The following is a 72,089-nucleotide window of genomic DNA, read 5'->3' on the forward strand; positions in this document are numbered from 1 at the left end:
GTGCCACACCCCATGATCCGGTGAATCCACGACTCCCAGGTCCGACCCAGACGTCTATTGACCTCTGGCTCACAGCCAGCAGAGACATGAGCATGACTGCAAAGGTAAGTGAATCTCTCTGTGACCTTAGCATCCTCACCACAAGATAGCAGCATCCAAGATGTCATTGAAAGCCTGGATCTTAATTTTGACCCAGGAAACCTGTAATCCCAGTGGCTCTGACTCCTCATTCACCACCTTGAGGGCTCTCAAAAGGATATCTCGAGTCTCCACAAAGATGACTGCGTTGTCTGTGAAATCAAGGTCAGAGATCCTGACATTCCCAAAATGATGCACCGCAGCTTGAACTCTCCGACATCTTCCCCAGAATCCAATCCATACAAGTGCTGAAAAGTGTGGGGGCCAATACACACCCCTGATGAACTCCAGTAACAACTGGAAATATGTCAGAGATTGTATCCCTACATCTCACAGCACTCTCAGTTCCAGAGTATAGTTCAGACATCAGATTGATCAGTTTTGGTGGCACCCCACGAAGACCAAGAATCCTCCAGAGGACATCCCGATTCACTGGATTGAACGCTTGACAGAGATAAACATAGGCTGCAAGCAGCCCCTGCCGAAACTCTCGTCTGCGGTTGGTGAGGACCTGAAGAGCAAGGATACGGTCAATCGTTGACCTCCTTGGTGTAAAGCCTGACTGCTCTTGGTGCTGGTGCTCAAGCAGATGGTGGCGAACCCTATCAAGAATTATCCGAGCTAAGACCTTGCCCGGCACTGAGAGCAGCGTCACCCCTCGGTAGTTGTTGCAGTCTGAGCAAACACCCTTCCCTTTCCAGAGAGGGACAACAAAGCCCCTCTTCCAGTCAGTTGGGATGATGCCCGTGTTTCAGGCAGAGCACAAAACTGCATGCAATGACATGAGTACAGCATTTCCACGAGCATTGAGAAGTTCAGCATGGATGCCACAGATCCCCCATTTCAACCAGGTCACCGCAGCCTGTGTTTCCACAAACGAAGGTGGATCACAGTTGATTTGAGGGTCAGCAATAGGGATAATAACATATCTCTGACATCTAACTCAACCGCTGGTGGATCAGCCTGGTACAGTCACTCAAGTAACCGGCCCACTGGGCCTTCACGTCGGACTACTCTGACAAGGGCCCACCACTCTTCACTCTAACGGCAGTACACCAAGGAAGGGGCTTGAAGGAACGCAATACACAAATTCCCCTGTAACCAGGACGGGAATCACTTGACCACAGGTGATGCTCTACCCCCTCACAGATTTCTCACACATTGGCCTCCTTGTCCACCCTCAATGCACGTACGGTTTTACACCTCAACTCCCTGAACAATTGAGCTCTGCGACTCTGGTCAATGGTATCCAATGTCCCTTGAGGGACAAAATTCTTCTTCACCCGATGGCGAGTTCCAAGACATACACCGGCAACATCAAGAATGGTGGTCTTGAAGACACTCCACAATTCTTCAGGATTCCCCAAAGCACCCAGACCCCCCAAATCCATACTCAGTCTGTTTGCAAACTCCTCAGCTACCTTCTCATCCTTGAGCTGGCCAACATCCAGCCAAGGTTGGGATGGTACCATTCTCCCGGATTTAAGCTGCAACTTCAGCATTACCACAACAAGCCTGTGGTCGGGATTGAGGAACTGATCACTCTGGTAGACCCTGCAGTTCTGGATCATCCTCCAGCGACCATCAACGAGGACATGGTCAATCTCCTTTGCCACACCACCAGCATTGGAATACCAAGTCCAGCGATGAGCTTGTGGGCGCTGAAACCATGAACCAGCCACCCTAAGTCCATGACTTATTGCAAAGTCAAGGAAATTAGTGCAATTCTGGTTCACAGTTCCAGATCCATGGGGACCAACACACACCTCATAAACATCCCTCTCAGTTCCAGTCGATGCATTGAAATCCCCCAAGACTAGAAGTGTATCGCGTCTGGGGCACTGATCAACCACAGCCTCGAGTGTGGCGTAGAATGCATCCTTCACGGTGAGATCACTCGCCTCAGTCGGGGCAGATACAGAGACGAGGGAAACGATACCCAGGGAGGGACGAATCCTTCGTCTCATAATACGCTCGTTGACCGGTGTTACCTCAATTATCATTGGTGTCAGCTTATTGGACACAGCTACGGCAACTCCTTGGGAATGGTAACCATCAGAGCGACCAGACCAATAGTAGGTGTAACCACCCACCATGATCTCGCCGCAATCTGGTCTGCGAACCTCAGAGAGTCCTGCAATACCGATGTTCAAATGCTTGAGCTCAGATGGTAAAAATGACAGGTGATCATCCTCTCTTGGAGATAGGACATTCCAGGCACCACCCGAAGGGACCGCCTCAGGTGGACTCAAGGAGACCAACGTCTGGTGGACGACATCTCAGCACCACTCCGACACACACCACTGCAATCTGACCCAGGGATGTTACCCCGTGCTTTTCCTCCCATCATCAAGGAATGGGGGTCCCAAAGGGTTTGCCCCAATCCCGTCATCCGGTGAGCTGCCCTGCGAAGGGCAGCAGCACACGAGGTTCTCCCACGGAGTGGGTTTTCAGTTTTCCTTGCATTTGTGGGTTTTGCAGAGTGAAGGGTTTTACTATAGCCAGAGTGCAAATCCTTCCACCAACCTCCTAATCAGAAGTGACCCAACTGCAGGGGGACGTCCACAGACACAGTTGGCCACTAGATATGGATGGCCGTTGCCTCACAAGGAGCTCCTCCACTATTTGACAGGTTTTGTTTTTAATCCTGCTGGGTGTCCATATCATACACCCTCCTCACCAGGAAACCTGGTGGGGGAGACGGTTTAATCACCGACAACCCGACCACGAGACAGGTTAGTACAGGTTTTCATGATACCTGCAGCAAGTCACAGATGTAATCTCACCTGACCTGTTCCACCTCGTTTTGTCATAACCCGTCCACATTTTGAAATAGCGTGAGATCTGTCGTTTTTGGCCCCATCTCTCAATGGTGAAAAGTAACTTAAAAAATTTTAAATACCAGTATCCGGATCTGGATCTCCAGGGAAATGGAATCAATTTTTTCCTCATCACACTCTCAACCCGTTCACCAAGTTCCGTCCGAATCGTTCTCAATTCTTTGAGATATCGTGCTCACAAACAGACAACATCAGCTCGGTGCATCACAGATTCCGGAGGTAACGATGCTCTCACAGGTGGTTTGTGTGCGTCGTTGACACCTATAAACATCAACATGATGCGTCATTAAAATGAGTTTGACTTTGCATAGCAGGAACAGGCTAACCGTGCATTGCACGCTTATGGTGAGCTCGGGTCACCCCCCTCACCGGCCACCAACCGTGTAAGACCAGCAACGGCACAAGTCACCTGGTGGTGAAATCATCGTCCGTGAGCGCACAGGTGACAGGTACATCAATGAGTACACAGCACGGAGAGGGACACAAGTCACCAGGTGGTGAAATCATCGTCCGTGAGCGCACAGGTGACAGGTACATCAATGAGTACACAGCACAGAGAGGTACACAAGTCACCAGGTGGTGAAATCATCGTCCGTGAGCGCACAGGTGGCAGGTACATCAATGAGTACACAGCACGGAGAGGTACACAAGTCACCAGGTGGTGAAATCATCGTCCGTGAGCGCACAGGTGGCAGGTACATCAATGAGTACACAGCACGGAGAGGGACACAAGTCACCAGGTGGTGAAATCATCGTCCGTGAGCGCACAGGTGGCAGGTACATCAATGAGTACACAGCACAGAGAGGTACACAAGTCACCAGGTGGTGAAATCATCGTCCGTGAGCGCACAGGTGGCAGGTACATCAATGAGTACACAGCACGGAGAGGGACACAAGTCACCAGGTGGTGAAATCATCGTCCGTGAGCGCACAGGTGGCAGGTACATCAATGAGTACACAGCACGGAGAGGGACACAAGTCACCAGGTGGTGAAATCATCGTCCGTGAGCGCACAGGTGGCAGGTACATCAATGAGTACACAGCACGGAGAGGGACACAAGTCACCAGGTGGTGAAATCATCGTCCGTGAGCGCACAGGTGGCAGGTACATCAATGAGTACACAGCACAGAGAGGTACACAAGTCACCAGGTGGTGAAATCATCGTCCGTGAGCGCACAGGTGGCAGGTACATCAATGAGTACACAGCACGGAGAGGGACACAAGTCACCAGGTGGTGAAATCATCGTCCGTGAGCGCACAGGTGGCAGGTACATCAATGAGTACACAGCACAGAGAGGTACACAAGTCACCAGGTGGTGAAATCATCGTCCGTGAGCGCACAGGTGGCAGGTACATAAATGAGTACACAGCACGGAGAGGTACACAAGTCACCCGGTGGTGAAATCATCGTCCGTGAGCGCACAGGTGACAGGTACATCAATGAGTACGCAGCACGGAGAGGTACAAGCCTCTGATTTTACAGGTAGATCGTATTTTGTAAAAAGCCTGGACAAAATAAATAATTAAACACACAAACGGTAACTCTGCATCGAGCAATTCACGAAATACTTTTCTACGTTTAATACTTCTTGAACTTGTCGGGTATAAATCGGCTCGACTGTCTGCGCCACCCGAGGCGTCAGAGCGAATCGGCAGCTCGGTCCAGGTCCAAGTCCACAGGTGAATTTGTCCTTTTTTACACTCGTGCGCTAAAGCCGAACAACGTGCTGATAACAAAACAGCAATAAACCCGCGCACCACGTGTACCACGCGCACCACGTGTACAACGAGAACCACGTGTACAACGAGCACCACGTGCACAACGTGCACCACGTGTACAACGAGCACCACGTGTACAACGAGCACCACGTGCGCCACGCGCACCACGTGTACAACGAGCACCACGTGTACAACGAGCACCACGTGCGCCACGCGCACCACGTGTACAACGAGCACCACGTGTACAACGAGCACCACGTGCGCCACGTGCACCACGTGTACAACGAGCACCACGTGCGCCACGCGCACCACGCGCACCGACGAGCCCAGAGGTCTGAAGTCAACCGACGCGAGCCCGTTTGAATTGGCCAATGGCGGGCCACGCGCGCCGTCTCGGCCAATGGGATGAGCCTGCTGTCGGGCTCGCGCGCTCTCTCGGAGCACGTTGTGAACGAGCGCTCGCGCCTTTCATTCTCAACTCCGCGGTTCGCAAGGTGAGACGCGCCGCCGCTTGTTCGTCAATTCAAACAGTTTTTAAAAATATTTTTTACATCTTAATATATTCTTCGTATTAGTTTACAATTGTTACGGATATGGCAAAATGACTTTATTAGGTTCGAATCCCGATGTTAAAAGATCGCATTATTAACTGGATATTGTCCTTGTGAAGATTTGGTGCTCGTGTTATTATTTATTTAAAATGGTTAGAGAGTGACAAAAAAACAAAAATATTAAATCCCAAAAGGCTTGGTGGTCGATTTTAGAATAAAAAAAAATGTATCGCTTGGTGGGAGCGTGCTTTATTTATTATAAAAATTTAAAATCGATAAGCAGCAACACAGGTGGTGTTGCATCACGGAGCTCGCCTTCCATAAATTGATACTTTATCCCTTTGTCGCAACCAACGAACATCTCTGTTGCTCAATTTACACAAACTGTTTTTTTGGTTTTTTTTTTTTTTTGGAGGTGCAGGCCAAGAATTACGTCTATTCGTAACCATCAATAATTTTGGTAAATCGTACTAAAATATGCCAATTGTATACAATATATATATATATATATATATATATATATATATATATATATATATATATATATTATACACGTATATCCATCCATTGGTACCATACTCTGTGCAGAGCGTTGGCGCTGCCTAAGCAGTTTCCTTTGCTATTGCGCACAATCCTGGACGGGTCGCCACTCCGACACAGAACACCAGCATGCTGGCACTCATTTTGCCGCTCTCGGAAGAATGACAGGCAGAGTCAACCCCACCTAATATTAATTCAACGGATGAGTGGGATTTGAACTCAGGATTGTGTGTGTGTGTGTGTGTGTGTGTGTGTGTGTGTGTGTGTGTGTGTGTGTGTGTGTGTGTGTGTGTGTGTGTGTGTGTGTGTGTGTGTGTGTGTGTGTGTGTGTGTGTGTGTGTGTGTGTGTGTGTGTGTGTTGAAAACTTCAAAATTAATCACTTGGCATTTCACATCACAAACACTTTACAGTGTTGTCCAGCAAGGCCAAATATGGTTAGAGGGTACATCCGAAAATCTTTTCCAAGTTTACGGTGTGTTACATAAGAAAGTATCACTTTATTGACATATCACCGATTTAAATTGCCCACCTAAAGTTGGCCGAGATGTGCACTCCCACCCAGAACAGGACGAGGGACACACCAATAAATTTTAACAAAGGGGAAGGGCATGAACACAATTTATATAAATGGGGTGGGGGTGGGCGTGGTGCATTCACAATTTTTAAATAAAAGGAGGGGGGGTTGTAAGCATGGCATCGTAAAACATATTTCACCGACACCATAATTCTCACCTGGAGTGAGCATGTATTTATTAGTGACTAAAACTTTTACGTTTCCTGGCTTATAAGTCCCCTGCCGGATTCACCAGAGGAGACGATAGGTTTGCTCCCCATCTGTCTGTTCATCCGTCTGTCCGTCTGTCTGTCTCCCACCTGTGGTTTTTCCGACTTGTTTTTTTCTCATACCCTTTAACATATTGAACTGAAACTTGCATAAGCTGCAGAAAAAGTTCTAGATTCAAGGCGTTTGTCTATTTTTCACAGAGTTATTCCCTTTTTTGACTTTGAAAATATCACATATTATACTGTTGTGGGCCGGGTATCGGTGGCGAGCACGACCGCTCGATGGAGCAGTAGAGTCGGCTCCACCGAACACCCGGAATCTAGATCGTACCTTCCCGATAACTCCGAAGGTACGGGTCCCTTACAGGACCGTGAATCGTCAATAATTCAACCGCGTGGGACAGGGTTATTTGCCAAACTTCAAAATACCTAGAGGTCCACATGGCGAGCTGCCGAGGAATTCACACCCTCGATGGAGCTCGAACGGGACGAGCCGTTACTGTGCTCGACCCGTGCGTAACCCGAGCGGATGGTTACCGAGGTCCCGTCGGTCCAAATGCGCAACTACGGCAGCAACGGCCTTTTTAATCCCCAAACCGTGGCGAGCCAATGAAAGAAAGGACAAGGACGAGCTGGTACATTCAACAAAATGGATATTTATTTGCAATAGGGGGGAGGGAACACACAAAGAGCAGAATTAAACCGACTAAGCAATGCAAATAATGTACAGCAAAGAGCACTTAATTCCTACTTTATAGATGGGGCCCAAGGACACACACGCACACACAAATACCAAAAGAAGAGATGGACCTCAACAGTCTTTATTCGGCTCTCCAGCCGAGGAGGATAGTTCAGCTGGGAGTCAGGACGGCTGGCTTCCTGGCCACGAGCGCGCGGCTGGACGTCCACCCCTTCCCGGAGCTCCGGTCGCCAAAGGACGGACCAGGGCAGCCGAATCCAGAGGAAGCAAGACGAGGTGACCTCCCGTGTTGAGTTGGCAGATCGCTTGTCATACTATGCCGAACAAGACGCCTCAGTTCCGCGGGGTGCAGCCAGATGCAGACCAGCCTGAAGACTCGCTGGAGCACACGGGACCAATCTCTTCTCTATCGACCCGACAACCACGATGCCATCCCGACTGCCCGGGACAGAGAATGAAGGGCGGACGCCAACCAGCAGGAATGCGAACGAAGCAGCGAGCACGAGCAGACAAGGTCAGGCAATCCGGCAGACCAAAAACCAATTCAACTCTGACTAACTCCTGTCGGATCGCGCCAAACTATTATTCACCCGTTCTCCAGAGTGGAGGAGCCGCCTGCCATGGACCCGTTCTCGCTCACTGGATGGTTTTGGCACGCAAAATCACTCGTCGCCTCCGTGATTGGCCAAAAGGGGCTCCAAGTCCGCTTATTGGACAGGGGGGCGTGGGGGCCACCACGGCGGACCGCACCTCAAACAGTGAGAGTAACATTGTCCTGCGTTGGCTGCGCTCATTGGCCAACCAACAGCAACCTCGCTCGCATCCCCCAGATTGGGCGAGACAGACGCCAGGTCCTCTTGAACTCCACCCACTGCGAGCTTTGTGGCGTCAGGATGGAGCGAATGTGTTGTTGTAGTTGGTGATGTAAAAATGTCAAAGAAAACCCTAACTATCAAAATAACTCTGCAGCGCACGAACATTTAATTCCCATTAGACTAGGGACGGGTTATATCTATAAACACACACTTACCGATATAACTGTTCTATAAGGACCTGAATGCTGAGTGCAGTAATCTTCCAAATTCGTAACACTACCCCCTCCCCTTTTTACAGACTCATCCCGAGTCATCAAATTTGCTTGTGACCAGCACGTGTAAGTTTTCCCCAAGTACAGTTTACTTTCCGATCCCTGAGAGCGACATTTTTTCTTACATGTCCCAAAAATAAATAACCAAGTGCGCTGCGTAACTAACTAACAGACTCACACAGACGACTTAACTAAAATTGCCAGCACTACGACAGACACATAGGTGGGTTAAACTTATTTACAATTTTACCTATTAGTTACACGAACCATGGCCCAGGACCTGTGATCTGAGGGGGAAATAAAGGTACAGTAAAGTCAACAGTTTTGTGTGGGTGAGTGCACAACAGCTGAAGGTCAGTCGTCCTCAGGGCCTGCTCAAAAGGTCCGCTTTGGTTATCTCAGTGAACCTTTTTTTTTTTCTTTCCATACCACCAGCTGCTGGAGGCAACTCACCCTAACACGGCAGGCCATGCGCCGTCCCACAGGCCATTTGAAGTGGCCTTTATGCAAGAAGAGGTGGCCAGGCTGCTCAATGCAGTCTCTGGCTCATGGAAATGGATGGATGCAAAGACACAAAAAGCACGGGCTGCACAATGCAGTCCTGTGGTGATGCTGCTTGCAGGGCAGTCCTTGCAAAACACACTGGCAATGGTCCTGGTGCACATGGTGATGGTGGACACAGGGGCAATGCAAAAAGGGGTAGCAGACATGGGGTTATGGCAAAGGCAGGCAACAAAGGCATGGCAAGGCAGATGCGGACCAGCAGCTGTAGCACAACAGGCTGGCATGTGAAGCTGGTCAGCCTCTGGTCTCGTTCCGTGAGGTTGTGTGGAGGGAGTGCAGCGGTGCCGGCCGCTCCGAAAACGGGCTCGGCCCGAACCTACGGTCTCCTCCCAACCTATCACCTTCGCCTGTCTTTGTCCATACCCACTCCCTAAATTTGCAACAACAAAACAAATTTAGACCCCTTTTTATTTTTTTTCTCATAATTTCGTCTCCCTAACCCCCTTTCTGTCTTTGTCCGGCTAACCTATCCTGTCAACCTAGCCTACTCCCAACCCCTAAAATCCTTTTTGGATTTGGAAGAAAGAAGAGGCTCGCGTTCAAGTCTCGAGGCCCAACAAAGCCTCAGAATGACCTCCCACATAATTCAGCCATCTTACCAAAGTGAGTCCAGCGGCCTACGGAGAGCGAAGGGATGGATGGTGTGAAGGGGTACATTTCCTAACTATCCTAGCATTTATTAACTTTAAACTACCCCGGGGCTTTTCAAAACGCTTGTCACTTAAACTATGGGTTCTAACAACCACGATTCCTGTCGCCTGTGGTGGTGTTCATTATAAGTTTGGGCCCTGCCCACAAATTTTCACTCGTGCCCTTGCACAATTTCATGGCTGGGCAACGTGGCTCACTTGGCAGGGATTTCCCTCCTGCCGGACTCTAGCTACGGTACTCCCGGGCCCTGAGGCTGTCTCCGAGCCTACCTGCTCCCTCTGACGTGGGGGGTTGCACTTCCTGGCATTGCCTCCCTCCGATGCCCACGCGGCATTTTGGCGCTACGGGTCCCTTTCCGAGGGTCGCCCGTGGCCACTACACTATCCCGGTCCCTTGGCCTACTCTGGCCGACGAGTCCTGTGCCCGGGGTGCCCTCTACTCGATACTCACCTTTCAACAGCCACGCTCCCAGCCGGTCCATGGACTCCTGCACCCCTCCAAATGGGTTTTGTGCCTTCATTCACCACCAACAACAGAACGACCTCCTTTTGGTAAATTTGACTAACCCACTAACATTACACTCACCCCGGGTTCACTTGGGTGGAAATCACTCCTCCCCCCACTCATTCATTCTCACCATGCATTCCACATTCACTACACTCACACGCTTGGGCCTGCTGTCCCATACTCATTCATAAAGTACATTTTTCTCTTTCTTTTTTTTTTTTCAATTCACATCACTCAACACTGCCATTCTGCTAACTAAATTCCCCGAACTAACTCATGCTCCCTCGTCGTCCCTTATCCTAACGCACGTTCCTTTTAATCTACGTAGCTAAGCTACGTCCCCACTACACATTCCATGTCGGTCCATGTCTCCCAAAATTCATTTTCCATTCTAAATCGAACCTAACATTCCCACTAACTAGACCATGGGCCCATGGAGGACGGCCCATGCCCCCATGAGGCCAGTCTATCTAAGCTAAACCCATCCCACAAACTAGTGCTTCCTTTACCCAAACACCGGGCTGTGTACTTGAAGCGAGGCTTTTTATTTTTTTTTTGCACCACCAAGGCGGCGGTCGACAGCTTGCCTATTCATCCCTTCCATTGGGCGATATGTGCAGCCATGACGTCACCCTGCGAATTGCACTGAGCGCTCGCTTCCGAGGGATTCCCCATGCGAGCCAACGTGCGCTGTTTGCCCGTAACTTGCACCACGAGGTCCATGCTGATGATGTCACTCGCACACCGAACCTGCGCGGTTTCCCGTGTCGGCCAGCCCGAGCGTACCATCCCGGAAACCCGCTCCGCGTGTTCCGCGAACAGAACACGCAGCATGCAGCACGTGGAGCTTCGCACACGCGCTTGCATGTGGACCCGTCCGTTCCAAATTCAAACACTCGCCTGCATTTTTGCTGTCCACGTGGCCGGCTTGTATCCAACGTGGAACGTTCTCATGCCGGATCGCAATCACACAGACACGTGCATGCAGGCCGTGCACGAAACGCGCCATGGACCTCGTACGCGCCGTCGTGCGAACCCGCCGCGGTAGCCAAATTAACCTTTTGTGGCCTATTTAGCTCGCCACTCGTGTCTACCGTCTGGGTCGATCCATGTACCAATACCTCGCATGCACTCATGCATGCCATGTTACTCGTACTGCTCACACATTTCAACACACTCACACACTCCACCACACACTCTGTGTATCTGGCCATGAGCGAGTTTAAATATGGTACCTTGTGTATCAGAGAGAGCACACGGGACCTGTGCACACGGGACATGTGTCCTGTGTCCTGTGTGTCCTGTGTCCCTCACCTTGCTGATAAGACGCATGGGATTTGTAAAACAAATCAGCGAGTGGGTATGCCTCCCCACAACCCGGACATTTGTCAGGACCAATCTACTAATCTCTTGTCATGTTTAGAAACTTGTGCATGTATCTCTTAACTATATGCTCAGGATAACCATTCTCACCGAGTATATTCATGATTTTGTCAATTTCAGCTGGAAGATTACAAGGTGAACAAATCCTCTATGCTCTGTTAACCAGGATATTGATCAAGGCAATTTTGTATCTCGTGGAGCTGTAGGAGTCCCACCGAGTATAATGCCCTGTGAAAGTCTGCTTCCAGTCGAGGGATGTTGTGAAACCAAGGTTGGATCTATCAACCAAAACGTCCAAAAACGGTAACGAGTTTGACGATTCCAGCTCCGTGGTAAACTTCACGGAGTCTATATGTCCAGCCCATATTAGGATGCCCTGGGAAAGAGCAATCATCACGAAGGTTTGAAGTACAAATCAAACATTGTGTCCAACACGTTTCTGGCTGTGCAACTCCGAGTAATCTTTACCTCTCGCCGTTTGCTGACGTCAGTCAACAAGGATGTGCTACCCACCTCGCAAACCAACAATGTTATTTATGAGTTTAAGTGCCGATGTGAAGCTCGGTACGTGGGCCACACCACACTAAGATTGGCTGATCGGGTCAAACAACACGTCCCCCTTGGCGATTCGAAGAAAGATTGTGAGGGTGAGAACACAACCAGTGCGAGCATGTAGAAATATCCAGCGACCACCGGCCACTGTACCTGCTTCATCTGCCATTGTACAACACCTGGTTGCCAACCCCATCTGTACAGACCAGTACAATGCAGAGATGTTCAGGATATTGAGCCGAGGTCGGAGCTCGTTTCATTTACGCATGTTGGAAGCAACCTTCATCTTTACCACCGATCCAATATTATGTCGTCAAAAGGAATTTGTACGATCTCTGTGTCTCTTTCAGCATGGAAAGATCAAGGGAAGTATGGTAACAAATAGTGAATCCCTTAGGGGAAACCCTCCCCCTGTTCTCAAGGATGTGGTTGCAAACATCAATCATCGACGAACTCTGCTCCAGCCAATGGGAGCTCGAGGTGAAGATGATGAGCCAACCAATGGGTGTTTGGATTAACCGTGACGTCATTACGGTTGAACCAATCAGCGTCTACCTTGTTGAGACCTGCGTATAAAGCACGTGCCTTCACTTCCTCCTTCACTTGCGATTTTTATTTATTTTTTTATTTTATTTTTTTTTTTTATACCCTGAAGAGAGCAGCACGAAAAGCTTTGGTCACTATTATGTCGTGTTTGTTTGTATCCATATTAAAGTTCTGTCATAACAAACATCTATATATATATATATATATATATATATATATATATATATATATATATATATATATATATATATATATATATATATATATATATATATATATATATATATATATATATATATATATATATATATATATATATATATATATATATATATATATATATATATATATATATATATATATGTATATGTATATATATATATATATATATATGTATATGTATATGTATATATATGTATATGTATATATATATATATATATATACATATATATATATATTGTTACGGATCTGGAAGTCTTTTGCACACAAACAGCTAGAGTCCCCATAGTTCAGTTATTTTGATAAGCATGTGTTTATAGTTAGAATGCATCCCCTATGTCTCATGGGAATTTTGTGTGTGCGCTGCGAGTTATTTTTTAGTGAGGTTTTTATTACATCTACAACAACAACAGCGACACTGACCCGCACTCAACCCGGTCGCCATTGCCCCCCTGTTTTTGGTTGAGGGTGTGGGCGGAGCCTCCGTCGCTTCGGATCGAGACTCTGCTTCAAGGAGGGGAATAGAGCGTTTCCTCCAGCCAATGAGCGAAGGGCAAGCATCGCACGCACACCCCAGCCTAACAGGGGGGCTGACCACCTCAGGGGCGGCCCCGCCCAGCCAGAGGGAGTGTTCGGCCGACCAATGAAGGGTGGCCACGAGTCGCCCGACAACCCCTCGTCCAATCTGGAGGCGAGTCCCTCAGAGCAGTGCCCTCGACCTGGGGGGAGGGGAGTACAAGACGAAGTGGCGAGCCATAGAGAAAAAGCAAGCAAGGTTCGCCTCGTCGAGAGTAAGCAAGGTTCGCCTCGTCGGAGGCAAGCAAGGTTCGCCTCGTCAAAAGCAAGCAAGGTTCGCCTCGTCGAAAGCAAGCAAGGTTCGCCCCGTTGTAAAGGAGAAAGAGAGGAAGCCTCACCTTGCTGCTGGTGTTCTCATCTGGTCCATGCCCGTGCTGGATGGCGTCCATGGCGCCGTTCTTGGTCCCTGGGGCCTGGTGCTGTGTTGTTGGCGGTTGGTTTGAGTCCCCCACCGGACAAGCTCGAGCACACCGCACGAGGCAGGCAGGTGCAAATATAGGCAGCGGCCACCATTTCTTTGTGTGTGTGTGTGTGTGTGTGTGTGTGTGTGTGTGTGTGTGTGTGTGTGTGTGTGTGTGTGTGTGTGTGTGTGTGTGTGTGTGTGTCTGTGTGTGTGTGTGTGTCTGTGTGTGTGTCTGTGTGTGTGTCTGTGTGTGTGTCTGTGTGTGTGTCTGTGTGTGTGTCTGTGTGTGTGTCTGTGTGTGTGTGTCTGTGTGTGTGTCTGTGTGTGTGTCTGTGTGTGTGTCTGTGTGTGTGTCTGTGTGTGTGTCTGTGTGTGTGTGTCTGTGTGTGTTTCTGTGTGTGTCTGTGTGTGCGTGTCTGTGTGTGTTTCTGTGTGTGTCTGTGTGTGCGTGTCTGTGTGTGTATGTGTGTGTCTGTGTGTGTCTGTGTGTGTATGTGTGTGTATGTGTGTGTATGTGTGTGTATGTGTGTCTGTGTGTGTGTCTGTGGTGCCAGTCTGTATAAGTAGAAATTGTAAAGTGTTTTCATTGTACATGGTTTGCATTTCTTTTATTTGTGATAACTCTGCTCTTTGTGTGCTTCCCCTTCCCGATTATTGTTATAAATAAACCCCTATTAAATGTACCAGCTCGTTTTCTGTGCTTTCTCCCATTGGCCTAGCAAGGTGCATGTTGAGAATTAGTGAGGCCGTTCGTGCCGTAAATTGTTCATTTGGTCCGGCGTGGCTTTGGTAGCTTCCGCTCGGTTACGCCGGATCCGAGTCGGTGATAGCGACTCGATTCGGACAAAGCGGCCAAGGGTGTGGTTTCCCCGGTCGTTAGACAGCGTGAGTACTTAGGTAAATTGGAATTAGACAAGTGGACCCTACCTCACGCCATCAAAATATTGGCGACCAAGGGACCCGTGATCTTTGGAGTTGTCTGAGAGTCATGACCTAAATTCTGGGTGTTCGGTGGGAGAAGACTCAACTGCTCCACCTAGTGGTCGTTTATCGCCACCGAACCCCAGCCCACAACAATATGTGGTTTTTGGTCCTATTTCTCAATGGTGAAGAATCACTTGTAAAAATTAAAAAGTTCTCGTATCCGGATTCAGATCTTCCACAAAATCGAATTAATTTGTCCTTGTCACATACCCAATCTGTCCACCAAGTTCGATCCGAATCTATCCACAACTTTTTGAGACATTGTGCAACATATAGTTTTTAAGCCTATCTCTCAAAGGTGAAGAATCACTTTAAAAAAAATTCTCAGATCCGGATTTAGATTCGGATCTTCCCCAAAATCAAATCTATTCTTCCTTGTCATAAACCCAACCTGTCCACCAAATTTCATCTTAATCCATCCAAAACATTTTGAGATATACTGCACACAAACAGACAGGAGTGAAAAACATAACCTCTGTCCATTGCAGATGGCAGAGGTAATAATTTTCCCAGAGTTGGCATATTTTTGTATGACTTGTCTTTCCCCATCCCATTGGGAGTGACGCTTTGCTGCACTTATTTACTTAAAGAGAATTGGAGTCCACACTCCACTCTACTACTTCCTGCGTACGTAGCACTTGGCTGCAAGTTGCATCATTAGCTGAGGGTGTAGCTTTGCTGCTGATAGCAAACACCCTCTGTAGCATGGAATGTAGAACTTGTTCAGGGTGCCAGGGATAGCTCACCCAATCTTCGCAAATAACACTGGGATGTTTAACGTTAACTTACTAATGCCAGCAGACAGGATGTCCAGTTGAACTTGCATCCGAGGGACATTGATGCCTTGCGCTCCCTGCAAGACACCAGGTTGACACTTTGTAGCTGGGCCCAGATTCAAACCCAGGCTAGACAGCTCAGAAGCGAGTGGGTAGACCTCTTGAGATCACGGAAAATTTATAATTTTAGATCACCGAAAAAGGCTGAATAAATATCCATAAAAGTCTGTAGCCATAATTAGGATATCCATGGGCATGCCATGAGTGTGAAAATAATTTAAACTCACATACACCCCACGGATGTGGTGGTGGTGGTGGTGGTGTTGGCCTAATGGTTCGGGTGGTGGACTTGGGATCCTAGGGTCCTGAGTTCAAATCCCGCTCAACTGTTGAATTAATACCCGGTGGGGTTAACTTGACCTGTTATCCTTCCGAGGTCGGCAAAATGAGTGTCAGCATGCTGGTATACTCTGTCATAGTGGTGACCCATCCAGGATTGTGCCCATTAGCCAAGGAGACTGCTTTGGCAGCACCAACGCTCTGCACAGAGTATGGTCCAATGGATGGATGGATGGGGTGGGTTGGATTAGGGTGGGACGGTTGTGGGGTGGTATCAGGTGTGATGTGGCTGTTAAAATGGGAAACTTGTCCAAAATAACTGAATTAGACAATGAAAAAAAGAGAAGAATCAGCATTGATCATTTATTAGCTTGCCTAATGTCTGAAGCATATGTTTGGGTCATATTATGGACTTTCGAATCATATCATGGATCGATTGGACATTATGACTGCAACGTCATACTATTATCATCATTGTGGTTCACAGAATGACTGACACCGACAAAATTAGCAAGTAGGCGTCTGAATTTTCATCATCAATCCTGTGGACTACCCACATTGAATGGATGTCGATTTTGAAAAACAAAACGCCTGCTATTGGTCGACTTGGTTATGTTTCGTAAACCATGGTTATGACCGCATACTAGCAATTCATATCGATGATTAAATCTGAGGGGCGATTATCATTATTGGGTGGCTACGTTCTTACTGATATGGAATTGCCCCAAACAAGTTCCTGTCTGCTTTCAGTGGCTGTTCCCCCTTTCTCCTTCCCTTCCCCCTTTCTCCTTCCCTTCCCCCTTTCTCCTTCCCTTCCCCCTTTCTCCTTCCCTTCCCCCTTTCTCCTTCCCCCTTATTGACACTAGAAAATGTTTTCACGTTCTGTTTTGCCTTTCGGTTGTGGGATTTTACACTCGGTGGATTTTCTTCCAGATGGTTCTTCTTGAACTCCTGGTACTTCTCTGTCCTGATCTCATGAGCTCTGAAAAGAAAGAGCCCATGTCATTTCAGGAGAGGCTAAAATTACTGCTGATGAGCTGACTGGCTCATTGGATTTATCCAGATATTCTCCATCTAATCAACCAGGGATTGGACATCAGCCTTATCTTTTGTAATCCGAGCTTGATTAAGATGTGGATGAGTCAGGCGGGATGTGCTGTGGCATATCATCTCTCTCAATTGTTTGGTGTAAATACTTCTGCACTTTGCCGTCACACAGTACCTGCTAACAGCACCTGGCTTCAAGCTGAATCGTTTCATTCCTCTTGGGGTTTGGATGTCTTTGTTCATTGTTTCCTCAATTGTCTGATCAGGTTGAATTCACCCGAAGGGGTTACGGTTTCCAAGCTGGACTGAAAAGCCCCCTTACATGAGGTAGATGTGTATTTCTGGGGGCTCGGTGGAAAAGTCGGGTCATTCTGGCATGATAGTATGGTTGGTAGCAGGCATAATTCAGCCTCTTGCAGGTGAAGCACAATGGGATCATTGCATGGATGCGTGCCAGGTGAAAGATCCAGTTGTTTTCTCGTGAAGATCTGAGAAGGCCAAGAAGGATCTCCACCATCTACTCCAGATAGGGCATCCAGAGCATTGACAGATCATCGTTCTTGTCCCTCAGATATACACCGACCAGCTCCATGATGTATTCACATGAATCTTTCTCAAGGATGTCCCTTAGAGAAACTTTCGACACATTGTCATGTAGGTGTCACTCGTGCTTCTTCGAAGTTCATTCAAGTCAAACACGTCATTCACATGTGTCTCTCCTATTCATACAAAGAAGTCCTTCCATATCAGCCTCATGCATGGCTCACATGCTAGCTGATAAATTCGGACTGCATGATCATACTTGAGACCTTCCAGTACACCAGCAATTGAGGCTTTTGTAGTTACACCAAATCAGTACATAGGTCCGACAATCCTGCATTTTGGTACCCCTTACCAAGTATAGAAAGCATTGTACAGGTGGTGTGAAATACACCCTGCCCATGTAACTTCAGTAGCTTTGTTTGTGAAGACAGTCTTGTCAAAAACACACACACACACACACACACACACACACACACACACACACACACACACACACACACACACACACACACACACACACACACACACACACACACACACACACACACACACACAACCTTTGATAGCCGCAATGACTGCATGATGCTGAAGGACAGCTGGAGCAGTTCACATACATACGGTGGATATATTTGCTGCAGGAGCATTGATTGTGCGTAAAGAGCCTACCTCATCCTACACAACTGTTCCATCATTACGCGTCAGGACGTTGAATCCAGTTCAGCTGCTAACTGTTTGGCATGCTGGATAAGTCGCATGGACCAGAAGCCAGAGAGGGTTTTCACTCTGGAAACTCGAATCATGGATGCATTTTCAACCTCACTTTTCGAACTCTTGAAGGTCCCTCTCTCTCCGTCCGACGCTGTAGTTAAGCAACTCCAACGCTTTGGCGCTGACATTTTTCGACTTCTTTTTGGCAATGGAAATGCAAGGCACATGCGAATTCTTCTTTAGAAAGAGTATAATAAAACAATTACGAATACAAGGTACACCTTCATTTTAATTTCATACAAAGTGCAACTGGGAAGCTTTTCATTAATAATGTCAGAAAAGAAGAAAAAAAATTGAAATAATCATCTGTGCACCACAATTGTTTTCGTCTGCAACAACGATTTCCTCACCATCAGAGCCACTACTGCTCATCGTTGGCTGCTATGTTATCCTCCTGCTCCTCTCCCGAAGGAAAAATCTTCCGTTCCCCGTTGAACTCTCGAGCTGCCGCAATATTTCATATTTATTCGGCTAAGGCAATCACTTTCCATTCAAATCCCACAGAATAATGTATTCTCCGATGCTGGATCAAAATGATAAACCAATGTTTCATCCTGAGTACAATTTGAGAGTAAATTGTGTGGATTTCCTTGGAAATGATCCAGGTGTTGTTGTGAAGCATCCACAAGTTGCAGTTTGCTGTTTAGGGGGAGAGATAGAGAGAGAACTTTTGGTAAATTGTCTACAACTTCATTCATCCGTTAAGGTGTTTCTTAATGATGGCTTGAACACTTCCCATACCAACTACCACTTATTCCGCACTATGTCGGAGAGCGACTCGTCGATCATTCACGGTCATCGATTCCACCCCGTCAATGTTTTGTTCGTTCACTGCTTCAGTTGGCCGTGCAGACCTTGGATCATCTTCCATGCTCTCCCAGCTGTGTTTAAATTTAGTCACTCTGTTGATGGTGGCAAAACACGGTCGGATCGACTGCACCTTCGTCGAAAACTTCCACATTTTCCTATTTTATCTTTTTGGGTGTTCGTCTTCATCAAATATATACAGGGTGAGAGTCAGAAGTCGTGCCCGATTTCTGTCAGTTGATTGTTTGTTTGCCATTTGTATTACAGTGTACAAGAAGGTAGAAATAAATGAATGACGTGTTTATCTAACCATTTATTCAAGAAAAAATTATTACGGAACTGTACCAAGCTGTTTTTCTTGCAATTTTCAAAGTGCCCTCCCTCGTGATTGATGCACAATTGCAGCCGAGCAATCACAGAGCGGCACACACGTCTGCAGGGTTCAATATCAATTTCCTCAAACTTTGCAGTGATTTGAGCCTTCAATTCCTGAATGGTACGAGGCTTTTCACGATAAACAAGGTCTTTCATGAGCCCCCAAATAAAGAAATCTGGAGGTGTAAGGTCTGGGCAGCGTGCCTGCCACTCGAGTGGACCGCTGCGGCCGATACACTTTCTGGGAAAGTTTTCATCAAGCCACTGACGAACATAACGTACATAATGAGGTGGAGCTCCATCATGCTGGAAATAACAGTCCTGATCTTGTACCCTGGGCCAAAAGATGGTTTGCAGCATATCCAGGTAAATTTCTGCAGTGACAGATCCCTCAAAGAAAAAGGGTCCAATTATCCCTAATGGAGATATGGCTGCCCACACTGTCACTTCAGGTAAATTTACCTCCTTCTCAACTGTCACTCTTTGGTTATTCGCAGCCCAGTAGACACAATTGTGTCTGTTAATTGTGCCATTAAGCTCAATTTGGTGCAAATTCAGTAACTTTCCAAACTCGCAGCGATAGCGTACAAAACAAAATCAAAAATAAATAAATTACGAGAATTAATAATAATCTGCAAGACAATTATTAACAACATGACTTCCCAGAAAGAATCTGACAGCCGAAAAAACAGAAATCAGGCGCTACTTTTGACTCGCCCTGTATATTTTTTTAATCCTGATGAAGCATTACTGCATAAACCTCCTATTTCTCCGTTTTTCCAACAGTGCACCCTTCGTCAACCTAAAGCAAAGTGAAAAATAAAAAGATGCAACAGTGGGCTTTTCTGAGCTATATTCACCTCTCGGTACTGTATTCCCACTACCTGCTCCTGGTAGTGCTAATTAAACAGGTAACCCCGCTGAGAGTTCCTATCTGAGCACTTCCCTTGCCATGTGTGGAGCGATCCCAAATGCTATATTGATTTGTCCATTGTCTACTGAAGCTGTGACAACTCATGCAAAGGTACACTGATGTCTTCCCATGTTTGTATCTGATACTAGTTCAAACCTCCAACAATAGACCGCTGTTTAAAAATAAAAAAACACAATGTTGGTATTGGCCAGAGGCCTAGTATCTGATAGCTCACCGTACATACCCTGGGATCTTCGAAGAAAGACATGGCTTTATATGTAAGATTAAGGAAGGGCTGTTAAAGAGAGAGACGACATTCTTCATACAATGATTCTGAAGACAGTATTTAAAGTAGTTTCTTTCTCTTAACTCCACCTGTTGTTGTGCTTTTGTTCGGTGTCCTTTTGCAGCTCATATGAAAATTGTGAACCGGTACCATGGCGATCTACCACACCAAAATGAACCCCAAGTTACCGGTGGTGGCACTGGTGTTTGAGGTCGTGATCCTTATCCTGTTTGCCATATTTGTTCGATATGACCATGATGCCGATGCAAAGGAACAAACAAATAACACAGAAGCACAGAAAAATGAGTTCTACTCCAGATACCCAAGTGAGTAGCCCTTAATTGCTCACCCAACAATCATGTTTTCACACAGACAACTGTTAGAAAATAGCTTAGAACCTTCACTTCATTGTGAATCACCCTTTATATGAGTGACTGGATGGAATGGCCTGCTTATCTTTCATGTGGCGGATAAAGTGATGGCATTCTAACATCTCACATCCATTCGATGCTACACTTCCTACTGTCTCAGCCCTTCTTATTGGCCCTCCCAACCCCCAACTGGTGCGTGCGTGATGTAATTATGGACGTAAACATCCAATTACAGACAGAACACAACAGGTAGTAAACTATTGGTTCGATCTTATCAAGTCGAACATAATGTGGATTATTTAAAATAAGTATAATTGATATCAATGCTTGAGGAGCAGAGTTTGTGAAGATTAAACCATCATGCTAATAGGTGATTGTAAGCTTCCCACCTTTTTATTCCTCTCTCTCCACAAAAGCGAGGGTCTCGGAGGAGCAAGATTAAATTGACAGTGGGGTTGTGGGTCAAACATTGAGCACAACCAACGAGGTAATGAACAAACAGGAAATTAGAGATAGAGATAGAGAAAGATCTGAAATCAGGAAGAGGGTTGGGTTAGGAAAGGTTCATACCTTTGGTCAGAATTCAACCTCAGTAGTACCTGCCTGGGTCATCCAAAATGAGTGCCAACCTGTTGAGAAAAGTGATGCTGCGGTTCGGCCAACAGGTAGTATGTGCTTGATAGGCCAGAATTTTTCTCGGTTACGTTTTCACCCCGTCTGTCTGTTTATCTGTCGGTCTGTCTGTTTGTCTGAGAGCAGGACATTTCAAAAAGTTACCGACGGATTCGGACACAATTTAATGGAAAGGTTGGATGTGAGACGAGGACAAAATTTTTCGATTTTGGTGAAGATCCGGATTCGGATCCGGATGCAATAATGTTTTATGAATTAATTTTTTTTTTAAAGTGATTATTCACCATTGAAAAACAGGGCTAAAAACGATATGTAGCACAACATCTCAAAACCTTGTGGACCGATTTGGACAAAGCTTGGTGGACGTGTTTGGTGTGTGACGAGGACAAATTTATTAGATTTTGGTGAAGATCTGGATCTGGCCTATCAGTGGGATACAAAATGTAAACTGGTCAGCCTGGTGGAGGTGTGTGCTCTACTGAGTGCCGTTCCAGTTATTTAACTGTTTTATTTTTAATGATTCCTAAATCCTTCTGTGCAGTGCACACACAAAAGGGGGTTTAAGTTAGGTGATTGGTAATAACATTTCCACATCTATTTTGAGCTTCTTTTTATTACTCTTTTGTGTGTATCATGTGACTGTGGGGTAGCAGCATTTGCTGGGTCCACAGCTCTTATGCTGATGCAGTGCCACCTGAAGGTTTTAGCAGGAATTTGGATTTTGGCCAGGGTGCCGGTGGTAGCTCGTCTCCGCTTCGCAAAGGACACTGTAGAATCTTTAACATCCACCAACTAATGCCGAGAAACGGAACACCCAGTTTAACGTCCATCCGTGGGATGGCACACGCATCGATGAATCACCTTGCCCGTGAAACACCACGATGGCAGTTTATAGCTTGGCCATGATTCCAACCCAAGCTGGACAGCTCAGAAGCGAGTGTGCATAACTTGTGCTGCCAGCACCATTTTGAGCTTATACCATGTTGTGTTTTCTTTTTTTTTCAGGCTTTCAAGATGTACACGTCATGATTTTCATTGGTTTTGGCTTCCTCATGACTTTCCTAAAGCGCTACAGTTTCAGCAGCGTGGGTTTCAACTTCTTAATCGCAGCATTTGGTCTGCAATGGGCAGTGCTACTGCAAGGATGGTTACACCACTTCGATTCCAACACTCTGACAATCCACATTGGCATGGAGGGGTGAGATCAGTCAACATCCTTCTTGTTAGTGTACGGTAAAAAATGATCATTGCTGGAGTTTTCAAACTACCTTGGTTTCATTTTGGATTTCCTCCATGGTAACAATATAGTTCATTCGTTCATTCATTCACACCAGCCTATTTTCAGTCCTTAGCAGGACAAAGACCTCCCTTAACTTGGATTGGAGGTATTTGTTTGTTAAGTGTTTGTTGTTCGGAGAGTTAGAGCACAAATTTGGAATTTGGCCAGGATACCACTGGTAACTCGCCTACTCTTCACAAAGAACACCATGGTATGAGAACAGGCTACACGGGTCAATATCTCTGCGTTATCTCTGCACTATCCTGGAAGACAACCTGATAGGATTTGATGCAAATTGTCTTCGTGACTATTTGCCAACAACAAAAAAAAATGTCTGCAAAAGACAACTGCTTGTCCGGAATAAACCGATGTTGTACAAGCAGCGCTAGTTCCACAATTTACTATCTCTGTTAAAGGTCATAAAAATGGCCATTCAAAGAGTCATGTGCAGTGTATAGAGAAGAATCCGTTTTGAAATGCACCTGTGAAGTTGCATTTTTACAATTTTTAAAGCAAATCGAGCCTTGTGTTACGAAAATGAATAATGTTGCTCATACATGACACGTATGTTTCTCTTCACAGGATGATAAATGCCGATTTCTGCACAGCAGCAGTCCTCATCAGCTTTGGTGCCATGTTGGGTAAAACAAGTCCTTTACAACTGTTGGTAATGACAGTACTAGAAGAAGTTTTCTTTGCTGTGAATGAACACATCGCCATAAGTGTTTTAAAGGTCAGTGCCACTGATATGACTTTCATACATCATTTGGAGTAATTTATATGAAAATGTTGTTTTTTAGCTCACCTGTTTGAAGAACAGAGAGCTATAGCAATACCCCCGGCGTGAGCGTGAGCGTGAAAATGTTAAAGTTTTTGGTGCAAGTTATTTAGAAGCTTGCCATTCATTTAATATGTGTACTCGGATGCTGATATTTGGCATGGAGATTCCTTTGGGGTATACTATTGGTGTAGTGAAGTTGAAATTAAAAAATTTCAAATGTTTTAAATTTTTGACCTGTTTTGAACTTAACTTTTTGGGAGCACATCAATGTTAAAGTTTTTGGTGCAAGTTATTTAGAAGCTTGCCGTTCATTTAATATGTGTACTGGGATGCTGATATTTGGCATGGAGGTTCCTTTGGGGTATACGATTGGTGTAGTGAAGTTGAAATTAAAAAAATTCAAATGTTTTAAATTTTTGACCTGTTTTGAACTTAACTTTTTGGTAGCACATCAATGTTAAAGTTTTTGGTGCAAGTTATTTAGAAGCTTGCCATTCATTTAATATGTGTACTGGGATGCTGATATTTGGCATGGAGGTTCCTTTGGGGTATACGATTGGTGTAGTGAAGTTGAAATTAAAAAATTTCAAATGTTTCAAATTTTTGACCTGTTTTGAACTTAACTTTTTGGTAGCACATCAATGTTAAAGTTTTTGGTGCAAGTTATTTAGAAGCTTGACGTTCATTTAATATGTGTACTCGGATGCTGATATTTGGCATGGAGATTCCTTTGGGGTATACTATTGGTGTAGTGAAGTTGAAATTAAAAAAATTCAAATGTTTTAAATTTTTGACCTGTTTTGAACTTAACTTTTTGGTAGCACATCAATGTTAAAGTTTTTGGTGCAAGTTATTTAGAAGCTTGCCGTTCATCTAATATGTGTACTGGGATGCTGATATTTGGCATGGAGGTTCCTTTGGGGTATACGATTGGTGTAGTGAAGTTGAAATTACAAAATAATTTCAAATGTTTTAAATTTTTGACCTGTTTTGAACTTAACTTTTTTGTAGCACATCAACGTTAAAGTTTTTGGTGCAAGTTATTTTTTAGAAGCTTGCCATTAATTTAATATGTGTACTTGGATGCTGATATTTGTCATGGAGGTTCCTTTGGGGTATACTATTGGTGTAGTGAAGTTGAAATTAACAAACTATTTAAATTTTTTTATTTCAACCTAAGATGGTGTCAAAGCCACCCAATGCTCGCCTGTTTAAACTAGACGCTTGCCATTCATGTAATATGTGTACTAGTTTACTGATTACAATATACAAATACATATATTGCTTTAAAATTATTTGGATCAGACTTCACTGCAATGCTTCATAAAAAAATATTATTAGACTCGTCTTTTAAAAACGATAAATGTATAAACAGGCGAGCATTGGGTGGCTTTGACACCAACTCTCTGGTTAAATTTTACTATTGCATCTCCAGCACTTCCATGCAAAGGATGCAGTGACCGATTACAATCCCTGAATGTAATCAATCAAATCTCCTTTATTCCTCCATGCCCCCAGCCTAATATTTCCAGGAGATCACAGACATGCTGTAGTGACGTCCATCAAGTACACGACAGCCCTCCTTTGTTTCAGTCACATCATCTCAGTGTCATAACCAGGGGATATGATTTGCGGCATAAAATGCAAATGAGTTCAAACTGAACATGCAAACAAACATTATGAACGATGTTCACACGGTCGGGGTGGACAACCCAACACTGTCTTTAAATTGAAGGGATTATTCTACCCCATTGTTGCATGGCAAATTGCAACAAAAATCATCATACTTCTTCAGTACCCTTTTCTCTCTTCCAGGATGTGTGCACTGAAAGATTGGAGGTGTTATATTCAGCAAATATTGAGCCTCTTTTATGAGATGTGGTGGGCGAGAAGGAGTAACCGCTGGCAGCTCGATGCTGTTAGCACAGTTCATATTTCCACTCATCTCCATCATTCCCGATGGAACAGTCAGCCATATACCATGAAACAGGACTCGTGTTCCTGCTGTACGGCGCTCTATCTGAAGCCTGGACAATCACACAATTACCATTCTTGCTCACCACTGTGTGAGGGGTCGGGTTGAAGGTCGTACTCAGCTTGTTGGTTTTCTCCTGTTGGACCAGTACTTGATCCCCGGGTCGACGTCAAAATAATGTGCATCATTATGGGCATCTGCCCACACTTTGGCTTTTCCTTTCAGTTCAGCATCGTGATCATGCACATTGAGATCCAGCGGTTGGTCTGAAGAAGTTTACCTCCCATTTTCCTGTTAAATAGCAGCTCAACGCGACTTATTCAATTCATTGTGGGGTGGTTGATTTCATGATACGAGGTGAGGTATTCCTGAAGTTCCTTCTTCCGCTCGAGCCATTCTGTTTGTGTGATCTGGACCCACTTCTGGAGGGAGGAGTTCTGTCATTCTACCTCCCCCATTCACTTCTGCCCATTTTGCGGTCACCTTACAGTAGTTGATCTCATTGTACTCACAATACTATTTGAATTCTTCAAATTTGTCAGTTTTGATGGTAATGGCAATCCATGATAACTGATGGTTTCCTCCATGCTATTGATAACTCTTGCACTAGTTGTGGACATTAAATATCTCCACTTCCTTGTACTTGCTGTAATAATTGATCACTAATAGCGAGTGTACAGAGGGAAGAGGTCCCATCCAATCTACCACTAGATCTTGCCTGGGATGATCTGGCAATTGCATTGGCCGAATACATTCAGGTGCATGTCGATGGTGACGAACTGACATCCATGGCATATCTTGCAGAATCGCTCCGCAACTTTGTTACACCCCAGCCACCATATTTTGGTCCGAAGTCTCTGTTTTGTACCACCAATGTCCAGGTGTTCTACATGTGCTAAGGCCAGTGAAGCACGGTCTCCTACAAAGAAGGCAGATCAAAAATTGATCACCAAGCAAAGAGCCATGAAATATGCTGTCTCAGCATAGCTAAAAGAGATACAATGAGAAGCCAATAGTCAGAGAAAACTAAAATCAACGATATATTAATCACAATTAGAAAAACTGAAATGGACCTGGGCTGACTGCAACGCAAGAAGAAAGGACAATCCCAAAAAATGGATCATGTTGAGAGAGAGAGGCCTTCTTACTGCCATGGATTGAGATAGGCTCGTCAAGGAACTGTGTGTACCATTAGTAAACCAGAAGGAGGTGTATCAGGGATGAGGGGAGGATTGGCACAAGGAGTTTTGGTGTAATCCCACCCTTTGTTTAGAAAAAAAAAAAAAAAAACATCGATTATTCATTCACAAATCATCATACATTTATTTGAAAGCATTTTTACATATTTTTCTCGAGGTTTATGGCCATTGACATCCAGTAACATCTTCACACCCGTGGTGCTGGCCATGTATTATGAGCGTTTTGAGACATGCGGCTCAACCACCTCCATTTCCTCCCCTTTTCAAAATCCTGGATTATTATCAGTAATTTCTAATTTTCATTTTACTTTTATTCCTCTCTAATTAATGCTCTCAGCTCAAAATAAATTGTAGAATGCTTCGTCGTTTAAGTGTGGAATGAATCTAATCGACAATGCTTGTGGTTTTCATTTGCACGATTTTGCAGGTGAATGATGCTGGTGGCTCAATGGTCATACACCTGTTTGGAGCCTATTTTGGTCTTGCTGTCTCCAGAGTCATGTTCCGTGAGGGCTTGCATGGAGAGACGCATGAAAAGGAGGGCTCTGTTTACCACTCCGACCTCTTTGCCATGATTGGTGGGCGATGTTTCATATCACAACTCATCGTGTTTGCGCTTGAATGTGTACTTGCAAAGGTGTAAGCCGTCATGCAAATATAAAAGGTTTACCAACCTTTAAAGTCCAGCTCAAGGCCAATTACTGACAATTTAATTTTCAACATTCAATCAGCACTCCCATAATATGCAACAATGATGTTCACTGTGCACCGAATCAATAAGTAATGTTTAGAGGGGTAGTTAAGTCGGCTATCCTGACCACACTATTCCACAAGTATAGGGTAAATTGCGTGCTTGTTGCGGCCAAATTCCAAATTCAGGGCCCTGATCTACAGGGGGCACTGCAGCAGTGTCACAGCTGTACACCAAAATTATACAACAGAAGATAGATAAAGAGAGAGAAAAGAGAAATCTGAAGATTTCCTACAGCTGATTGAATGTCTGAGTTGACGAGCATCCGGATCTTCAGCTGATAGCCATCAATCATTGAGGCCTCAACCCTTCAGTCACAAAACTTCTTCAAAGAGTGGGTCCACAACTTTAGGTCATTCAATCAGGGAGAGGGATGGAGAGAAAGAGATACACTGTTAGGTATTGTCAAGTTGGAGAGCAAGTAACGGGTTTGTGTTGTAAATCGGCATAAAAAGCAGAATTAGCTGAAATTAGGTATGACCGGAGTCACGTGATTAATCAATTTTCATCGTGCATCTGAATTCCTCCTTAAATATCTCAGAGTCTGATCTGATTCCAATGAAATTTTCACGGAATGTTACAGAAGAGGAGAAAGGCAACACATTGAAAATTGGCAGTGGAGGAAAATCAATGAACAGAAGAAGAGCAAGGGAAGGAAACGCAGAGACAGGCCAAAATTAGACCCACGACAGTGCCTCGCCGAGACAAGGGAACACAAACCCTGCACAAAAGCAAATGCGAAAGTATAAAATGAGACGCACAAATAAACTAGAACGGAACTCGAGAGAGTGCATCCCTCCACCAAGCTGAACAGTTTACGTTTTGTGTCCCACTGATAGGCCGGATCTGCATCCGGACCATTCATCTTTGCCACACACCAAAATCTAATCGGCTTGTTCTTGTCCCCAACCCAACTTATCCACCAAGTTTTATGATAATCCCTCCACAAATTTTTGAAATATCAAGCTACGTATCGTTTTTGGCCCCGTCTCTCAATGGTGAAGAATCACTTGAAAATAAATAATAATAAAAGATCGGATCTGAATGTGGATCCAGATCTTCACCAAAATTGAATCGATTCGTCCTTATCACATACCCAACCTGTCCACCACATGTAGTTTGAATCCGTCGACAACGTTTTGAGATATCCTGCTGACAAACAGACAAACAAACAGACAGGGGTGAAAACATAACCTCTGCCCACCTTCGGTGGGGAAGGTAATGACATTAACACATTAACACCAGCAATTAACAAAAGCTTAAATAATACATTCCCAGAACAGGAATCCACAGCTTTGAAAGACAGCCTCTCAGAGCAGAGGAGGTGGTGTCTGGTCACAAAAGAACCCACTGAACCAAACAAAAAGATGACAAAGCAAAATTACATTGCGGTTGACAGTAAATGCAAATTGTACTGGGATTAAAATATGAATTCAGTCCACTGGTTGCATGATTACTGAACAGCAGTGTGGCAGTGACTCCGATGCAGTGCCCATGCACCTTAAGGCAGGATTTGAAATTTGGCCTGGGTGCCGGTGACAATCGCATATTCTTTGGGAAAGACACTGGGATCTTTGACATCCACAATCGAGTGCTAACATCTTGAACATCCAGCTTAATATCCATCTAAGGGTGACCAGTGTATGGCACGTGACAAATATTTGTCACGTGAACAGTATCTTATGTAACACCAGTACATGAACAAGAGCAGTGCCTGACACCATACAACTGTGTGGTGCATGAGCAGTAGACCGGCTTGATGTGAATATCCACCAAAAGTGAACCCTGAGCTTGCAGCTAGTAAGCAAAGACATCATGGGGACGGGTGATGAAGGTTTGACGATCAAACTGAAATTTTAATTTGCTGTTAATTTGCTCAGGGTTTCAACATTAAACTTTGCTTACCACAGAAGTGGGGGATGGGGGGTGGGGGAACACAATGAAATGCCATCAATATTGTCGTGGATCCGGGGTTCGAGGCCTGCCACGAGGGGGAGCACTTGGGTCACTCCCGAACACCCGGTCCTCTGGCCACCAGGCACAGATAACTCCTCACACTGGCAGGTTGCGAGGACACCGTGAACGCTGATTGCCACGGCCAATCCGGGCAGGGTTACACAACTTCATGTGATACCTTACCTGTGGACAGCTGGCTAATTAGGGTCACGTGCCCTCAGCGCACACTCGGATTACTGCCGAGCATTACAGTGAATGTGCTCTGGCAAACAAAGCAAATTATTGGGGTAGAACTTCCCGTCCAACTTTACTTGTGCACTGTCAGACCAATAAAGGAAAAGACAGCCGAGACAGATTGGAAATAACAAACAATTATTTATTACAAACACACAAGTAAGCAATCATTTAAAAGTAAGTATTTATAAGCAAGAAAGCAAAAAGGCACATAAGAGCAGATTTAACCATAACACGTATTCTTCTTCAATCTTACTTACACAAAAGACTTGGCCATCATTCTCTCAGGGGTGAAGACTAAAACAAGGACTTGAAAATAAAATAAAAGTAATGCATGAAGATAAGGAAAGTAGTCTTTTCGTTTCTCCCTCACCTCACACAAATATACAGGAGAATGTGGAGGAAAATGAATGGGGAAGATGGGCAGTGGTGATGTGCAGTGATGAGATGCACAACCGTGTCCTTGAGTTGCCCAGACCCAGTAGGCGATTCCTCTCTGGGTCCCAGATATGTGAGTTAGATGTACAACTCGCCATCCTCTGCCTCAGTTTCTTCTTCCTCAGGCCTCTGTCGATGAGGTGCTGCCGCTGTTCACCCTCTTCGTCCTTCGTGGCTGACAGTATCTTGAGGGCAGGATGACGCTCGTGGAAGGAGTGTTCTTTTTCCACAGAAGCTCAACACCAACTGCTCGTGAAACCTTCCTTCCTTTACCCTCACATGTTTTTGTTCCTTCCCTCATGAGCCTTCTCAGTCTTTGAGTCTTCTGCTCATGTGAGCTTGTCTCGTTCGCTCCTGACTTTCTGCTTCTCTCAACCTTTCTGTTCTCTGAGCTGTCTGCTTGGGAGCTCTTTGTATCCCTGTTCGTGCAAGCTTTCCCCATTTACTTCTCCTTTTTTGCTTCTCTCATGATCATAAACCTCCTACAAGGCACGAACATGCGTTGACAGGCGAATTACGTTGCATTCTGTTCAATCCCATTGCTACTTTCAATATTCCCTCCTTTACCCCATCGGCCTGTTTCAACGGTCCACCAATAATCTCCCCTTCATCAAACATCCTTTCAACAGTCCCTCCTTCAGCCCATCCGTCTTGCCTTCAAACCCGCGGCCGTTCGGTCATCCCTAGGTCCGGCGGAATTCCTCTCCTTGTTCCCTCCATTCACGCATTGCTTAATTGGCACGTTCAACCCATCTGTGGTCGTTAACCCATCAGGTGCTCTCACATGCATGTTCGTGTCGCATCTCACGTGCATGTTCCTGATGCCTGGTGCTCATCATGGCCTGCGAGGTGCGAGTGTGCAGAACAGTACGAGTGGGCGTTTTGCACACGGAGGGGTGAGGGCTGCGTTGAAAGTTCCCTCAGAACGGTATGGTATTTTCCACATGTGACGTTGTGGACCCGCCCCTATCGGCTGCGGACCAATTTGGGGAGACAGAAGGCTTGTGGGAGGAGGGAAGAGAGCTGATGTGAAAAAGAAGCAGAGGGATTGAACAGGACGATGGTGTGGAGGAAAGACTCAAAATAACAGAGGGGAACGGGGAAGACATTTCACTGGAAAAATACAGCCTCAACAATGCGAGGGACCAAGGACGATCGATAAATACCAAGACTCATGAAATAGCTGATCCTCAGGTCACCTACGTGTCCATGTATGCTCTCCCCCTGGGGTACGTTTTCAAAAACCCATAACAATAGGATTCATGATCCCCATGTGGGTAATGCCAATTTAGTCACCTCCTGGGAATCTGAAAAATGAAAAATGATTTTGCTGATATCATTGAGATGACATGTACAATCACCATTTTATCACTATTAGGTTGGTTTAGGGTTTCACCAATTATACCTACTGACACCTGGTTCTGCCCACAGGCACCATCTTCCTGTGGATGTTCTGGCCAAGTTTTAATTCTGCCATCGCTGCTCATGGAGATGATCAAATGCGTGCTGCGATGAATACATATTTGTCACTCGCTGCCAGCCTTGTTGCCACCTTTGCAATATCGAGTTTGACATGTCGAGAGGGAAAGTTGGACATGGTAAGTGCTTCTGTTTTTTTTTTTGTGCTTTTTAGTTTAGTTTTATGAGGAAATGTATTCGTTTGCTGAAGCAAGCTAATCGAGAGAAAGTTCAGGCAGGTTTATTTGGTTTATTTATTTATTTTATTTTATTAAGTAATTTGTGGATCTCTTAATCTTCCATAATCTTCCAAATCTTCCAAATAAAATGTTTCTTCTCTTCCCCATTTTATTTCCCCAACACTTAACGATTTGGCTGAACATTTGTAATATCTGTGTGAGATTTCCAGCGACAGCCTTTCAAGGTTCATTTAAGAACCCATTTGTACTCGGATTTTCCATCACAATCAGGTTTTGGGGCCTGTGATTAATACAAGTTGCTTTTGGCAGATCAAGCAAACTCGATGACCAGGTGGATGCTGTGTGCTTATCATAGTTTACCCTTCTCGCACCAGCAGGGATTGAAGCTTAAACTGTAAACAATTAGATGATAAAATTAAAAGAAACAAATTAAACACAAGTCTGTGACAGAAGATACCATTTGCATCTTTGTCCCCTTAATCCCTCCCCCCGTTTAGAATCCCATGCAGGCATGGGAAACTTACTTCTGTAGGAAATTGGAGTTTTAACATCGATCAAACATTCCTGGAGGAGCTGTACATAAATGATAAGCAGGACAAAGACAGTAGACATTGGTGCACTTTCATTTGATTTACATGAATAATAGACAATGGACAAAGATAAGGCATACGGCATTTGAATGAGGTACCCCACACCACTTGCATGGTGTGAGAGCATAGTGACAGGACCAGGGACCACAGCCTGAGATTAAAGATGAAGAGTTGGGGGTGGAATGGTTGTAAAGGCCCTGGCACACCTTGACGTTTTAGCCAGCGTATGGCAAGGTATCAAAATGTATGTAAAACGCTGGCGTACGCTGAACTATTGATGGTTTTTTTCCGGTTTTGTATGTATTCATAACGAGTTGGACGTATGCATAACATATTAGTAATGTACACAGAACGTTTCGATGACTTATAGATAACTTATACCAACGAATGCTTAGCGTGTTGTCGGCATTCACAACCTATGCCCAACGATAGTCTAACTTATGCATAGCGCGTGGCAGCGTATCGCCGACGATCACGTGGCGTAGCCTATTAAAAGGCTGCGGCTCGACGATTCAAATCATAACCGCACTAGACATCGAAGTGTCAAGCCGCTGTAACACCTTGACGTTTTAGCCAGCGTATGCCGACGTATGAAAAATTTGCCGAATACGCTGACACACGTCAAATATGTTATGGGTAATTTTTGTATACGTCAAGAGCACGCTGGCATACGTCGTAGTACGCTGGCATACAAATTTTTAGCATGTTGAAAATTTTTCGATGTATGCCAGCGTATGACGTACACGTTCCGCATACACTGGCATAAGTTGTAGGCATGTTATACGATCATTGACATACGTCGACACATGTTACTATTAAGTTACTCATAAGTCGAAACGCGTCGAGGTAAAGTCCCAATCACACCTTGACGTTTTAGCCAGCTTATGCCGATTTTTGGAAATTTGTCTAAAACGCTGGCACACGTTGAATACGTTATGGGTAAGTTTTGATAACATTGAGAGCACGCTGAAAAACACTGCCATACGTCGTAGTACGCTGGCTTTAAACGTTGTACTTTTCGGTTGTCCTCAAATTTTCCATGCTTGAAATTTTTCGACGTATGCCAGCGTATGACTCACACATTCCGCATAACGCTGGCCATAAGTTGCTGGCACGTCACGCGATCGTTGACACACGTCGACACACGTTACTTGTAAGTAACTCATAAGTCGAAACACGTCGAGGTAATGTTTAGCGTACCCGAAACTTATTTCTAACCTATGAGTAACATGCTTTGAACCTATGTGTAACGTATCTCCAATGCATATTGACATATGTAGATGTATTTGACGTCTTCCGGACGACCACAGAACTTACGGAACGTGTTACTAACTTACAGCTACCGTATAATGGCGTATTGGCAGTGTTTAGGGGAATTGGTATATACAAATGGGCTTCACACAGGAGGAACCGTCAGTGTTCAAGACTCCATGATTTTTTTTTTCTTCGGTATGACGGTGATGTTGACACTTCGATTTCTGGTGCAGTTATGATTTAAATCGTTGAGCGGCAGCCTATTAATTATATTATATTATAACCGCATTAGAAATCGAAGTGTCAACATCACCGTCATACTGAAGAAAAAAATAATAATAATAAAAACAACCATGGAGTCTGGAACACTGACGCTAAACATTACCTCGACGCGTTTCGACTTATGAGTAACTTACAAGTAACGTGTGTCAACGATCGCGTAATGTGCCTACAACTTATGGCCAGCGTATGCGGAACGTGTGAGTCGTACGCTGGCATATTTCGAAAAATTTCAAGCATGTTAAAATTTGTTGATAGATTGACATACTATGACTTATGCCAGCATGCTACGATGTATGCCAGCATGCTACGACGTATACCAAACTTACCCATAACGTATTTGACGTGTGCCAGCGTTTTAGACAATTTTTTCATTCGTTGGCATACGCTGGCTAAATCGTCAAGGTGTGACAGGACCTTAAGGTTCGGGTCTTTTACTCAGATAGTAGTTCATGCATGTATGATTTCCCTCGAAAGGTAGTGACAATACAATCAGTAGATAGATTTGAATTGGATTTAAATCGGTACCAATAAGTATTTGGAATAGAGGGGTACATGAACACGGGATAAGATAAGACTCGTTGGAAGCTTCAGAATGGATGAGTGATTGTAATCGTGTATTGATTATGATGTCTGTGAGACGTTCTCATCAAAAAGCAAGAGTTCTACTAATTTCTCACCCTACAACTCCACCCCCCCCACCCTACCCAAAACCCACCTTGGTGATGTTGATATCTGTCTACCTGCCACACTTTTCTCCTCCTCAGCCCCAACTCTGCCCCCCCTCCCTCCACAGTGAAATTGAGTAAATTTAATTACAGATTGAACTAATATGGTGGATCAAATAGCCTCCTCCTGCACCCAAGGTCCTTGCATCATGAGCCAGGTGTGAAACAATAACCAGATATCTGCGATCACCCGCGATTTACCCTTGGCCTGTGATCCAATGATGACCCTTTGACCATGACCTTCACCATTTAAGGATGGAGTGTAAAAAATTTTTTAAAAGTGTCCCCATCTACAATTGATCCATAAAACTAAATATCATGAAAATTGGAGGAATATTATTCAAGTGTGATCAAAAGGTGTTCTTTGATAATTCAGTCACAATCCGAAAAAGTAGGTCAAGGCCACAAATTGAATATCAGGTGGACGACTTCAATATAGTTATGAGATTATGCAAGAACATCTTCGAATGTCAACTGGTCTTTGAGATTCCGCATTGGCAAAATTGAGCGATGACAAAAAATGAATAATTTTTTCAGATCACCATTTGACCTTGACCTTTAATCCGGAAGGGCAAATGAACCATAAATATGACTTGCTGAAGGCTATCTGGACAAGGCAATTTCGTACTGATTGAACAAACCTTAGTCGACTTATGGTTAAGTGTTAAAATGTCTATAATTGGATCATGACCTTAAACATTAGGTCAATGTTAAACAAATGTGAACCCTGCATACGTTTTATTCCCATTATTGAGGCAAAAATTCATTCCGGAAGTCCCAGCCAGCTCCGAGATACAGCGCGGACGGACATTTCCAAGATACAGCTCGGACAGGCATCTATACCCGTATATACACGTAATTTTGTTTTTTTTTCTAAATGGTGGTTTTGTACTCCTATGGGTCCAAGAAACTCTGTGGTACTAGAAGAAATTGGGGGTGCTAATTGTAGAAATAAACTTCACAACAGCAACAAGCGTTTCCCCTATCCTGTAAGGGGAGGCTTAATAAGATAATTTGCTTGAATTTCTAAATTATTTCTAATGTTGATTTGAATGCCTTATCCTATTATATATTTGTGTGTGTGTGTATGTACATCTGAAAATCATAGAAAAACAGGGCTGGGCCGATCTCCACCAAACTGCATACGTGTTGGGAGCGCCCTGGGTCAGGTCATGAGAAGAAAGAAAAATAAAATGTCAAGTGAAACCTGGAAAATGCCTGCAAATGGAATGGAATTTGACATAGGTCTAGGTGTGTGAATCCTGACGTATGTTGGTCCATGCACGCATTTGTATCTGGTTCCCACAAGCGTTTCCCAACCAGGTACATCTATTCCCACAAATCTCTAGTGATTCTCTGACCCATCCCACCCTTTTCCTCCCACTCTCAAACAAGAAAAAGAGCAATCGGAGATTGCAGACCCTCACAAGGACTGCTTTTGTGTGGTGTTTGTGTACTGGTGTGTTACATAATTAATAAGAGACATAATTACAACTGCTACTTTATAACTGCTGGCGGTGATGACCGGGTACCAAGACGTCCCGCTTTGATGCAACCCCGCTTTGATTGGACAACTGACCCTAATCCATGACGTGTTTTTATTATTATTATTATTATTATTATTATTATTATTATTATTATTATTATGCAATTTAATTCAGAATTGGATGAAAATAAATTCAATTTGAATCAAATGCAAGACCAAATAGGTACAGTCCTGCATTGGAGTAATCAGAAGGAAACCAAATAAGCAGAAAGCAAAGATGAAGTCATCAGGAGGAACCTGGATAGGATTCACATTTCAGCTGCTACTCCTCCACCCTCAAACCCATCCAGGCACAGCCAAGTGAGCCTTATTCAAAAAAAAAATAATAATAATAATAATAATCTTTAAAACAAAAAGAACCCAGATCAAAAAATTAAATACATCTGGCTGCCAGACCGTGCATCCGATCAAGTTTAAATTTAAAACGCATATTCCCCATCACTACTCGATCATAAGTTTCACATAGATTGATTAAGCGGTTCCAGAGAAAACATTACTTAATATTTTTCTTCAATCCAATATGGCTGCCAAACCATGTGACCTATCAATTATGCCTGAACAAACTTGTTCACACCATAGCTTGGGGAACATTTATGTGAAATTTCCTCTCGATTTGTCTCGCCGTTTTGGAGATTTTTATAGGTTTTAGGGTAAATCCAATATGGCTGCCAAACCATGTGACCTATGACATCAAATGTGTGAACGTTTTTTTTTTCCTCATGGAGTGGTGATTATCGGTGTAAAGTTTCATCTCGATCTGTTCAGCCACTTCAGAGAAGAGGATTTTTAAATGTTAAAAAGAACCCAAAAAACAATATGGTGCAGAATCACATGACCAATGATGTCATCAAATTTTTTTCTGTGGACCATTTTATCCCTAGATGATCCTCAAAAATTTTCATATGTCGCATTCTACATATGCAATTATGGCATGAAAACGAAAGCATTTCTGAAGTCATGAAAAATCACACTCATTTCCCATGAGAAGTGCATGCCATGTGTCAAATTTCAACTTTTTCATTGGTGCAGATTCAGAGATACAGAAGTCCAAAGTTTTTTTTTTTCCCCATTTTTCCAACATGGCTGCCACACCACGTGACCTATGATGTCATAATTATCATTCAATCATTCTACATGAGTAGACGCACATTTGGTAAAAAAAAATTTGTCTCAATCCAACAAGCGGTGTGGAGAAAAACACAAAAGTTCTGTGCCGCCAAACAAATAAAGATGGACAGACAGACAGACAAACAAACAGATCCAAATGCAATACCCTCTCCTTCGACGAGGATAAATATTGAGATTGTAGAATGAAACTTTACTATCCCATTATCTCACCAAATGCGTGGGTGGATTTGATCAGGATCAATTATTTTTGTGTCCAGAAATTATGAAAGCACGTAATAAAATAATGATTATAATTACAACAAGTAAAAAAGACGTACAACGTCATAGCCCCCTTGTTTTAGTAATTTTACTGGATGGAGTTAAAGGGCAAGCTCATATTTATGTACAACTAAAATGGCCGCCAGTCTACTAGTCAGCCATTTTTGATCAGATCACAAACTGGAGTGAGGTGCACTTGTATGTCATATCATGTACTGTGCTTTTGTGCCAAGTTTAAACAAAATCAGACCACATGTCTGAGAAATAGCGACACAATTAAGTAACAAAATGGCCACCAGTCGGCCATCTTCGATCTGATGTCAAAAAAACAAAAAATGATGTACTTATGTAAGCCATCAGTCATTATCTGTGTGCCAAGTTTGAACAAGATTGGTAAATGCATAATCTGAGACACGGTGGAGGACATGTTTGACCAAATCCCATGCAGTCTTGAGGAAAAGGACATGGGAAGGTTTGTTTCAACTCTTATTTTATGTTTCCGAGCACGATCAATATTAGCTTTGTTTGTGAACTTTGAATGACAGGCACGATGGCAAACATATGAAGCTGATGGTTCAAATGGAAAAGTACAGAGCTGAACCTTCTGGCAACTCTTCTCGGAGATGATTTTTTGAACGATCTTTGAGAAAAAGATGCACTTAAACAAACAGATATTTTGGATGAAGTTCGCTCTGTTGTTGCATTGCTCGGCACCACCATTTTGTCTGAATCTCACTATTACCCTACTCTCAGAGCACACGGTAAATTTGATTGGTTGAGACGATGTACAATTTTGCCCAAGTACTACGAAACTGAAGGTTCTTGGACGTGCAAACAAGGCGATTTATGTTCTGCAGTGTTCAATATATAATTTAATTTCAATCGAAAAAAAATTGAAATGCTGTAGAAAAAACAAAACAACCCATTGAATCGGAAGTTTACCACCGCTGATGCACCATCTTCCACACCACCTTATTTAACACATTACATTATTTTTTCGTGCCTGTTGTTTGTGTCCTTTATAACCGCTAAAAATAGTAAATTTCCTGTTTGGAATGATTTTCAATTTTACTTGACTGCGAGAGAGCATACAGATTGAAGCAATTACATTATTCCTCTGTGCACATGCACACTCGGGATGACACACCATCCATCCATCCATTGGGACCATACTCTGTGCAGAGCATTGATGTTGCCTAAGCTGTCTCCTTGGCTATTGGGCACAATTCTGGACGGGTCGTCACTCCGACACAAGATACCAGCAAGCTGGCACTCATTTTGATGACCTCAGAAAGATGACAGGCAGAGTCAACCCCACTTGGTATTAATTCAACAGCCGAGTGGGATTTGAACTCAGGATTCTAGGATCCCAAGCCCACCACCCTAACCATTAAGGCAACACCAGGCATACATGCCATACAATTTTCAAAATTCAGAGCCAAAGTATTGCTAAACTGCAGGTTTGTGTTCCCATTCATGTTCTGTCGTGTTCAAAAGATAAAATTCAATTAAAATCAAGTAATTCCAAGCAGTATAGGTTTGTCGAGAACCCGAGCGGCCATCCGCAGAGGTGCAACTGGTTCTTGAGTCAGGGCTTTGGAGTTACTTTGGCGTTGCATCATGGTTAGCATGCAACACTATCAGTACCCTCATTGCTGTTTGAGCCCATTTTAAAAATGAACTCAGCCACAGGATGTGCCACAGCTGTTCATTCTCTCACAGGTCACATCATGTTCTCCTCCTAATTTTTAACATTTGGTTGGCTATTTTATGGTTGTGGCACAAGGCCAATGACAGCAGTCTCGCTCGTCTGGTGCCGAAGTGTCCACATGCCTTGGTGTTTTCAAAGACTCTCTCCATCATAACTCTTTCTCCCAGTCGGTTTCTCTTTCATGTGATAGTAGTTTGGACCATTAGTCTAAACACAGCTTTGTATAGAGTGATTTGTCCAGCCACTTGGACATTAGCCCCTACATATTGCTCCTTACAGTAACCTTGACATCCGTCAGCCCCACACATGCATGCAGCTGCACGAGTGCCTCACCACAGTAATCACAATACTTATTTAATTTATGTTGCCTTTTATCACAGTATATACCTTAAAACATTTCCAATTATGTGGTATGTATTATTGATCCATAATACTTCCAATGGCATGAACAGAACTCATGACAGTAGGACAACGCTATTAGTTCCAAAGTAATTTGTTGATTCCGGTTTCCGGTTCCTGGATGTGGTTTTTGATCTTGGTCCTCCGAGTGATCTTCCAAATGCTAAGTAATCGTTCTGGATTCATCTATGCTCTTGTCAATTTTATGTTCTCTCTTTGTGTTGATTGTTCTCTGTATTGAGTGCTTACTCCCATGTGTTTTTTTGTGCTCATTTTATTTATTTCAATCCTGCGTCTCAGGCTTGGACAGCTTTGGGCATCCCTGTTTTTAGATCCTCGTGGAGGATCTCAGTCTTACTCACGTTGTTGTTATTCATCCTCTTCTTGTGGAATTTTTTGTTTCACAGCCTACAGTTTTCATCGAAACTTCCTGAAACTTGGTATATATATATATATATATATATATATATATATATATATATATATATATATATATATATATATATATATATATATATATATATATATATATATATATATATATATAATGTAAAAATACCCTGCGCAGACAGTAACTATCTCTGATTTTGAAAATTCCTCCTAGAAAAAAGTTATGACGTCAAAATATCTCCGCCAATGGAAATCGCCTAAAAAATTATCTCCAAAACTAAGCAAGCTTTTTGAATTCTGTTTGCGGGAATCGAACGGCGCATTAGCAGAGATGAATTACCGCACATATGATACATCACTATGACGTCTTATCAATTTTTATTACGTCATTCCTATTTTTTGAGGTTTTTTGTTTCACAACCCATAGTTTTCATCGGATCTTCGTGAAACTTGCCATGCATATGCAGAAAGCCCACGCGCAGGCAGTAACCATCTCTGATTTTGGAAATTCTTCCTAAAAAAAAAAAGTTGACGTCATAATATCGCCGCTAATGGAAATCGCCGATACCATTATCTCCGAATCTAGGCAAGCTGTTTGAATTTTGTTTGTGGGAATCAAGCCAGGCATTACCACAGATAATTTATCACAAACCTGATGCATTACAATGACGTCATATTCGTTTTTATGACGTCATCATTAAGAGGACGAGGATCTATTCGCTCATTTGAGCTTGTTTTCCAACTGTTCACCATACCAACTCACCATACCTCCATTCCCTCTGTCCTATAATTCACCATCCTCCCTTTACTTCCTTCCTTAGAGCTCCAGTTCAAATTTTTTTTTTTTTTTAAGTCATTCTACAAATGAAAAAATTTAAAGATGATAATTTTTTCGAGATTGGAAGTTGCAGCAAACTTTGTGACTTTTGTGGGTTTTGAAAGATTAAGAACATTTTGTATATTTTATTTGTAAAATTCATACATTATCAAATGTCATCACCATTCAATAATTGATGCTATTGTTCATGAGGAACAGCTAATAAAAGACGTGTGTCTCTGCTTACTCTTCCTTTATTTCCCCAAAACCTCGCAGGTTCATATTCAGAATGCTTCACTAGCTGGAGGGGTGGCTGTGGGGACCTGTGCTGACATGATGATAAACCCGTACGGAGCTGTCATCATTGGCTTTTGCAGTGGTGCAATTTCTACCTTGGGCTTCAAGTATCTTACGGTTAGTCTTGTATTGGCTTATAACTTTAAACCGCTTTGGATTTTATTTTGTTCAGCATTGTAGCTTTCGAACAGCATATATCGCTTTATGCTTTATACAGCATATATCGCCGTCGATGTACGTCTTTTACACCACCTAAGTTAACGCATTACATTAATTATTCATGACTGTTGTTTGTGTCCTTTATGACATCCTTAAAAAGAGTAAGTTTCCTGTTTGGAATGATTTTCAATTTTGTTTGACTGCAATACAGGCAGACAGAATAAAACTATTATCTCACTCCTCTCTGCACATGTGTGCTTGGGACGAGATTCTGCAACGTTTGCCATATGCAGAGCCAAAGTACTGATAAACTGCAGGTTCGTGTTCCAATTCATATTTCGATTTGTGTTTAAAATATAACATTCAATGGAAATTAAGTGGTTCCTCAATCGTAAACTGACGTCTGTAGATAGACAGACAAGGCAAATGTGTACCAATTGCTTAGCCCCGCTTTTCGCTGCGTGCATGGAGGTAATAAGCCATGAAGTGACACCAGCACAGTGAATGCATCAAAATGGGAACCTTACGACGTGATGCTGTTTTTTTTCATTATTATTTCATCATCTCAATAGATATGAGTTGACGTAAGAGTCTATTTCATTGGTTTTAGCACTTGAGTAAAGAGACCATTTTCATCTCTGGACCCATGTTGCAGAATATAAAAGCATTAAAATTATTATTACAACCAATAAGCTACTTCTACTAATTTGTTCTATTTACATTGTAGAGCAAGTCGGCTGCGTAATGTCAAACACTTGTCAAAAAGGTAACTGATTGCAGAAAACAACTAAATAAAAGAGCTATTGGAGATAACCGAGTGCAAAATAGCTTAATGATCATGCACTACAACCTGAAGAGCCTGTGCAAGAGGAATGATTTGGCTCACCTCAAGATCTTACTGGGATCATCATCATCGATCTCTTGTCAGAGTGTTGGTGGTGCTGACACAGTCTCTTGGCAAGTATTATGCTGGGGGGTTTTTCCCTTGCCTTCCCAGTTGCTTTTCAGGGCATGAACTTGGAATTTTGCCAGAATGGTCTACTTTGGGATAGGACATCGTGGGATTTCTAAACGCCCACCAATGACTAGTGCTGGCAGATAGGTCGTCTGGCTTAACATCCTTATGATGGACAGTGCGCACATTGATGCCTCCAAGATGACACGTTATAGCTGCGTCGAGATTCGAACAAGTCAAAGAAGAATGCGCACACCTCGAAAGCATTTCCTGTCAGCCTCGTACAAGGATAAAGAGGTGTGATTTTGAAAGTCTACCAACCTCTTCTTCTAATAGGAGTGAAGTGCTTCTTATACATGAAGTTCATGAAAGTGTGCAGCCATTTATTAACCTTTCCTTTTGCAGTCAACCCTCAAATATCAGGAGGTTCTACCAATCGTGGGAAACCTATTGCGTTGGGATTTTGTTTTTGTAGTATTTAATTTCGGCCAATCATCGTTTTTGAGCTGAGACGAGTCAGTGTTTGCATCCTCGTGTGCGATTACCTCCCATTATGAGCCTTTTCTTGTTTCTCATGCACCATTAATAGTAATAATCAGATCAGCATACAGAACGAAGCCGAGTTTAATCATGAATCGTCTACGAACAGGAAATGACATCAGGGAATCCTGTAATCCTAGATCTGCAAGATCTTGTACACACACAACAGTTAATAATGGCACCCAAAAGTACAACGATGGACAAAATTAATCGTGCCGAAAGGCAGAGAAATGTTATGACATTGTAAGAAATTGAGTTGTTAGATACATTGGCAAGAAGTGAAAGTGCAGCATCTGTGGGCCGCCATGACGGGGTCAATCAATCAACTGTGTGTAAACGTGAGTCAAATATCCATGCAAAGGTCCTACCAGCAAAGCGCAAAAGTCTCATTCCAGTTTCATGATCCTCATATTGAAAGGATGGAAATTGTGCTTCATGTTTGGATCGAGGACCAAACAGAAAAAAATGCCTTTGAGTGGACCGCTTTATGGGAGAAATCATTGTGGATTTACCAATGTTTTCACAAGGCACCCGGGTCCAAAGGCTCCAATTCAACCATGGCTCATCAAATGAATCGAGGCAAAGGAAGGGATTTATACCGGAGAAGGTTTGTAATGCCAAAGAGACGGGATTATTTTGGAAGAGGATGCCATGTCGTACCTTCCTGTCCAAGCAGGGAAAATCTAGTCCAGGTCAAGGTGGCGAAGGATCGTTTTACCCTTGTTCTATGTGGCAATGAAGCAGGCAAGTTGATCTTGCTCCCGATGATCCAACAGCCAACACAAGTTCTGCATCCTCATCTTTCTAACCTCCACTCTCCCACTATAGCAAGCAGCATCATTATCATCTCTGAACTAAGTCTTGTGTTTTCTATGTACGGCAGAGTACAGTCTGAACAGTCCGTAATATATTTATCTTCACCCACCTCACTGTTTTGGAATAAATAATAAATTTAAAAGGTAAAAGTCTGATGTTTTTCTTTGATTTACACTGTTTATTGTATTTACGTGTTTATTTCAATATTAACATGATATATATATATATATATATATATATATATATATATATATATATATATATATATATATATATATATATATATGTTTATTTTAATAGTAATGTGCTTATTTCGAGCTGCTGTCCACCTTCCTCAATATTTTCTCAAAGTCCAGGAACCGAACCCCCCTCTTCCCATTGGTCCTTGGTTTCCACCATCGCAGTTTTATCTATCACAGCATTTTCCAGGAACCTAACCCTCGCGATATTGGATGGTTTGCTGCAATCAACACCTGGAACTATTAAGTTTGCCCTATGCTGTACCCTCGAAGGTTTTTTTTTCTTTCTTCAAGAAGAATTACGACCGTATATACAATTTTGTGTGCTCCATCCATGTCCGTCACGTGTTATTCTAAAGCGTTCCTGCTGTCATACCATTGGAATCACTACATTAAAGCTCTTGGTTCTTGTTCTTCCATCATGGAAAGACAGGCTTTTAAAAGGCATTTCCATGATTAAACCAACACAAATTTTTTGTTCCAAGTTAATAGATTATCGCTTTCCAACCAAGTAAGTCAATTATTAGGTTTTTAATCTATCCATCCATTGGGACCATACTCTGTGCAGAGTGTTGGTGCTGCCTAAGCTGTCTCCTTGGCTATTGGGCACAATCCTGGACAGGTCGCCATTCCGACACAGGTATCTAATGGTACCATTTTACCAGCGACATGCGGCAGGTATAGAAGAGCTCGTCGTTGTTGTTGTTGTTGTTGTTGTTGTTGTTTGAAGTGTGCACCTATTTGTCAGACAGCTGCCAGACCACACCCACACCCACATCTGTCATTTGACTTCACCCATCAGAGCACCCAGCCAAAATGATATGGCCGCCATCTTGTTTTTTTGGTGGGCCTAACACATTCGGTGTATAGGGCTCTGCTGATTATACACTGTCCGACTTTGTTGTGTCAGATTTACATTGGCTTTGTTTGGGTCGAGTGTTAATCACGATGAGGGACCCGGAAAAATCTAACACCCAGACCCCGACATTTGTGGTTCCAACATTCACAGGTTTCGCGTATTCACGTTTGATAATTTGTGACGTGCTCCTACATTCGGAAGAAATCGCTCCACGTATTTGCGGTTTTCACAGAGATTTTTTTTTTCCACAAACCACAAGCATAACACGGTCCTAAAACATATCTTCCATGAGCCAAGCACAAAGCAGCTGGATATACATACAGTACAATACTGTACATATTCAAAGAACATTTTCCACAAGCCACGAACATGACCTACTTCCTGTATGTGTATTGTAGCTTCACAGGTTAAACATGGTTTCACGGGATGTCTCACCAGTGTTAACACGTCATTCCCCGTGACACCATCCCCCATGACTTACTTACAGAATGAAAACACTAACCGCATCTACCATAGATGGCACGTGACCCAGATTTCACGGGTTTGACTCGCTTTGTTTGTGAAAACCCACAGACCTGCTTTAGTATCGTCAAAATCCGTATTGGATGGAAAGTTCGATCCATTTTAATAATGCAATGTTTCGCTTCCATTCCACTCACAAGGATTGACACTGTTGGACCTGGGATGCGTTCAGTTACCAAGTTTCTTGAAGAGTTCTCGTCAAGTGGCTTAAGCACTCAAGCAAGCATTCCACCATTCGACGCTGTTGAAAAGGAATGGCTGGCTTGGCAAGCGATAGCAAGCTTATTGATGATGAAACACACCCAGAGTCTGTTCAGTTACCAAGCAGCCAGCGTTTCATTGGGGGTGATTGCTTGATTGCTTAAGCCACTTGACAAGCACTCTACAAGTTGATTGGTAATGGAACACACACACACACACACACACACACACACACACACACACACTTCTGTTTTTATAATCAGTGCAACAAGCCAAACGTCACATGAACACACAATGATAAACCTTGAATTGGGTAATTGTAGCAAGGTATTCTTGGACCAGCAGGAATCATTCCGAGTGATCACTCATCAGTTTGCTCAATGTCACAATTCCACTAATGGTCTTCCTTTGAAGTCATGACTATAACTATGGCTGGATGTAAATATACTCTCTGTTTGGAAAAAAGTGAGAAAGCCCTGAAGGATTTTTAATCTTCACTCATGTGTGCCTTTTCAGCCACTTTTGGCATCAAAGTTGAAAGTGCACGACACATGTGGTGTTCACAACTTGCATGGAATACCAGGAATTCTGGGAGGACTTTCTGGAGCCATTGCTGCGGCCTTTGCTAGTGAAGAGGTCTATGGACTAAGGTGTGGTTACGTGAAAGGCCTGGGGGATTCCTATGATAATGATTAAATTAAATATTATTAGTGTGTTATTAAAACACACTATAGTGTTATTAAAACGTTGGTTTACATGTGTACAGCTCGTTAAATGGTGTCGGCTATTCCTTTCATTATGATAATTGTGTTAAGAATACAAATATTGCATTGCTGGGCCATAAGGTGGTAGTTCATTTGGTGGTCCTATTAATTTATTCAAGATTTTTCTCCATCACCTGCATGAACTGTGATCCTGGAGGTGGGTTGGAAATTTGAAAATGTGTTTGCCACTCCCAACATACAGATCAAACTATATAGCTCTTTCTTGAGCTCACCCACCTGATTTGTAGGTTGGTTCAAATGGGGACTGAGGATGGAACCTGAGGAGAGATGGTTTAAAGGATGTGTGATGATAGAGAGACAGAGACAGAGACAGGAAGTTTCTGATGCACGATGTTGGTGATTTGAGACAGAGCCTTCAACTTGTGGAACAGCTTTCCAGAGGCTGTGCTATCCCACCATTCCCTTCAAGGCTTCAACCACACAGTGCATCACTGTTTCATGCCACCACCGCCCCCCACCCCCAAACATTTTTTTATTGCCCTCATTAACCTTTCCCAACTCAACCCTCTTACTTACAGGTTGTATGTTTACTCCCATCCTCTCCAACCATTCCTGTTCATTCACCCCTTACTTAATGTGTCCAATACTTACCTGCAGTCCTGCTGTCAGTTTATACCCTCCGTCAGCTCGCTCTCCATTGGAGCCTCAATTTTGTTGAGAAAAAAAAGTTTACTTTTTTTATTTGCTTTATGTTTATAAACGATTACCTTTTTACAACAGTTTAAAGTTTATTAACGTTGCTTCAACTGGTTAATTCTTCCTTCTTTTTTTTTCATTTCCAGCTTGTACTTGACCTTTCCAACATTAGTGCCAAATGATGAAAACACTCCTCTGTTCAAACGTCTTCACAAATGGAGCAAGGCTATTGAACCTGGACAAGGACGCTCTCCCGCGGAGCAGGGTGGGTACCAGGCTCTGCAGGTCCTCATCTCCTTGATTATGGCGATAGGTGGTGGCTTGATTACAGGTAAGCACTCGCACGTGAGCCCTTGCCAGTAACATTGAACTAAACGCAGCACTGTGCTTTAAACCACAAGGACCAGTCACATGCACTCGTCATTTTACTTTCGATAATTAGCTACAACAAAAACACGGGGAATACCTGCACATCCAAGCATTTCAGGATATTCACAAATCAAAATGCCACCTTTACCACCTGATGCATCATCAATGCCTTGGTTATAATCTGGTGCCGCATCGCTGATTGCATCCTATTGCCTCTGATGCTTGCAAAATCATCTTGAATATGATTATTTGAATCTACAAAAGGCAAAACTTCTTTACGATCCCTTGTACGTACAAAATGAACACGAGGATTGACAAATCATTTTTCAAGTGTTTCTCTGTCACGGCGTTGAACCGTTAGCCTTCGACGCTCACTTCTTGTTTTATTGATATTTTGATTGTTAAAACAGACAAGTTTACCAATTGCACAGATGTTCAAAACAATTCGTATTAAGTTTGTATTTGTAACCATTCTGTAAGGTTTATGAACACTCATTTTCATCCAGGTTTCTTCCTCAAACATACTTGGTGGGGGCAGCCTTCTGATGTCAATTGCTTCGAGGACAGCATGTACTGGGAGGTAACGTGGCATTCACACTTCATATGTCCTGCCAGTTAAACTTGTTAGAGTTAGGCCTCACACACAGCAACAAGTAACATGATGCAACCCGAGGCAAGACTCTATTCGGTGTGTGCAAAAGGAACAAACAAGATGTTGGCCTTCTCGAGAGCAGTCACGGGGGATTTGGCTTGCCGACCCGGCAAACACGGCCATTCAGTAAACGTCGTGTCAACTCTTACTGAAATGATCACTAGCACAGTCAGCTTTCAGCTGATCCAAGCTGCAGTGGTCACCCCGCTTGAAGTTTTCCTTTTCGCACAAAACTCCACTTGTGGGAAAAAAAGTGAGATGGGGTAATAGGAGGTGAAGGGGGCTCTCTCTGCTGTTAGCCAATCCAAACGACTTCAACCAAGGTCAACTCCAAGATCAGCTCGGATTGACCCAGGCACATGTGGAGGCATGAGGTGGGATTTGTCAGGAGGGTGGGAGAGGGGGTATGGGAGCATGTCATCATTGCTGACTGCCAAGAAATGAATAGCTATTTCGATGAATGAATGAGTGAATGGGTACACGTCCTGCTGTTAATCACTCAACCACATCCTCAGTTTTGGAATTTGTTCATGTTCTATACATACACTTTTATTTAATTAAAATGCATGTTGTATATGTGCATACCAGATGCTCAAGACTGATTCAACTGACTTAATGCAACCGCAAAAGGCTTCCCTTGTGTTATCTCGGGACAGGTTGTATCATTGCACATGAGGCCTTAAAAAGCACAAATGATTTTTGGAAATAATTCACAAATTTATTTTGAAAAGAACCCTAACCTAAACTAAATATTCCTATTTTTATCCAGTGTCAGGTTCACAGCGGAACTTGTACATACATTACATACAAGACAAGGACAGGAGGGAACAGTGTGCTTTTACATGAGTTACAAGGCATTGGTATAGGTAATGAACAGATCTAACATGGGAGTTGAATCTCGGATTTCATAACCGTCATGAGCTTGGTACTCAGATGGGAACGACAAAAAAGCAATCACATAATGATGAGGGCATATCGAGTTATCAGGGGTCAGGGAGGGGGGCAGGAAGGGGGTGGTAGAGTGAAGGGGCAAATCGAAGTTAAGCACAAAACTTTACACTACAGAAGTTCGAATATCGCACACAAAAAGCAGCATTACACAAATTCAGTGACTTTCTATGGCATCACAGTTTTTCTTTTCCTTAAATCAATAGTCAATGAGTTCATGTATCTATCTATAATTCCAGCAATCTCTGTGCGTGCGTGTGTCTGTCTGTCTGTCTGTCTGTCTGTCTGTCTGTCTGTCTGTCTGTCTGTCTGTCTGTCTGTCTGTCTGTCTGTCTGTCTGTCTGCGATCGCCGTTTCTCGACGACCACCAGTCCGATCTCATTGAAACTTGCCAGGAATATTGCCGGGGACCCGCGGATGTGCTTTTCAAGGTTTGATATCGATCGGACGAGCGGTTCCCAAGTTATGGCCATTGATCTGTCGACCAATGACAAGACACTGTGCTATGACATCATGAAGATGTCACAATGAATGTTTATTTATTTATGTTTTTTTTTGCACGATCGACGGTCCGATTGATTGAAACTTGCCAGGAATATTGCTGGGGACCCGCGGATGTGCCTTTTCGAGGTTTGATATTAATCGGACAAGCGGTTTCCAAGTTATGGCCATTTATCTGTCGACCAATATCTGCGAGAGAGGGGGACGGGAGAGTGGGGGCGAGAGAGGAATGGTGAGATTAGGGGGAGAGAGGGGGAGAGAGAGGGGAGTGGGAGTGGGGATGAGAGAGAGAGGGGGGAGAGGGGTGTGAGAGAGGGTGTGGGAGTGGGGGTGAGAGAGGAGGGGGAGAGCGTGGGGGGGAGAAAGAGGGGGTGAGAGAAAGGAGGGGTGAGACTCGGGAGGAGAGAGGGGGAAAGAGAGGGGTGAGAGAGGAGAGGGAGAGAGGGGGGAAAGAGGAGGGTGAGAGAGAGGGGGTGTTACAATTCAAGAGAGGGAGAGAGAGGAGGGGGTGAGAGTGGGGCGAGAGAGGAGGGGGGAGAGAGGAGGGGCGAGACTTGGGGGAGCGAGGGGGGAGAGAGAGAGGGGCGTCACAATTCTTCTTCATTTGATATGACGTCACAATTGACGCTGGAGACCTGAATATGTTTCCCAGGTGTTTCCTAAGTTATGGCCATTTATGATACGGTTGGTCCGATCTAATTGAAATAATGCCCCAATCCAGTCATCGTTTACACCCCTAATGGGCCTGTACTAGTGATTATAAATTCTATTGGTAAAACATTTTTAATAAGCCTGAACAGTTTTGCATTTCCTGATGCACATTGTACACGGTTTATAGCATTACTGTGCATGGAATAACGTGTCAGAAATGTGTGCGGCAAAGTGACATCTTATGCACTTCTTCCAGGTGCCTGAAGCTGAGGGGTTTGAAGAGGTCAAAACTGATGGAGAGCATCCCTTGGATTCACAGGATAAGCTCTAATTGCAAACATGCATTATCAACTATATATATATACTTGGACACAAACGAACTATCTTGCAAGCAGACATACAGGCATTTGAACATGTACACACACACACACACACACACACACACACACACACACACACACACACACACACACACACACACACACACACACACACACACACACACACACACACACACACACACACACACACACACACACACACACACACACACACACACACACACACCTCTGGAGGCAATGAAAGCACTTGATAAACGTCGAGTAAAAGTACGAGATGATCAGAATACTGCCAAAAAAGCCACAGACACACAACAATCTTTAAATTTTATCTTTGGAAAGAGTTTCAAGTTTGCACAACATGGCGGTCGTATTGTGGGAATGAAATGTTTGAGTTGAGGATAAGAAGGATCAAAATTCCAGCAATTTGTTTACTAACCTGAGTTAAGTGAAAATGAAATTAAGTTGTCAAAGTTTCTAAATACGTAAAAAAAAAATATTTCGTTGTAAACGACACACAACTACATGGATTTCAGTGGAGCCATGAAAAGGAACTTGTGAATATAAGGGTTTACAGATGTCACACCAAGAGGATAGTAACTTCACAAGGTCTATTTTTTTTCTCAACAAGAGTGAGGCCAATGGTAGAACGAAGTTAAATTGACAGTTGGGTAGTGGGGCAATGATTGGGCACAACCAGCAAAGGTATAAATTAACAGGAAAGGAAAAGAGCGAGAAAGGGAGGAAACACTGAAACCAGCAAGTAAGATGGTTAGGTTAGAAAGGTTAATTGGTGGGGGGGGGGGGGTAATAAAGATCATGAGTCAGGATGGGGGGGGAGGGTGGGGAGATGACACGAGGTGGCAGTGTGCTGACTGAAGTCCTGGAGGAAAGAGTGGGAAAGAACAACCTCTAGAAGATGGTTCCTAAATGGGAGAAGCGAGGAACAAAGTAGTTGAGATGTACAGTCAGTCTGGATTTTGGAAGTTTAACCAGAAGGGGGTTACTGGAAGACCATGTGTATCCTGGAGATGCTGGTGAGGGTCAGAGGCAGGGATCAGAGGGAGAAATATCAGAAGAGGGGTTAAAAAACAGAGACCCCACCGACCTGCCTGCAATGTGAAAACAAAACAGATCTTGTGCTTCAGCCTCATCGTGGGAGATTCCAATAATGTTGGGAGTTTTCAATTCCACAGAATCGAGGAGAGACGGATGTGATGCCAGGGCATCAGCCCATATGGGAGATCACGACTCCATTGAGCTAGGGGCAAAGGCCTTGTCGGTTGAGTAGCTCTGATTTTCCAAGGAAAGACTCTCATCGGTGGAGGATGCCCAATCTGTGGCAGGCTCTGGAGGTCAGCTTTGCTTTGTGATCAGCTCAGGAAAGGTCATGGCTGATGGTGAGGCACAGAAGTTCAAGAGACTGAACCTCTTCCAGTGGCGAGCCAGGGAAATCGACAAATGGGTTTGTTTGATGATCCTTCCAGAGTGACAGGCTGAGACAATGAGGTTTTCCAGAATTGAAGGACATGTTCCATTTATCAGACCATCACTTCTAGATCAGCAGAGAGTGATACAGCTGCTGTCTTCCTCGCAAAATAATGGGGGTAATGTATGAAACAATGTGAAATCATCTGCAAAAAGGACGAGAGGGTCTTCCAGAGCATTGGAGAGGTCATTTATGTATATGAGGAACAAGACTGAGCCCAACACACTGCCCTGGTGAACACTAACCTCCACTGGGAGAGGAAAGGGGAGGACAGGGTTCCATTGACACATCAAGTTTACTGCATGAGTGGAGGAAGGTAGAAATCCAAGAATGAAGACAGCCTTAAATTCCACAGGCAGAGAGTTTGGGTTACATTGTAATTCGATAGGAAAGTTATTACTGAAAAAAATTGTAAACTCTTGACATTTTTTTTAGCAGTGCTTAGTCTCCTTTTGTATTGTTGGGCAGATTTTTTTTTTTGTTTTGTGCCAAACTGTTGGAAGTTGTTTTCAAGCGAGAAGCAGTTGTGCTTTGTTTAAGTTGCATTTGATTGTTTTACTTTATATCATGTTCAGGGCAATATTATACATTTTTATTTTTATGTTTTTAAAGAAGAAGGCACTTCCAACCAAAAGTAAAAAACGAGATCAACTCCGCTATTTTGAGAAAAAAGCGAGAGCAGACCTGGTCTCAGGCAACGTTTTGCCGGCTTCATCAGGCACAATAGACCCCGAACCTCGGCACGTGTTCGTGCCCTGGAAACACAAAAACAAGTGCACACGCGTGCTCACCCACACACATACAACACCAGATCACGTGCAAGTAAAAACAAAAAAGAGCAGAGCACCCCGTCAATAATGTGATTTGACGTTTGGTTTTGCTTTTGCAAAATAAAATAAAAAGAACACTCCTCCATTTGATATCGAACGCCAGCACGTCAACGGAAATGAGCGGTCGTATTGAAATAAAAACCAGACACGTGCCGAGGTTCAGGGTCTATTGTGCCTGAGGAAGCCACCTGTGAAGCCGGCGAAACGTTGCCTGAGACCAGGTCTGCTCTCACTTTTTTGCTCACATTAGCAGAGTCGATCTAGTTTTTTTACTTTTGATTGGAAGTGCCTTCTTCTTCCTTAAAAATGTGTAATCCCAACCGCCCCAATCTTATATGTGTTTGTGTATATATGCAGGGTGTCCCAAAAAATATACAACTTTTCATCTGCAAAGAGGGTGGTCATAACTTATATTTATTAAAAAGATATATGGCTGGATAGAAAGCTGAAAGGTTGAAGTTTATTGTACCAATGTCAAAATTACCACCAAAATTTAAATTTTTTGTATAGAATCGTCGTTTTCTTTTAGACCACATGTTCGACGTAGGCTCCACGTTGTCCGATCACTGCCTGCAAACGCATCGTCATGTTCTCCATCACTTTGGGAAACGTTTCCTGAGGAATGTTCTGGATTTCTCGGTGGATGTTTTCCTTAAGCTGATCAAGAGTCTGAGGCCTAGGGTTTCCATAGATCCTGTCCTTGAGATACCCCCACAAGAAGAAGTCTGGAGGAGTAAGGTCAGGGGAATACGGTGGTCACTCAACGTCTTTGTAGCGGGAGATAAAGCGGCTCTCAAAATGATGGTTGAGAAAACGCCTTGTTTCCCTGGCTGGATGGGGCGGTGCCCCATCCTGCTGGAACCACTGGGTTCTCATCTGGATCAGGTTGTTTCTCCTTCGAGCCTGAGTACGTAGCTCAGGCAGATAGAATTCCTGAATCATTTCGCGATAGTTCATCTGGTTTACCGTGCAAGTGTGTCCCTGGTCATCTTCAAAGAAGTATGGACAATTATCCCATACCAATCAACCGCCACCCACATGGTGACTTTGAGAACAGATCGAGGCACCAGTTCAGTTGATACATTACCAGGATTTTCAGTTCCCCAGTACCGAAAGTTTTGCTTGTTTACCTCCACGGACAAGTGAGCATGGCATTCGTCCGTCATGTGAAGTTTTTTGAGGAAGTCTGCATCTTCCTCCAACTTTCCTGAGAACCAATTTGCAAAGTCTAGTCGTTTGCGTTTCTGTTGATCTGTGAGCACCGTTTCCGTTTGAATCTTGTATGGAAAGGCATGAATGTCTTGGCGAAGGATCCTCTGAACGGTGCTCTTGTGAATGTTTGTCTCGGCAGAAAGTCGTCAAATCGATTTTTTTGGACTCTGAATGACCGCCTGTCTCACCATTTCCAAATTTTCTTCACTCGGACCTGTCCTCTTCCGACCACTGTGACCCTTGTGAAGGTTACAGGTGGTTCCCACATTAGTCAACTTTGCGATGGTGCACGTTATTGTCTGAAAGTTTGGTGCATGGCGCAAGTGGATACCGAAATGTCTCGAGTAAAGACGTTGCACCTGTATGACACTTTTTGTCTGGTGCCAAAGTTCAACAATTTTCGTCCGTTGTTGTACGGTCAGTCTTGGCATTTTTCTGGCGCTTGCTTGGTATCAAAATAAACTTCAGGGTCTCTGCAACAAGAAATGAAGCATTAGTGACAAAATTACTGCTTTTTTAGGATCAAACGAAGCATTTTAAAAGTTGTATATTTTTGGGGACACCATATATTATATATATATATATATATATATATATATATATATATATATATATATATATATATTATATACATATATATATATTATATACATATATATATATATATATATATATATATTTATATATATATATATATATATATATATATTACATTAGGAAAGGGTGGAGAGGGAAGAATAACTGAGAAAAATACATTTCAGAAAAAGAGTTAAACAGGCACATTGACAGTGTAGATAGGGGCAGGGATGGAGAGTTCGGCTGCAGATGTTGCAAAATAGAGGAAGCGGGAGGTGAGGGATGTCAAAAAGTCATTTTTTGTAGACATAATTTGTTTAAATAGACAAATCAGGTTACTATAATTAACGTAGTTTTACATTTAGTGGGCAATGGTGTCTTCTTTATTGGGCCAAATTATTCCCAACTTACTTTGTGGTCGGTTTGTAGGAACAGTTCTGGCCCTAGTCTTTTTCTGGAACTGGCTGGCCTGGTCTGATATTTGACAGTGGCAGGATTTTGTATTCGTTCAGAGGGATGGCGATAACTCACTGACTCTTCGTGGAAGAAAATGTGAGGTCATTAACATCCACAAACGCTCCCATAGCTGGTAGACAGGCATTCTGGCCTACTGTCCTTCTGAGGTATGGCACTCACATTGATGCCTCAACATGCATGCGAAACATCAGGATGACGGTCCATATCTGGATCGGGATTTGACACGCTTCTCAGCTATTATGCCGGTCCTAAAGGTGTTCTATATTACATTTCATTTCAGACATGAATGAAAATTATTCTGCAGAGGCACCTGGCTCAAGTGAGGAACCTTTTCTTTTTTACCGTAACTAATTGAATAGAGTACATTATCAGGTTCAAGGTTAGTTCATTCAGTTTTAATCTTATGAATGCTAAAATTTTATATTTGTGATTTTGCTTTGGTACAAAAAATATTTTTGCATCTCATGTTATTTTCTTAGGAACAATAAAACAATATTAATTGCAATTTGCACTTGATTTATCAGCCACTGATCCTGATCGAAGGTCACGTTATGACCGAAGTAAAGTTATCCCGTGACTGAAATGCATGCAATGCAATGCAATGAAAAAGAGCATTCTTCACTCGATTGTATACAGGAATAGGAGAGTTCATAGAACACCTTACCCTGTGTAGTGTTGAGGAAATATGACATTGGAAGGGTCTTCTCAACTCTTGCTTTGTATTTATGAGCACGATCTATATTGGCTTTTTTGTGGACTTTGAATTACAGGAGCAATGGCAACCATACGAAGCCGATGGGGATCGTTCTGCCAACAATGCTCAGAGCAACTGATGATTTTGGAATTATGTTTGAAAAAAAGATGGACTAAACAAACATCTTTTGGCTAAGCTCTGTCATTGCATCACTAAGCACCGCCATGTTGTCTGAATCTCGCTGTTCCCCTCGCAGTGCGCGACAAATTTGATTGGTCGAGATGGCAAAAAAATTTTCCCAAGTACTGCTCGGTCGGGATGACATTCCGCACAATTTGCCAAATTCAGTGCTAAAGTACTGCTAAACTGCAACTTTGTGTTCCGATTCGTATTCTCCAATGTTCAAAATATTAAATTCAATTGAAATTAAGTAATTCCTCAATCACGTTAATAGACTGATAGACACACCCTGTGAACCAATTGCTTCACTCCACTTTGCGTTACATGCACAGAGTAATTATCCAAAAGGCAAACCCAGGAGTCTTCCATAACTTTTGCAGTGGGTTTCAACTCTACTCTGCTTGAATTCCCTTATTGACCGAGACACTGATGTCAAACGTGAACAGTCGAAAATGGGATAATTATCCTCATCTTTCTTTAATACGACAGCACTTGTGATAATGTCTAAAGCAGAAAAAGGCTCGAGTGAAATTGGTGCTGTATAATAATTTGAAAGATTGTTTTTTGTGTTGACTCCATTCTGATGCACCTTACATCCCTGTCAATAAGACAGTTTTCTCGGGTATGTAGTTGTGGTAGCCTCGTGTTGGCTAAGCGGTTAGGATGGCTGGCTTGGGATCTTAGGGTCCTGAGTTTGAACCCCTGTCGGCCACTGAATTAACACCAGGTGGGGTTGACTCAGCCTGTCATCCTTCTGAGGTCAGCGAAATGAGTACCAGTGCACTGGTATAGGGGCACTGCATCAGCAGCATAGTCGTGCCCAACAAAATGATAGCTACCTGGCAGCCAAGCTGCCATTCACAAGAAGAAGTAGAAGTAGAAGAAGAAGAAGTAGTTGTGGTTTGTGAGTACAGGGAATAACAGACTCACAGCAAGGTTTATGAACAGACAATCCAGAGGATGAACAAAGACTCTGTTGAGGTATACACCTTGGGGTTTCCTTCTGTTTAGTGTACATATGTTGTTCATGGTGCCAAACCCAGCTCGTTCTCGAATGGCTGCAATCCAAGGTTTGCACTTCACGAGTATGAACGGTCGTACAGGTCAGCTACCAATCAAATGGAGCTTTGTCAGTTGTGGTCTGTGACTTCTGAGTGACATTACAGTAACCACATCTACAGCGTAACGTTTTTGAAAGTTGTATTTCAAATAAACAGATACAAAGTCAAATGAGGAAGTTCACCATTACATACAATGTCCAACTCCGATTCCCACATTGAGTTGTTTTCATCCAGTGTCTCTGTCCTGCCGGCTCAACTCACGCGTGTTCACCTCGTTCTCTGAGGCTGTCGAACCATCGAGTCCTGTCGCATCATTCTCTCTCGAACGCTGGCCCATTCAGGATGATTGAAGAGCTCAAAGGAATTATTTCCTGACACAATCTTAATGAGTTTTAACCAACCTGATTATGATTGGCTCCACATGTTAACAACCACTCTGGACATGAACACTTCATTCACTCATCAGATTTAAAGCGAGCCCAGGGATGACCGAAACACGGCTCGCCACCTATCACCTACCTCTTGACTACTCCCTTTCGCGGGCTTTCATAGTAACACAATGATCTCGTGCCTTCCAGCAAATGCAATTCTAGTCTATCCTGGAAGTTTTGTCACAGAATATTCCAGCACCTTCACGAATCTCACCAGGTAGTTTGCAGTACAATACTGCCATCCACAGTCAAAATTATCTCATTACATCAAGCAGTTTATAATACAATTCACCGATGTGTCTTACAACCACTGATAACATGTAACAATCAATTTTAATCATTCATTTATAAGCATTTACTAATGCTTATCCATAAATACCACAACATCCAGCTTTTAACTGGGAGACTCGTTTATTTATCTTTGATTATTACAAGAATTTGTTTGCCCTTTAAATGAATCTCTGACATGCTGCTTAAGTTTAAAAACTTAGGACTGCTTCAGAAGAATAAAAACCCCATTAAAATATCTGTTTACTGGGACTTTCGAATGTGGTTAACAAACTTCCTTCTATATAATGTGGAGGAGAGGGAGGTCAATGTAATAAATTGATAAATCAAATGTAATAATTTGATAAATCAACATAAGAATATACAGTACATAATTGTTCTCTTAATACCCCAAAAACATAACCATTTTTCTTCTCGACGCAAGTCACTTTTTACGTTATTTTTAGCAGAAAATTTATTGCTTTGACAAAGTAGAACAGGGACATAATTGTCTGCAACAGCTGGAATAAATTAGATTTTCAGATTTCAGCAAAGTGTTGGATCCATCGTGACATCCAGATGTAAAACCATGGAAGCAGAGATCAGGTGTTCCACTAGTTTCACTGTCTGGGGTTGAAACTTGTGAAGGATGAATGAGGGGCCAAGGACAAGCATGTCAGTATCAACAGCACCGAGTTTGCCAAAGTTATTAGTTGGAGATCCAGATTTGAATTTATTAGAGATAGAACTTCTGAGCTGCAGAGAAAGTGCTTCTTACTCTGTTTAGAAATTTATCAATGACTCCACTCTTGTGAGTCCATCATCCTGTTCAATGGACAAGTAAATTTAGGTATCATCAACGTAGCAATGATGGCTGATTAAATTTGGTGAAATTGTACAAAGTGCTTGCAAATAAAAAGAAAATAAGGGTGGACCAGGAACTGCGAAGGAGCAAAATGTTCAGCATTTGAACAGATGGTAGAAGGTGCCATTAACAGATGGACAATTTGGTTTAGATATCTCACGAATGGCAAAATAATGTTTGAGAACAAATAGAGAAATTCAAGTTGGCTTGTTATGACAGCATCTCACATTGTTAACGAGGCTTCTGTGGCCTCTTAAGAGGTATGAGGTAGCTCTGAACAGGATCGAGACTTGCTGAGGAAGGATTAATAAATAGGTTATGTAGAGGGTGGAGACTATTGTGTGAAGTTAATTGATAATTAATTAATAAGTTGAATCAGTATGCTTGACTCAGAACAGGTACCTTACCTGGTAAAAGCAAAAAGTTGGCTTGGCTCTCACATTGAAGAACATAAGAGTGTGATGATGAGGCTGTAAAGTGCAAGAGGCCATTGCCAATACAAAGAAGCGGTGATATTTTAATTGAAATTGGAGAATTCAACTTGATACGAGGCGAAGACAGTGATGCAGGTAATCTCATTGAATGGTGTGCTAAGCATAAGAAAAATCGAAAGAACAAACTATCTTATTGGATGAAGTCATCCAAGGAATTAACAACATGACAACTATTGGATGAAGTCGTCCAAGCAATTAACAACATGAGAACGAGTGTCCTCATAGATGTCATTAACTTCCGCCATCTTCGAAGATGGATGGAGGTTACCGTTTTCACCCCTTTCTGTTTGTTTGTTTGTTTGTTTGTTTGTGAACAGTATTACGGAAAAAACCTCTCTGGATTTCGACGAAACTTGGTGGGGGGGGGGGGGTTTAGGTATGGTCCAAGGATCATGCCATTAAATTTTGGACTTGGTCCCCCCCCCCACCAAAAAAAAATTTAGAGAATTTTTTTTTTTGCATTTCTGCATGTTTTAAGTAATTTCCAACCCCCCCCCCCAAAAAAAAATTTACCCCCCCAAAAAATAGAGAATTTTTTTGCATTTCTGCATGTTTTAAGTAATTTCCAACCCCCCCAAAAAAAATTGTTACCCCCCAAAAAATAGATAATTTTTTTTGCATTTCTACATGTTTTAAGTGATTTCCAACCCCCAAAAAATTGTTACCCCCGCCCCCAAAAAATTTAGAGAAAAAAATATTTTTTTGCATTTCTACATGTTTTAAGTGATTTCCACCCCCCCCCCAAAAAAATTTAGAGAATTTTTTTTCATTTCTACATGTTTTCAGTGATTTCCACCCCCCCAAAAAAATTGTTACCCCCCAAAAAAAAGAACAATTTTTTTTGCATTTCTACATGTTTTAAGTGATTTCCAACCCCCTCCCCCAAAAATTGTTAGAGAAATTTTTTTTTTTTGCATTTCTACATGTTTTCAGTGATTTCCAACCCCCCCCCCCCCCCCACAAAAAAAAATGTTGGAGAAAAGAACTATAACTGTCAGCACTGTTGACATATTTAATGAATAAGATATAAGGTTCACTTGAGTGACCCAGCAGTATTGGCGGCGGAGGTTTTGCACTCTCCCGAGTGCTCACCCTCTAGTTCCTGCTGAGTTGTTCAGAGCAACAGGTGAAATTTGTACCTGCATGCTGAGCTTAAAGATCCTTTGGTCAAGAAGACTGGTGTATGGTTGAGCTAAGAATATTTGTATTCTGATACCAACCCACGTGCTTTAATAGTTTTTTTTAGTTTTTTTTTTTTTTGTATACCTTGTCGAGGCTCGTGTGAGAGCTAACACACAACGCACAGCAAGGGGGCATGAGACAAGAGGAGCGGGAGTGGGAAGGACAAAACAGTGGGGAACAGAGACATTAGGAGATATGTGGAAGGGAGAGGGATGGGACGGGGTACATGGGGAATACAAGATGGACATTACAGGGACTTTCAGGAAGGAAAGCAGGGAATTTGAAGGAGGTGGGTTTGGGGTGGATTAACAGGGGTAGAAAAGTTTGAGGATTTGGATAGGGGATGATAAGAGGTGGTGGTGAACAGCTGTTTTGAAGGCCTGGAAGAAAGAATGGGATTGAAGAGTGAGGAAGTTTATTCCAAAGATGGGAAAAAAGAGGAATGAAAGAGTGAAGGTGAGCAGTGATTCGTGACTTTGGTAGTTTTACCAGAATGGGGTTGTTGGCGGACCTTGATCGCCCTGCGGAAATGTGGTGGGAACAAATTTCCCTGGGGAAATGTGGTGGGGAGAGTGAGAGGCCCAAAGACTCAGCCTCATTGCGGGAGATGCCAATGATCCGAAATGCCTTGGTTTCCACAGCGTGAAGCTGAGAAAGGTGGGAGGCAGGAGCACCAGCCCAGAGGGGAGAGCAGTACTCCATCAGGCTGCGGACGAAAGCTTTGTAAGTGGTCAGGAGCTCAGGTGGGCTGAGGAAGGACTTTGCATGGCAGATAGTGAGCCCCAGAAGCTTGAAAGAAAGGACTTCTTCCAGAGGATTGTTGAGAAAGTGGGGGAGGGGGGTGTTTTCTAAATGGTCCTTTCGGAGAGACATCGTGAGAGTGTGAGATTTGTCCAGATTGAAAGACATGTTCCACGTGTTGGACCAGTTTGTGATTTTACCCAGATCTGCAGTGAGCGAAGAAGCTGCTGCTGGCCAGTCTGAGGGATGGTTTGGCAGAGGGTGGAGTCATCAGGAATGAGATAAAGAGGATTTTCCAGAGAGTCAGAGAGATCATTGATGAAAACCAGAAAAAGAACAGGGCCCAGAACGCTAGCTTGAGGAACTCCAGCCTGGACAGGAAGAGGGGATGAAAGAACTCCATTTAGGGACACACGTTGTCTGTGACAGGAGAGGAAGTCTGCGAGCCATGAGAGGAGATGGTCTTGGATACCATAGGAAGAGAGTTTGGTGAGTTGGACAGGGTGCCAGACCATGTCAAAAGCACGTGATATGTCCAGGGATACGGCTCGGATTTCATGTCTGGCATTGAGCACCTCCATCCATTGTTGGGAGAGCAGAAGCAGCATATTCAGGGTAGAGTGACCTGATCTAAAACCAAGTTGATGATCGGAAATCAAGCCATTGGAGAAGGGGAAGGATTTAATGTCTGAAGTGATGATGGATTCCATAACCTTGCTGATGATTGGGAGAAGGCTGATTGGTCTATAGTTGCAGGGATATGTTTTCGCACCTTTTTTATTTAGGGCAGTAATGTTTGCTGATTTCCAAGCAGATCGGAGATGACCTTGAGCAAATGAGAGGGTGAATAGAGCAAAGAGAGGGTGAGAAAGAGCAGAAGAGTAGGTTTTTAGGACACGTGGGTTGATGCCGTCTGGACCAGTTGCAGAATCTGAGTTGAGGTTTGACAGCAAGCTCTCCACCTTGTCAGGAGAAAAGGACACAGAGTCCATGGACAGTTGGGTGTGACTGTGTGAGGTTGGTAGAGAAAGCAATGGGTTTTGGACACAAGATTTAGCTGCAAACACCGAGTTTAGGCATTCAGCCTTTTCACATGTGGTATCAGCAGTGCGGCCATTTGAGGTAAGGGAGGGGATGGAGGGGGAACATTCACCAGAAACAGATTTGATTAGATGCCACCAGAATTTTGAGGAGGAAGAGAGGTTTGAAAGTTCAGACTTGAGCTTGGAAAGATGTTGTTTTCTGGCTCTCCTGAGAGTGGATACACACTTGTTCCGAGCTTTATGGAACAAACTGAGATTACTCTCAGTTGGGTTTGCTTTCCATGAGGCAAAGGCAAGTTGTTTCAGGACATCTGCCTCGCCACAAGCTTCATTGAACCAAGGGAGGGCGGGAGGAAGGGTAGGACAACTGAAGACGAGAGGGGGTAAATCTGTGCATGAGGAGAGCAAGTTTTCCTTGAAAGAATTCCCAGGATGAGTTGATGTTGGAGAAAGTAGCGATAGGAGACCAGTCTATAAGTTTGGCTGCTTGGAGACCCTGCCAGTCGGCTTGAGTGAAATGCCAGACTCGATGTCGGTGAGGTGGTTCTCTGATAATAGCCTGAGATGTCCACTTTGACATGGACGTGGTGAGAAGAACCGAATGGAGCAGAGGAAGAGCAGCAGATATTTTCAGGGAAATTTATCAAAATCAGATCCAGAAGAGATGGAGTACCGTTGGTTGAGATCTGGGTCGGAAAGTTGACCGATTGAGTCAGTCCCAATGAGTCGCAGAAAGCTTTTTCTGAAGTGCCATGACAGGTGAGAGAGGTACCCACACCTAGCCAACTGGCATGATGACAATTGAAGTCGCCACATATGAGGAAGAGAGAGTTTGGATGAGAAGATAGAAGTTGGTCCATGTTTTCGGATAGTGAGGTGTAGATGGAGTCATCACTGTTAGGTGGATGGTACAGTACACATATAAACATGAGGTGTGAGTGGAGGGGAAGCCGTAGCCAGAGGTATTCCTGGGGGTGTGGGGGAGTGAGGGCAGTGCATGGAGAGTGAGGAATAGAGTCTTTGATGAAGAGAGCAACTCCTCCACCAGGACGAGGCTCAGGTCTGTCAAACCGGAGGAGGGAGTAACCAGGGAGAGATACTTGGGAGTCAGACACGTCTTGGAGGAGGAAAGTTTCTGTTAGGCAGATTATGTCTGGTTTGTCAGTAGCAACCTGTATGGAAAGATCTGAAAGGTTTGAGCGAAGGCCCTGGATATTTGAGGTCCACACTGTTAATGAAGTGGGAGGGAGGAGGCTTTGGGTGCAGGGGTTGGAAGGGGAGGAGGAGGGTAGGACAAGGGACAAGGGGGGGAGGTAAGGAGGGTTGTTGAAAGAGTGTGGGGGATTGCAGAATAGCTAAGGGAGGGGGCCGGATGAGGAGGAGAAAAGGCTCTGTGGCGCTGAGGGAGAAGGGACAAGAGAGGGGGAAGAAGGCAGTTGAGGATTTGAGGAGGTGGAGTGGAGAGATGGAGGTGAGTGGGCAGTGGAAGGAGGCAGCTTTGTAGATGGGAGGGGGGGGACTTTGAGATGGATGAGTGAGAGGGATGAATGGTGGGAGGAAGGGGAGGGGGGAAATTTTGAGAGAGGTGAGAGTGAGGCTTGGAGGGAGAAGAGTGGGATGGTTGCTTTGAGAGTGAGGGGTGAGAGGGGTGAGTTGGCACTGAAATTGGAAAAAAGAATGGTTGATGGAAAGCGAACATTCATAGCAAACTGGGGTTTTAAAAAAAGTTTTAGGTCAGAAATGTGATTAAACACGTTTCTTGATGGATGCAATAAAGGCGAATTCAGAGAAGGGAGAGTAGAAACGCTGTCACAGTTGGATTTTTTGGCAAGGTATGAAGGAAAGGTCGAATTGAGAGCAGTCTGTTTAAATAGTTGAAGAGTAGTGCATTATGATAAAGTAAAGAGTACCACACGTGTGAAAGAGGAAGATGAAGCATTATAAGAGATCGTTTTTATTTTTGTTATTATTATTATTATTATTGTTGTTGGAGAGAGTTTTCATCAGATTAGGTCATGGAAGTGTTGTCGAAAAAAATCATGAGGTGAATGGTGAAATTGGATCGATAAATGCAGGGGGTCTAAACATCACGGGGTTATGGGAGAAGCACTTGGCTCTGGGAGGTGTGTCGTCAAAAGTGAAATTATTTATATTAAATAAGGATTGCGTAACATTTGGAAAAGGGAAGGTTGAAGTAAAATCATGGAAGTGTGTGGTGAATTTGGAACGGTAAACGCAGTGTGAAGCTGCTGGGTTGATGAAAAGTACCAGGAAGAGTAGAGAGATACACGTGGTTCCAGGAGGTGTGGAGATCGAAAGGATACAAGGAAGATGATTATTTTTGATGTATTTTTGAAGAACAGGTAAGATTCGGGAATGGGAGGTTGTAGATCGGAAGAAATCGTGAAGGTAATGGCGAGAGAGGGTCAGCTCAGTAGAATAAAGATGGTGTGCCGGCAGGAGGAAGAAGAAGAAGATGAAGAAGAAGAAGAATTGAGACTTGTGAATGTGCAAGGAGAAAGGTAGTTTTTTTTTTAATTTAAGACAAGAAATAGAGTGTTTAGTTGGGAGGGATGGGGGGGACATTGGGAAAGTGGGGAAGATATAAATTAAGGTAATGGGGAGAAAATACAAATAAACACGATCGTAAACCGAGGGGAATGATGGGTTGGTCTCAAGCACTCGGTAAGACAAGGTCGACGAAACCTCACAAAATAGCACGATTTTTGAAACAAAACCGAACTGGGAACACACAGTAACATGCAGGTAAGAAAATAAACAGTTGAAACGGGACAGATAATGACCGGAAACTTAACTTTGAGATCGTCAGCAGAAAGCCCTGAAGGAGACCTGCGAACGCTCCAAACCCAGAACCGGAAGTGATATTCAATCACTTTCTTGATATTATCCTTTCCTAAAGGATAGTACTGATTTGGTGGTTACTGCACTGTCTGATAGCTTATTCCACTTGCCCACCACTCTATTGCTGTTAAAGTATTTTTTAACATCCAGACTCGCGTTGCTTTTTTATTTTCAGTGGATGACCCCTCGTACCCACGTATTCTGCTCTTTCAAAGAGCAGCTCTTCATTGTGTCTATCTGATGGAACATTTGGAAAGTTTGGAGCAGGTCTCTTCATCATCTTCTCGGCTTCCAATGTTGTCAGGTTCATTCTTTATGGTCTAACTTCATGTGGTTGTTCTCCATTATATGGATTTCTTCACTATTCATACCAACAAAAAGAGGAGGAACTTATTCACTGCAATAACTCCAGGACTATTGCCTTAATACCACATACCAGTAAGACATTTATTCTAAATTGCATTCATATCAAGTTAAATGATGAATGAACAAATGTGCAAGTAAGTTTCCAGAAAAGTATACGTACGTGAGGTCAGATTTTCAGACTTCATCTACTACAAAGGAAATTGGACAGACAAACACCAATAGACATAGACATATCCTTCATTGATAAGAAAACCTTTGACTCAGTCAATCACCAGAAATTTACAAAACCTTTGCTTGAAATTGGATTCCCCACCGCACTGTTACTTTCATACCTCACAGTGATCCCGTGGATTCCCCACTTTACCAATCTGGTTATCTTATCAATCCCAAAAGGAAAGTTGATGATGAGTTGACACATTGGTTTTCAGTCAATATGCATGTGTTCACCAGGGGTGCATCCTTTCTCCAGTCTTGTTTTCAAAATCCAGCAAAAAATATATTATTCTTCCTTCGTGTATTGCATAAGGCTACAACTAGCATCATTGGCTGGGGTCACTGCTGTGCCACTGATGCAGTGTCCCCTGTAGGTTATGGCAGGAATTTGTTCAGGGTGCCAGCGATAACTCACCTCCTCTTCACAACTCGCCTACTTTAACATCCACCAACCAATGCTCGCAGATGGGATTCCCAGTTTAACGGCCGTCTAAGGGAAGGCAGACACATCGATGCCTCGCCCTGGATGTACGACACCAGGATGACAGTTTGAAGTTGGGCCGAGATTCAAAACACAGGCTTGATGGCTGAGATGCAAGTTTACATACCTCTCGGCCATCCTGCCAGCCACAGAAAAATCATAAAGAAGATTGTCACTGCTCGAAAGATATATGTTGAAATTCAGTAGCTCTCGTTAACCAATAATCTATCGACACCAAGGCATACGACCCGATGCATTTATTTTCGCAATAGTAAAGGCAATGAAAAAGGCAGATGTTAAAATAACAAGTTTGCTCGAGTGGTGGTGGTGGTGGTGTACATGCATTCTCGGGGTACCAGGCAAGATAGACACAGATGTGTCAATAACCAAATAATAGCACGAAAAGAGATGTTAATTGATCTCTATAATTTGGCATCACTCTGTGGCCACACGGTTTCAGCTTTCGATGTTGCACTATTTTGGATATTTGACCAGAGGGAATACAGGGACATTGGATTCAGCAAAGGTACAAGGCAAAACTCCATGGAAATGCAGCAGAGGAAGGCAATTGGAGATTTTTTTTGGAATCAATGCTGAAATCATGGACTGCTCCACATCTTTAACAAGCAACCTACAATGCCAATCAATGGGATGTTTTGCAAGAAATAGACACTCTTTCTAAGGTGCTTGTCTGTTTAGCTGTGAGCATGATCTCTCTAAAAGTTATGGATGGATTCGTACGAAATTTGGTGCACGTGCTGGGGGTGTGAGAAGGACCAATTGCTTCGATTTTGGTGAAGATCTGAATCAGGATTCTAGAAATTCTCAAGTGATTCTTCATTGTTGAGAAAAGAGCCAAAAACGATATATAGCACAATATCTCCAAACATTATGGATGGATTATGACAAAACTCGGAAGATGAGTTGGTTCGGTGACAAGAACAAACCGATTCGATTTTGGTTCCGGTCCAGATCCAGATCCGCCCTATCAGTGGGATATTTTCATGTTTCTCACATTTCGTGTTTCTCACGGGGCAGGACAGCCTACAGAAATGCACACTCGCCTCTGAGCTGCCCAGTCTAGTTTGGGTTTGAATCTCGGTCCAGCTATAAACTGTCATTCTTGTGTTTCACAGGCAGAATGATTGATCAATGTGTGCACCGTCGCTTGGATAAATGTTAGATGAGCATCCCGTCTGTGAGCATTACTTGGCGGATGCTAAACATCTCCTTCGGGAAGAATCAGCGGGTCATCGGTTGCCTGACCAATTACAAATGTCTGCTCTCACCGCCAGGGGGAGCTGCACCCACAGCACATCATGCTATCCACAGTCATGTGCTGCATTCAAATGATGTTTCATACGATGCGATTTTTGTTTATAGGGCTGCACACAAAATACGTGACTTTTTTTGGCAGTTGACATCCACCACCCAAGGAAGACGAAGGTGATGTTTTCATCCCTATCTGTTTGTCTGTTTGTGAGCAGGATATCTCAGAACGTTATGGACGGATTCGGAGGAAATTTGGTGGGCAGGTTGGGTGTAGGACAAGGACGCATTGATTCGATTTTGTTGAAGATCCGGATCCAAATAGGGATGCCAGAACGTTTTTTTTTTGATATTTCAAAACGTTACGTGGACGGATTATGCCCAAACTAAGTGGATGAGTTGAATATGTGACAAGAACAGTCCGAATCAATTTTGGTTAAGCTCCACTGAGTGCCCTTCTAGTTATTAGCCCCTGCCGGTTTCACCTTTCACCAGAGGGGACTATCGGTTTGCTCTCCATCTGTTTGTCCGTCCCTCCATCCCACCTGTTGTTTTTCAGACTTTTTCCCCATACCCTTCAATTTATTCAACTGAAATTTGGTACATGGATTTATTATGATAAGTTACAGAGCAAGTTCGAGTTTCAGGGCATTTCATAAATTTTTCACAGTTATGCCCTTTTGCACTTAGATCACATCAGGGGGGGACACATAATGGAAAGCAATTCTAGCTCTTGTTCATTTAGGATTACCTCCCTCCTATGATGCTCAGTGACACTTTGCCTGACCCCGCCCCCCCCCCCCCCAATCCCCAAAAATACGTGACTGAATGACAGCAATATGACCTTTTAAAATTTTGATCAGCTTCCATTCTGGTACTTTGCTTGTTTGTTTGTTGTTGTTGTTGTTGTTGTTGTTTCTTGGGGAGGGGGGGTTGTTTGGTTTTTTTAAATTGGTGGCATCTGACAGTTCAATCAGACAGTGTTGCCCTTCAGCTCTCTCCAAATTTTACGAACTTCTAATTGAAGTTCCCTCTTTTCTCCTTTTCGGGAATGCCCTCTCCCCATTTGGAATTAATGATTAATTTAACAACACTTCTGCCATTTTTGGATGAATTCAACACAAAGCAAGGTGCCTGTCGTGGTGAAGGCACATCCAAGATGGTGCCACATCACTGTTACTCTGACATCCTCCCCCACTCTCAACACTAACCCCACAACACTGTGACACTGCAGGAAATACCCCTATCCCCAAGGCATCACCACAGCACTGTTGCAACAACTTCCGATGAGAACGTCACTTCCGGTTGTTCCCACGCGGCTGTGCGAGCTCCTAGGCCAGAACGAGAGAAGTGTTTTTTGTGTGTTGTTTTTCATATTTTTTTATCAAGATTTGTGACAGGGGTTGTGGGTTTGTATTTATAAAGGTTGTAGTTGTGTTCATAACAGTTTTAGTGGGAATTTGTATGAGTTTATTGAAAAAAAGCAAGGGGAGGCCCGGTGTTATAAGTTTAGCGTTTACTTTAAGTTTTGTGTTTAAGTCAGTGGGGGCCTTGGGAATATAGTGAGGGAAAAGGGTATAAATAGAAAGTGAAGGAGAAAGGAAGAGAAGTACATAAAATGTGATAGATGCTCAATGTGGGCCATATCAGGGATAGACGAAGCAGAGGGTACTCCCTGTTGTAGGAAGTGTGAGGAAATAGCCCACTTGAGGATAGTTATCAATAGGTTGAAGGAACGGATAGCTAATTTGCAGCAAGTAGCAGAATGTGAGAAATTTGTAGATAATAGTTGGTGAAAGGTGGTTTTTGTAAATGTAAGCAGCTGAGCAAATCGTATCAGCAGTGCGAAGCACCATGAATAGACGACTGGTACTCTGAGGTGAAGTACGTTCATCAGAAAGGCTTGAAGCTTTCTTGTTACCTCCGCCACTGAAGGTGGATGGAAGTTATGTTTTTCACCCCTGTCTGTTTATTTCTCTGTCCATCTGTCTGACTGTGAACAGGACCCACCATTTTCTACGACTCACCCTTCTCAATCGTGCACAATTGTTTCTGGATTTTGTGTCTTTTGCACTTGAGAAGGTGGAAAAGTTTCTAGCAACCCTTGACTGACTTGGAAACTGGACAAGACGGCATCAGCACACGTGTCCTAAAAACCTGCTCTGCTGCTCTTGCACTTCCTCTCTCTGACCTTTTCACCCTGTCATTTATAAATAGGTCATCTTCCATCTGCTTGGAAATCAGCCAACATCACAGCATTATATAAAAAATGTGCAAGAACGGATCCTCTTAACGACAGCCTAATTATCTTACTTCCATTCATCAGCAAAGTCATGAAATCCATCATCGCAGTTGATATAAAATCATTCCTTTTCTCCAACAGCCTCATTTCAGATCATCAATTTGGATTCAGACCTGGTCAATCTTGCTTGGACATGCTGCTTCTACTGTCCCAGCAATGGATGGAGGTCCACAATATCAGACATGAGATCAGGGCCGTCTCTCTGGACATATCTCGAGCTTTCGATACAGTCTGGCATCCTGCCTTGCTCTCCAAACTGTCTGGCTATGGAATCCAAGGCCAACTCCACTCTTCAATTTCGAACTTTCTCCACTCTTGTAGTCAACGTGTGGCTTTCAACACAACCCTTTCATCTCCTCTCCCTGTCAAGGCTGGAGTACCCCAAGGCAGCGTTCTAGGCCCCCCCCATCCTATTCCTAATCCTCATCAATGATATCACTCACTCTCTGGAAACCCTCTTTATCTCTTTGCTGATGACTCCACTCTCTGCCGTGATATATCTTATCCCTCTGACAGACAGGAAGCAGCTTCTCCCCTCTTCTAAGACTTTGACAAAATCACAAACTGGTCAAACACATCTGAACATGTCGTTGTTTCATGAGAAATCCCACACACTCACTCTCTCCGAAAGAACCGGACCCTTCCATCTACTTTCTCAACAACCGTCTCAAACAGGTTCAGTCACAAAAAGTCGTGGGTCTCACTCTCAGCCAGGATCTCTCTTGGGAAAGCCACATTTAAAAATTGGCCTCCAAAGTGAGGGTCTGGGCATCCTCCATCATGCAAAGTCCTTCTTTGGCACACCTGCGCTCCTAACCACCTACAAGGCTTTCATCTGTAGCCCGATGGAGTATTGCTCTACCCTCTCGGCTGGCTCCCTGCCTCACATCTTGCTGAGCTTGAACTTTGGTCGGTGGTCTCTCTGTCTTCTTCCACCTCATTTCTCTCCTCCCCCACCCCCTCCCCCCTTCTCTAGGTACCTGCAGGACACACATGGTGCACTAGCAATCCCCTCAGAGTAAAACTGCTTGAATACAGAAACATTGCTCACCTCTACTCATTTATTCCTCTTTTTTTGCTACCTGTGAAACCACCTTCCACACTCTCTTCAATCTCGTTTTTCCCTCCAAGTCTTCAAAACAGCTCTTCACCACCATATCAAGTCATCCCCCATCCAAATCCATTGTCTTTTCTACACCCGTTAAACCACCCACACCCTCCCAAAATTTTGCTTATTTGTCCATCTTGTAGACCCCTTGTGTTCTCCCTTACCTCATCGTTACCTGCTTCCCTTGTTTCCCGTCTCAGTCTACTTTCTCCCTCCGCCCTGCTGCTCCCTTTGTTATGGTGTGGCCCGATCTGTTCTGTGTCCTAGCTCTTCCATGAGCCTTGATCATGTGTATAAAAAAACCATAGTAACACATCCACATCTTCATGAATCATTCCACTGTGATGAGTCGTTTCCGTATTTGGGGTGCAGCTATGAAAGGGGCGTGGCTTCACCTCTGGATGTCCAAACCCCACAGATCTTTTCACTGCTTCTTCTGAAGCACATCTGCACATGACATTAATAATTGTGCAATATTATACGAACATTTATATCTAAAATACATAAATCTCTTTTTCACCACTCACTCGCTAATATCAATGTTGAGGACTTTCGAGTTGGGCGACAGAGTTGAAATTTAGCATACTGATGGAGCTCGAAGCCAAGATTCCAGGAGAAAGCAAAAAAATAAAATAAAATTTGAATCACAAAACTGTCCCCAAAAAAAGTACTCTAGCCATTAAACAAAATTTGGCTGGTTGGCAGAGGCAAAACTTGTAATTGGCTCACTTGGCAGAGGTGGAACTTGGAATGTACCAGTGGCACATCACTTTCTCAACCAGGAGAGCGGTGGAGCTTGGACTGTGCAAAATAAAGTGAGACTGCTCACTCTCACTTCTTGGGTCTCCAGCCTGAGCTTGAATCCCAACACAGCTATAAACTGTCATCCCGGTGTTTCGCAGGCAGGTTATTCATCAATGTGTGTGCTGTTCCGAGGATGGAGGTTAAACTGGATATGCCATCTGTTAGCATTTGTTGATTGATGTTAAAGATCCCATGGTGTCCTTCGCGAAGAGTAGGCGAGCTATCGCAAGGACCCTGAACAAATTCAAAATTCTTGCCCCCACCTACAGAGGGCACTGCATCAGCGACACAGCTACACACACAGCTAATGATGCTACCTCACAACCTTATGCTGCGAACGAAAGAAGAAAAAGACTGCTCACTCATTCATCATTTAATTTATTTATTTATCCGCTAGTATGCAATAAACGTACTGAAATATTTAATGGATTTTTCTTTGAATAGGAAACTTTTTTTTAACTTTCAGAATTCATAATTTGACAAGCCAGTCAATTTTTGCCAGAATTTGAATAAGGTTTATATATTTTTATTTTTAACCAGCGATCAATTAAGTAAGTAACTTAACACGTTTTACCCATTCCCCAACTACTTCATTTACCGTTGGTCAAGTTCACACATGGACGCTCCAGTGGTCCGTTCATTAAAAAAGGGGTCTCAAATGAGCTCTTGGGACATCGCGCAAGGCAAACAAAGAAAACA

At 43.5% G+C, this 72,089-nt stretch overlaps 1 protein-coding gene across 1 annotated transcript; it reads left to right on the forward strand.

Annotated features, from left to right (window-relative positions):
- The first annotated feature begins 5,059 nt into the window (after window positions 1–5,059).
- Window positions 5,060–50,629, forward strand: LOC147017112 (ammonium transporter Rh type B-like). Its single transcript, XM_085846499.1, has 11 exons — window positions 5,060–5,192; window positions 20,725–20,926; window positions 22,610–22,802; window positions 23,466–23,616; window positions 27,266–27,416; window positions 31,649–31,815; window positions 41,252–41,389; window positions 46,080–46,213; window positions 47,131–47,315; window positions 47,860–47,933; window positions 50,362–50,629. The coding sequence occupies exons 2-11, from the start codon at window positions 20,752–20,754 to the stop codon at window positions 50,434–50,436; spliced, it is 1,443 nt and encodes a 480-aa protein (XP_085702625.1). The 5' UTR covers window positions 5,060–5,192; window positions 20,725–20,751; the 3' UTR covers window positions 50,437–50,629.
- The last annotated feature ends 21,460 nt before the right edge of the window (window positions 50,630–72,089 follow it).

Source organism: Eptatretus burgeri, chromosome 11, assembly GCF_056783735.1.
Source record: "Eptatretus burgeri isolate ZD-2024b chromosome 11, Ebu_testis_v1, whole genome shotgun sequence".
Lineage (NCBI taxonomy): Eukaryota > Metazoa > Chordata > Myxini > Myxiniformes > Myxinidae > Eptatretus > Eptatretus burgeri.

Bases quoted from the DNA above. Each gene is read 5' to 3' on its own strand.
- LOC147017112 (XM_085846499.1), top strand. From the start codon at position 20,752: ATGGCGATCTACCACACCAAAATGAACCCCAAGTTACCGGTGGTGGCA. The intron at 23,617-27,265 runs GTCAGTGCCACT...ACGATTTTGCAG, and splicing joins TCGCCATAAGTGTTTTAAAG to GTGAATGATGCTGGTGGCTC. The intron at 47,934-50,361 runs GTAACGTGGCAT...CACTTCTTCCAG, and splicing joins AGGACAGCATGTACTGGGAG to GTGCCTGAAGCTGAGGGGTT.